Below are 71,609 nucleotides of genomic sequence, written 5' to 3' on the forward strand. Positions count from 1 at the left end.
CCGACCTCTCATCATCGGCTTTCAGCTGATGACATTGGTGCCGCATGGATTTTATCCTGGATAGCTGCATCACAAAACTATATGTCCACCATGTACTCGGGATTTGAACACGTCGGTAACTGCATATGGTCCAACAAATATGAATCTTATGTAAGGCACTTTGGAGCTCGCTCGGCATTAGGAATAGGATCGAAGGCTTAGATACATACAACTTTATATATTTCAGCAAAGAAGCAATGGTTTGATACTTCTAGCTTTGTCCATATTTTGCTTTGTCTCCGGTGTCACCTTTAGACTGAACCTTAAGGGTCATTACCATCTATTTACCTAGGTCCAGAGGTCAACTTTTCTCACATTACATACTCTAACTTGATTACCCATGCCTCTATGCGCGGTTTGTGCACCATCTCTTATGAGTTTAAAAAATTACTTATTATTACGGCCAATCCCCGCATCGCCTGGTCGCCGGGAACGAGCACCTGCAAAAGAAAGTCCGCACTGACCGAAGGCGGCTCCGGCGGGGACCCTCCGACGGTCAAGTCAGAGAGGAGACTAGGCAACAGCGAAAAGGAAACAAGGAGCTCAATGAGAGAGAGAGGGAGAGGGAGAAGGAGAGCCTGAGAGTTTTCGAAGGGACCTCTTTAGCACTGTTGCCTTTCCCGATTTATAGTGGGAGGTGGTATGGCCTCGCCGTGGGTGATGTAGACAACTGGAGAGTTATCAAATCGTCGGAGGTTGTCACATCGTTGACGAGTTGACAGGTCCTAGGAATTAATTCACATCCTTGGCAGGACAGCGCCCCAGATTTCCTGGCAGGAGAATGCCTCCTGGCGTTCGTACGGTGTTTGCTTGATAGGACTGCAGCCCGTGCCGCTCATTCGGCGTCTAGAAGGACCTATAGAGGTGGAGCGTCAGGTATCCAAACCGATGGTTAGTCGGCGGTGTCCCACCCGATAGGAAGTCGATCACGGGGGATCGGCCCTCAGGTGATCAGAGGCGACGTTGGCCCGTTAGGTCGATCCACTCCGGTCGGGCACGATCGATAGTCACTGTCGGTGTTGCCCACCGTCGGTCGGGCGAAGTCGGTCGGGCCCGTAGTAGAGTCGGTGTTGAGGACGGGTCAGCGCTGGTGAGCCGGTAGTAGGGTCGGTCGGTATATCCCAACAATTACCCCCCCCACTCCTAAGCCTGATGTCACACTGGCTCGCGTCTCCACGCGGGTAGGGCGTTGGACGAAAGGAGTGGATTCTTTATTGCGTCCTGCCTTAAATTTGCTGATCTCACCAGCGGATGATCCGGACAAATCGATGTCAGGTGTCCCATCGTTCGGTGACTTGACGTCGGTCAATCCGGTGTCAGGTGATCAGGTGTCGGATGATCGGACATCCGGCGCCTTCTGGGGAACGCAAACCGCCATCCGGCACCAGCCTTGGGAGCGCGGGCCACCGTCAGGCATCCCATCAGGGATGCGAATCGCCGTAGGCGATTTAATTTCGGGGCGTGGCCCTGCTGCCACGCGTAAGGAGGTCGTTGGGCCGGCGTCCTTCACATTAATGAAGGCAACGTGGCCCGATCTGGGAGGGGTGCGCCGAACCACCGGCCGGAAGGGGGCCCGGATGCTGCCACGTGTCGACCATCCGAGAGGTCTCGGTCGGCGCGGCCACATCCCGGCCGTCGGTCAACCCTATATATATGGGGCCACTTGTACTCAAAGCTTCATTTCTGACGGTCTTGCTGCGGAGACTCTGCCCAAATAGTTTCTTCATCGTCGCCGGCAGCTGCTCCCACCCTATTCTCGCAAAGGTTCATCTAGGGTTCGTGCCCCCTTCTGCTTTACTCTCGCTTTTTTTGAAACCTTTTCTTTTCCTTCTCCTTCTTCTTCTTCTTTGGTCTTGTCCTCTCCTTGGTTTTGGTGTCATGGCCAGAACTCCACCTCAAGAGGCTCGATCGAAAATCCCGATCGATGACCTTCGATCGACTCCGAAAGTTGAGGCTTCCTCGCTTTCGGGGCCGAATGTCGATCGGCTTCGGGATCAGTATCGCATCCTGGAGCAGTTCCGACTTTCCGCCCCTGGGGCCGGGGGTCGGGTTAACAACCCGCCCGCAGGTCAGGTGGCTTTGTACGTCGAGGACCTCCGGGCTGGTCTTCGACTTTCGATTCCAGAGTTCGTTCGAAATCTGTTAGATTATTACGGACTTTGTCCGGTGCAACTGGCGCCGAACTCAGTTCGGCTAATAATCAGCTTTGCCCTGTTGTGTCAGCTCCTACCGACCAACCCTCGGATCTCTCTCTTTCGGGCATTTTTTATTCTCCGACCCCACCCTAAAGCCCGAGGGTGGTGGCTCTTCAACCCCCAGAAGGGTCTTTCCTTCATCACTGGCCTTCCATCGTCCATCCATGGGTGGAAGAATCAGTTTTTCTTTGTTTCCTCTTCTTCTCCCTGGGGCTTCCCTTCTCATTGGGGCGTGCCTCGAATCGAGGCAAACGAGAACAACCGAGTGGAGGCGGACGACCGGGAGGACTTCTACCGACTCAAAGACATGTCGGTCCCGAAGTAGAGGGAGCTTGTTACCGAACAAGCCCTCTAAGATGCTGGCCTGAGCCTGGTCCCCCATCTAGGTACCGCTCAATCCATCGGTTATCTTTTTATTTCACATTCATCTCCGAACATACACTGACTCTCTTGTCGAAATCGCAGGGACGCCACCGAGGATGAGGCCGATCGATGCCGAAATCAGACAGTATGCGGTGAGGAAGAGGCCGACGTCCGGGGCTGGACCCTCACGGCCGTCGAAGAAACCCTCAACCGTAGTGCCGACCGTCGTCGCATCGGCGGCCGATCAGTCGGAGCCGGTAATCGCACTTTCGGCTCTGACAGCACGACCGGAGGAGCGGCCAGTGGAGGAAGCGACCGAAGGAACATCGATGATTTCACCGACTGAAGAGGCGTCAGATGCCGTTCGGGAACCCGAACGTCATCCGTCGGTGCCTGCTACTGCGACGGGGGGTGCTCAGTCAACCGTTATCATTCTGGGTCGGGTAGTTAAGACCCGACCCATACCTTTCAGTCGGGGTCCTCCACTATTGAGACGGGGATGAGCTGTTCGGCCGATTTTTCTCGTTCTTCCTCCTCCCGTTGGTCTAGCTTGTCGATCGTCAGGGAGCTCTTCGACTCCTCGCTTTGAGCGGAGATCTGAAAGCATCGGCAAGCGAACTGTTGGTCTCCGCGCATCTCCCCGACTCCATTTTTTATCGGGAACCGAACCAGGAGGTGATACGTCGAGACTATCGCCCTGAGGGCGTTTAGTCCGGGTCTTCCAGGTATAGCGTTGTAAGCCGAAGACACTTAGACGACCGCAAAAGTCAAATGGACTGTGCTTTGTCATGGTTCGATGCCAACCGTCACGGGCAGAGTGACTTCTCCTTCCACCGCGATAGCATCTCCAGCGAAGCCTATCAGGGGCGTAGGGACTCTCTTGAGTCGGTCGATCGACAGTCGCATCCGGAAGAAGGTCGAGTAAAACAGAATATTCGTTGAACTTTCATTATCTACAAAGATTCTTTTTACATCATAATTTGCTATTGTTGCCGAGACAACAACAGCGTCATCATGGGGAGTTTGGATGCCCCGAACATCTTCTTCTGTAAAAGTAATTACATCGTCCGGGCGTGGCTTCTTCGTCGACTCCCCTCCAGCAGACGTCCTCGGGCCCAGTCATTTGGAAATCATATTGATGACCCCGGCCGTAGGTTGGTTATTCGTCGCTTCTTCAGTCGGCTGGGGTCATTGATCAACGACGGGCCAGGTCGGCGGATTCCTCCGGAACTTGCCAAGGTATCCCCGACGTATGAGGGTCTCAATTTCATCCTTAAGCTGGATGCATTGCTCGGTATTGTGGCCATGGCCCCGGTAAAATCGACAGTACTTCCATCGGTCGAGACCCTTTGCCTTCAGAGGCGGAGGCCGTCGCAGGTACTCTTCGCCCTCGATCTCCATCAAAATTTGCGCACGAGGAGCGAAGAGAGGAGTGTAGGAGTCATACCTGGGATGTGTCGGCCTTAGGCTCCGCCGTCGGAGCGACATCTGGTTCCGTCGTGGGGGTGAGACCTGATTGTCGGTCGGGGGCCTGCCAGGCACAGCAGGGTCCCGACCCTTCCTCTACTTCTCCTTCAGACCCTTGGGCTCGGCCAGACGCCGGTCGGAAACTCCTTCATCCGTGCGCATGTACTTGTATGCGCGCTTCAGTAATTCAGCGTACGTTCGGGGGAGGGTTTTGTCCAGGGAGTAGGTGAATCGGGATGCCCTCAATCCGCGCTTCATGGCCGAAATGGCCATGTCTTCATTGAGGTCCCGAACCTCAAGCGTGGCCGCGTTGAATCGCGCCACGAAGTGTCGGAGCATCTCATTTTTCCCTTGTTTGAGGGAGAAAAGGCTGTCCGATGTTCGCGGGGGCTTCCGGCTGGTGCTGAAGTGGGCCACGAAGGAGTGCTCGAGCTGCCCGAAGGAGTGGACACTTCCCGATCGAAGATCGGAGTACCAAGCCTTGACAGCTTTGCGAAGCGTGGTGGGGAAGCCGATGCAAAGGAGAGCGTCGGTTGCCCCTTGAATCGTCATGAGAGCTTTGTAGCTCTCCAGGTGGTCGATCGGGTCGGTGGAGCCGTCGTAAGGCTCCACGTGCGGCATCTTGAACCGACTGGGGATCGGTTCATCGAGGATGAGTCGGGAGAGGGGTTGGGCGGTCTGGAAGTCGACGTCATTTGAAGACTTCTGCCCGTCCACCTGCAGCTGGGCAAGCCGACGGTCGATTTTCTCGAACCTGCGTTCGTAGTCATCGATCCGTCGGTGCTGGGAGACCCCAGGAGTGGAGTCTCCGGAAGAGTCTGAGAGAGAGGCGGACGGCGTTCGCGGTCGCTTCTCCTTCCTTGCTCATTCCAGCTGGGAAGGAGAAGGCCGTCGAGACCGACGGGTGTCACGCCGCGGGCGCCCCTGCTCCTCTCGGTGGGAGCACTGAGATAGGTGCTCCGGAGGGGGCGACGGAGACTGATGCGAACGTCGGCGGCTGCTCCTGGAGGGCATCGGGCGCGCCGCCGGTTGCTCGATCGATGAAGGCGGCTGTCGAACCGATTGTTGTTGAAGGCTTTTGACCGCGTCTGTCAGCATGGTCATCTGCCGCATGATTGCCGCGATCTGTGCCTCCGTGGTCACTGTGGGATGCGGAGAGCTGGGTTCCGCCATAGAGGGTGGGGGAGAGGCCTCTTCCCGACGGGAAGAGTGCCTCGCCGATCCAGTGACCCTCGATCGCTGAGCTCTTGTCTTTGTCATCTCGAGTTCCGTGGGGGCTATAATCTCTGATACTGTCGATCGTGTGTTTACGGTAGTGCCCCCCTACCTGGCGCGCCAATCTGTTGCGGCCAATCTCCTCGTCGCCTGATCGCTGGGAACGAGCATCTACAAAAGAAAGTCCGCACTGACCGGAGGCGGCTCCGGCAGGGACCCTCCGACGGTCAAGTCAGAGAGGAGACTAGGCAACAGCGAAAAGAAAACAAGGAGCTCAACGAGAGAGAGAGAGGGAGAGGGAGAAGGAGAGCCTGGGAGTTTTCGAAGGGACCTCTTTAGCACTGTTGCCTTTCCCGATTTATAGTGGGAGGTGGTATGGCCTCGCCGTGGGTGATGTAGACAACTGGAGAGTTGTCAAATCGCCGGAGGTTGTCACGTCGTTGATGAGTTGACAGGTCCTAGAAATTAATTCGCGTCCTTGGCAGGACAGCGCCCCAGGTTTTCTGGCAGGGGAATGCCTTCTGGCGTTCGTACGGCGTTTGCTTGATAGGACTGCAGCCCGTGCCGCTCATTCGGCGTCTAGAAGGACCTGTAGAGGTGGGGCGTCAGGTATCCAAACCGATGGTTAGTCGGCGGTGTCCCACCCGATAGGAAGTCGATCACGTGGGATCGGCCCTCAGGTGATCAGAGGCGACGTTGGCCCGTTAGGCCGATCCACTCCGGTCGGGCACGATAGGTAGTCACTGTCGGTGTTGCCCACCGTCGGTCGGGCGAAGTCGGTCGGACGAAGTTGGGCCTGTAGTAGAGTCGGTGTTGAGGATGGGTCGGCGCTGGTGAGCCGGCAGTAGGGTCGGTTGGACTTTCTTTTGCAGGCACTCATTTTCGATGACCAAACGATGAGGGGATTGGCCGCAACACTTATCTCACTTTGATAATTAGGTTTAACTTTCTTTTGTAAATTATGGGTTCGTGCATTTGCTTGCACATTATATATGTACACACACATATTCAGAATTTCAAATATTTTACACATACGCGCACACATACTTTCGGAATTCTTAATAATTATGTGCATATGGTAGGCAAATATCAAAAAACAAAGAAAAAAAAAAAATCTAGAATGTGCCAGCGTCAGACCGCACCGACAGCCGTACTTCTACCTGCCTACGGATCACGCGCACCAAGCCGGCCAACCAATCAGGTGATAGCATTTGATCATCGCTCCTCCTCCCTCTGTTTCTTGATGCGACCCCTACGTGTCGCACTTTAATCGTTCCACGCAACCCCCTCCCTCTCTCTCCACTCGCTAGAACACTCCGGACTCTTCCCCACAGCGCCAACCTTAAAAGAGAGAAGACTAGCAAAAGAAAAATCACCTTTACTTCTTCGGTTTCTCGGCTGCTATATCATTCTAAAACCGTGAGAGGAAATCGAACTCTTCAATCTTCACCATCTTCTTCTCGCTTTCACAGGGAGATCTTGTTTCCTTTTTTTGTTTCAGCAAAATTCTCAGGGTAATTTTTTCAGGATCAAGTTTCGGAGATGTTAGATTGGAATGATAAAGAACTGGTATTTCTCTATCTTTTCCTTCTTTCTTCATTTTACAATCTATTACTCCTCTCTTCTATTTGTTTTGCCTCTCGAATTTGGTTTCCTTCTAATTCATTCCTCTTTTCTATGTTTTTCTTATCATTAATTCCCAATCAGTGTTAAATATCCAGCAAGTGTAGAGAAATAGAAACATGTCGATCTATCTTGAATAGCCTACTTTAATAAATCACAGTCGCTAAGACTCTTCCTCTGAGAAAGTTCATATTTTGTACCCTGATATCGCCTACTTGATATTTGAAAGAAGTATAACTTCATGAACTAAATAAAAACTTGCGCTTTGTGTTTGATATCAATAAAAGAATATTTAATATACATTTGATTTTTGTTTTAAGGATATTAGCTCATTATATCAAGCTAAAGATCATTTTTTCTGTTTTCTGGTTGCTTACTTTAGTTATATTAACTTCAGGTAGTTTATTTCTAAGACGATGTCAACTTTCCAGGTGCGAGGCATGGAATTGGGTGAATTTTTTGAGAATGGAGATAGTATTGTGCCTCATCCCATGGAAACTGAAGAGATGGCTTTTACTTTTGGAGATCAGAGAGTGAAACAGATGAAGGAAAGCATTGCCAGTGACAGGAGGTCTAATAACCAAATCTGTGGAACTAAAAATAATTTAAGGAGCTGTTATTTGGAGAATATCTCTTGTTATAGTACAAATGAGAAACCTACTGCTTCAGAACTCCACTTTGATGCATTGCCTGCATGGCCTACCGTAAGTTCTGCATGCAGGAAAGGGTACAATGGTGGACAAGAACATGATCCTTGGGCAACAGAAGTGATGGAAGATCTTATTGATAATTCTCAACTGAATTCGCTGAGTGATTGCATGATGGAGTGTCATCATTCTGGTGTTATGCTTCATGGCGAGGACTCATTATCTGCAGATAAGTCATGTAGTTTCTCAACCAGTAGAAATAGTGGAGGGTATGAAGATAAAGAGATTAACGGCCTTCTTGACTTTGATTGGGATACTTTTGAAGACATTGATTTTGATATGATTTTCAGGTAATGCAGTTCACCCTGACTTGTGACTATATATATCATAATTATAATCATTTTAAAACAAATATAGATATGCTTTACAAATTATTAATATCCACACAACACTTTGAATTGTCATGTCAGCAAGTCAAAATTTTTGTTCTTTTGATGAATTAATGACATTTTGATGAAAGGATATCCTAACAGACAATAGTTCTGCAGAAATGATGACTCCACTTACTCCATATTTGGAGATGAAATAGTTGGTATTTCAGATGTATTTCTCTCTCCATCTACCAATGTAACGAGTAGCACCACACAGTTTATTCCAAAGCCAGTAAGTCTCTAAATTACAAAGTAGATGTTCTACAGAATAGTTATTTTAGTGAGTAATCAACCACTGTATAAAGTTTCCTCTCACTATGAGATAATGATTAATCACAATTCATTTGCTTTACAGGATATTTCGTTTTGCGAAGATGAGACTCCTGATCAAGGTTGTTCCTCCGTTCTGTTAGATGAACATCCACATAGAAAAAGAAATGCTTTACATAAAGAGAAGGTATGTAGGCACATCCATGCATATATTTACGAGGTATTTTAACAGGTAAGTCTGTTGAAAACATTTCCTTCTTTACGTTGGCAGATAGAAGGTATTTCTGTGAAAGCTGAAGGATAAACTTCATGTCAAATCTATCTTACGAGTGAATAATGTGGAATGTGCTACCTGTTCTTAAGGAAGATGAGTTTTACCTGCTTTTATTTTGATTTTATCCTTAAAAAAATTGCTATGATGTCATAGAAACTTTGTTTCTCACAATACAATATGAGTTATCAAATGATCTATGACCTAGCCCATCAACTACTGCAATTGGGTGACATCCTTTTCAGTCTAAGGTCCCAAATTCTTACTAAGAAAGCTTCCTGGATTCTCAGACTGCCTGAGAAATTCCTGTATTAATGTATATGCGACACTAGGACATGTATGGATTGTTGAACTTTCAAAAGTTTGCGTCAACTAAGAAAATTCTGGTTAGTTATTCTAGGGGTTTAATTCAGGATCCAACATTCCTATGGCTATAAGTCATGGACCGTTTTTTGAATATGGCATCTTAAGCAGCAAATTCCTTGCATATATTTAAGAATTGATTGCTTGCATAGCTTTCACCAATGATTCAAATTATGAAGGAAATATGGGTTGTAATTTCCTTCTCAATAACATATGAACTCTAATGTCAATTAACGCCTGGTGGCGATATGTATTTAATATGAAACCTTCATGTTTTCTATTCTAATTCCTTAACCCTCTGCGTTTAACCAGAACATTTTGATATTAAAAATATTAAATATAATATTGTTCACCAAATTCTTGAATTCCCTTCCCAAGATTTTTCCAATCATAGATATATCTGTGGGACACTTAAATACTTGAGTCCATACCCTTGCCACATAATTAGGTAAACAGTAGTAGCTCATGTTATGCTAGGGGCCACAATCATGCATTAGGCATGCATTTATTTGTATTATTTCAATACTTCAGATTTAATAAAATTGGTAAGCTTACTATTATCTCAACCTTGATGTAAGCCTCTTGGCTTATGCTGTGCCCTTGCTTGACTTCTACCATACAGATTCATCAGGTAGTTGTTTGGCGCTGCACACTCAGGGTTTGTTTGGATGACTAGGCCCAAAATCCCATAGGAATCGTGGGTTTGGACCTTTACAACCACCTAAATGAGACTGGGTTAGATCTGTCTTTACAAATATCCAGAGAATCTTGTAGGGAGAAAAAAAGATCACAGCAGGTCATTTTTTTCTCCCTACGGGATTCAGGCCTGCCCGCTGCAATGGTTTCCTGCATATGTATAATGACAGACTGGGCTAGACCCCATTTAGATGGTTGTATTGGCCCAAACCCATAATTCCTATGGGATTTTGGGTCCAATCATCCAAACAGATGCTTAATGGATCAGACAAAACCAAAAGTTTTCAATTTTATGTTAAGGAGTCAGATTAGATACTTGATCAGCTATTCCCAAGGTTTCAATTGCCAGCACCACTTGGTATGCAGGCCGGACAACACAAGCTGTGTTGTTTTGTGCTGACACTTGTTTTGTCATGTGGTTCCAGGAAAAAAAAAGGGGGCTTGGTATTGAGTGGTACTGAGTCATGTCCAACTGATAAGAGCTGGCAGCATGGTTGGTACAGGACAACACAAGTTGATACCCTGTGTGGTACACAATCATGCCCAGTTTCGTACCTGCAGAGCATAGTCAGCACTAATTGGCACTTGAATCCTCAAATACCTCCAGCTTTGTCCATATCATGCAAGTTGCAATGCCTCAAGTGTCGGTTTCAGATGAACCTTAAGGACCATTACCTATTTACCCACATCTAAAGCTCAACTTGTTTCACATAACATCCTCTTAACTTGATCACCCATGCATCTGTGTGTGGTATGTGCATCAACTGTCTCTTATGAGCGCTTGAAAAATTGCTTATGTCATGCTGATAGTTAGATTTACCAGCATGTTACTATATTCCATTTGTAAATTGTTGGTGGTTGCATCTGCTTGAACATCTGCAAAATTATTATTATGCATGTTAGCATGTTATGACTCAGTTTAGCAGTGCCACTCTCCTCCTCCCCACTCCTCCCTCGCTCCCTCTCCGCTTGTGCCTCCTCCACCACCTTTAAGACGATCTGGGTTTCTCTTGCCACAGAAATCCAAGGAATATCCCATGTTGATGGGAGAAACAACTAGAATTATATCCTAGGGGTTATAATGTAGTATTTGACTTGAAGCTCGACTCTACCGTGCATTATTTGCCTACTTTTAGTTTTGTGCAAACTTTTATGTGGTATTCCTACTCATGTTGGAGGTCATACCATACAGTAGCCAAGCATCCAAACAGCCTCCAAGAGACCATCTCATGTTCCACTCCATTCTCTTCTTGCTTGTTACATCTTTGTTCTGATTGGGCAGTTGATCAACTATCTACTTTTACCACTGTTGGTCTACTTTGGAAACTCCGATTCCTCCTGAAAAAGAGGCAGGATTCTATTTTACGATGCAGCACTTAGGCTGAACATTGGGCAATATCTTGTCCCACTATAGTGGTTGTCGTGCCATTTTTACTGCTACCTTGGTTACTACCCTTATATTTCAACTTTATTTTGATTGTGTCACTGAAAAAGGTGTTTTAGTATCCTTTTTCTCACTGAGTGGACAATATGTATTCTATGTATTTTGATTGTGCCATCAATTGTCGCCTTGGTGGCTCAAGTTACATCTCTTCCAATATGTATTCTATGTTGCAGGTTACTTAAAATCTTCATCAGGATTCCTACTACCATATGCTTTTAGCATATGCTTGGTGAACTCTTTATGGAAGGGGCTTAGAGAGTTAAGGGTTATATATTGTATTGCATGTTGTAAAAAGCTCTATGCTTATATCATGTTAGATTAATGGAACGATACCTTATTTCTAAGAGCATATATTGCGCTTTTGCTCCTATACTAGATAAATGCATTGCTACAATCATCAAGATGTTGCAATTACTGAAACACATACATCATTTTTTTTCTTTGTTTTCTCTTTTTTCCAAGAGTGAAGATTTTTAGTGCGGTACTTGTTCAATGCATTCAGAATGTCTTATTCTGCTGTTGTTAACCATCTGTTCAGGCAGATGAGCAAGAAAAACCACCGATTTCATGGGAACGGTCAGAGGCAAATAGCAAGAATAGAGAATCATGCAACTTGAAAGGTTCCTGGGCCCATAAAACTTGCCAAAACCAACAAAATTCAAGACAGAAAAGGGGTAATCTTGTCAGAACTCCTTTACAACTCTTTCTATCTCCTGGACTGTCTTATACTGCTGTTGTTAATCCGGATCCCTTGAAACATGCAGTTTCTTCAGATACAGTACCAGATGTTAGACCACATAATGCAACACTCCAGGAAAATATTGAAAATCAAAAGCAGCAGCAGCAAACACAGGCTATGATTGCAGTTCAGCAGCAGCAGCAAAAAAATGGCCTTCAGATCACTGTTGCTGGCAATTCAGTTTCCCAGTCATGCTCACAAAAGAGTCTGAGTCAGGAAGCTGCCACAAGCTCTTTTGGAATTGAAGAAAGTTCAGAGCTCACATCATTGGAGCAGAACATGCTTGTAGAGCAAGAGGAATCTGAGAGGAGCTCGATGCTGAGTGATGAGCACTCTTTAGAAGAAACCATATATTACCGTCTCCAAGATACTTTAAGAAAGGTTAGATTGTACCAGCCAAGGAATTTCTGTTTGTTCTAGGAACTTCCATTTACATTTACAAGTTTACTTTAAGCTGTACACTACTATTATCTTTTTCTCCTGCTGCAGTTGGACACTGGGCTGAGGCTTTGCATCAGAGATAGCATGTTTCGTTTAGCTAGAAGTGCTATAGAAAGACAAAGCATTAATGACAGCTTAAGTACCAACAAGAGTAACAAAGATGAAGAAGAGGTTGCTGAAAATGGACAAATGAATAATCATGGGAGGTTGGTTCAACTCCAACAGCCTTGTTCACCTATACAGAATTGCATTCAGCCTATCTTAATATACTTGAATTCAAATTTATTCGTGATTGACATATATGGTATATAAAGTACTAAATCTTTGCACAATGTACATAAGTTCTCTTGCATTTGTGGCATATGATATTAGTAGAATATACTGGCATTTTTTTAGCTATTGGATAGTTTAAGGTAAATAAGTTTGTATAATATCAATAATTTACAGTTAAATATAGATAAGGTTATGTATGACAATTCTTGTATCATTTTCTCCCTTTTTCTCCTCTCTCTCTCTCTCTGGGGGATGTGAGTGGGAATCATATGAACTTTATGGATGATGTCAAGTGATCATTTGGAATGTAACAGCTCTAAGTATGAGTTGGTTTGTTTTGGTTACATATATCAATTATAGACACTGTCTGGACTTAATCAGAAGTGGAAACAATTGATCAAAAGAGTTAACACTTGTCCATGATCTTATCATATTTAATTTATTTGAGATGAAAAGGAACACATGTTTGATCTTTGACTAAAAGATGTTCTGGTGGAGTCATGATATCTATCTACATATGAAGACACTTTTTCTGTTGGATTTGAATTAAAATATTTATTTGATATTTGACATTTAATCTTGGACTTAGAACAAGAGGATGAATGAAAACAGCAATATCAACAAGAAGAGAAACATACTTATAGCTAACAAGCATATTCTATCTATTAGAAGACTGATTTATGATTTAGTTCTTACCATGTTTTCTTGTCCAAGCCTATAGTCTATATCCTCCAACTAAGTTAGATTTGTTCATGGTTGACTAGTCGAATGGCATTTGTCTTAGTTCAGTAAGGCGTGTAGCAGAAGTTGTGCCTAAAATTCTAGTTTGTTGGACAGATGATATAACATAACAGTCTTTGGTGTACTCACCCCTCCTGAAACTCAAGGTGGATCTCTAAACAAGTTCAATAATGTTGCTGGTTCAGTCTTTATATACATATCTACAGCATACTGCTGGAGTATTGTCCGGCATACAATATAGTGGAACTTACAGACCTTCGGATTTGCAGTATAATAATGATAATGTTGCACAGTCTTGCCCATTTGGTTCGGTATTGGCATATGACGATAGGTCTTAAAGTTTGATCTCTAATTGCTGTTATTTAAATTATTGCTATGAAAAGTTTCCATAGAGTACATCATAATCTAGTTTGGTAGTGTTGAGGGCACCTCAGTGGAAGTGTTCGTTCAGCTAACTCCTTTAATGACAGCTGCAATCAGCGTTTCACTTGAAGTCAATTTGTTGTAAATATTTAGCTTCTGTTGCAATTGGTTTCTCCTTCCAATTTGCCTTGGGAGCATAGTGGCTACATGCTTGCTCCCTTTCATATTATCTCAATTTTCTCTTCACGAATTTGGCTTTTGAAGTTTCATACCCTCTTCCCCTCTGAAAAAAAAAAAAGAATGTTTGGTGTGGATTCAAGTGAATTGGCGTGGGAGGGGAAACTTCTTGACTGGCTAAGGAGAGGATGGGAAGAAAAACAGAGGGCACATCCCTCTTCGAAAAGAGGGAAGGGTGGTCAGAGATGGTGGTCCAGTGGTGGTGGTGGACGGTGGCAACCAGAAGGTTGACAGAACACGGCGGTGGCAAGGAAGGGAAAGGAAAAAAGGGAGTCGATCTGAAAACAGGGTATGAAGAGGGTTTCGACATTAGTTGTGGCTTGGCTTGGTAGCAGTCGAGGCTCTGCCATGAGGTCTCGGGGAGTCCAAGAAGGCCTGTTCCTCGAATGAATTTGGCTGGCAATCCTCAGCTCTGATGATAATGCAGCTATCGCAGGGCTGGGCAAATTTTTTTTTTATTTCCCTTTTCCTGCAGCGGCGATCGGGTCTGATGCATAAGGGGTAGGGACGCTCTTAAAGAGAGGTGGAGACTGGGGTTTTCCTAGCCTCAGGCAGCCTCTAGGCATCTGACTCCCGCTGAGAGTCCAAGAGGAAGAAGACTCCCCTCAAAGTTCTTTAGCCATGCATCTGCGGCTGTAGAGTTGTTTAGCTACCAAGCAAGTTTCTCCAGTAGCCTGTTGTTTTCCTTTTTCTATTTTTCCTGTTTAAAATTCTACCGAACAGGAGTCATAAGCAATAGTTGCTTCAGATGATCTAAGATCTGTCTTCTTTTGTGCATACATGTTATTCTGATTTTGTACATCAAAATACATTGTTCCTATTTGATATTAAGGTTCCACCTTATTTGACATATTATGAGGCACAAAGCTTAGTGGTGAACTTAGGAAGCTTAATTATAAGAAGCTACTTTCTAGATCCATTGCTTAGTTTCTTTCTATATATGCTTTAATTTTGTTTTCTTGTTTTGTCTTGCATGAGCTTGCACTTTTTTCATTTTTTTCATCTATCCTGCATGCATGTTTCTTTTCCATTGATGTGTGTGTGTGTGTGTTTTTTTTTTTTGGCTCATTGCACCAATCATAAATCATCTCAAAGACATCAACCTGTGAGGCTGAAACTGATCATCATGAAGATCATGCATATCCTTGGGAGATCAAGTTTTTTTTTTAAAAAAAAAACTCAAATGTATTACTTTTTCCAATCTGGTAGTTATTAAAAATTTGACTGTTTATTTAATAGTTCTTCTTTCTTTGCAGGGCTGCAAGTTCACCAACTTCAGAGACATATACAAATTTCATCGATCGGATCGTGGCTCAGTTGCTCTTTCACAGGTCTCCATAGTCATGTCCATGAGCCACAGAAGATGAGCAACCTCCACCATCCATTTTGCACAACTTCGGTAATGTCCCTTTTTCTGTAAAAGTAACGTGCTTTGATTTGTCCGACGATGAATCACACTTACTTGCATGATTGGTGATCGATGAATGCCTTGTGGAAGCGCAATGATGGGACAGCTTAAGAACTTTGTATAGAAGGAGGCCCAACCTTTGCTTTGGAGTAAGATGTATTATTCCACCACTTTATCTTTTTCCTGCTTGATGAGACTGTTTGCTGTTAATTAGTTGTATTTTTTCCCCCAAACTAAAGCTGATTGGATCTCAATGAGCACTCCAGTTTATCTTTTCTCTGGTTGCACGATTAAGTTAGAGAATGTTGTTACGTAATTCAGCATGAGTTTCTTTTTCCTTTCTTTTCCTTTTTTTTTTTTCTTTTTCTTTTTCTTTTTCTTTTCTTTTTCCTTTTTCTAGGCCAAGAGGAAGTCCAGCCAAAATCTGGGTGAGGAAGAGATCATACCCAGGTAACCAGCATTCAGTGACTTTATCAACTCAACCAGTTGGCACCTCTATATGTGTATTGAATCTCAGATGGGTGCTTTTTTTTTTTTTTTTTGGTAACTAATCTCAGATGGGTGCTTACCGGCTACTTTGTATGCCTAATCGTGCAAAAGAAATATGTTTTTAAGAGCATTGGATTGGCTCTTAACAAAATGACGAACGAATCATGGAAAATTGATATTATATCTATATGGCATGCTGTTTCTATTATTCTTGAGTTTAGCCTTCAGTCAATGACATATTCTGATTGTATATGTTGAAAGTGGATTAAAGTCTCATGAAACCATCATAGAACTGAACTTGAAATTCTTTAATATGGGAGTCCGCCACTATGGTGTAGTTAAGCTACCAAGCAAGTTCTCCGTGAAAATCTATTGCCTTTTTGAGCTCTTATGCTCATCCCCGCTGGTACAATACATTAAAAGAGGCATTCCTTTTTCATAGAGGTTTCACTATATTTTATATATTAATGCTGCAAGGGAACCAGTAAATAGAATGTTAGTTCAAGTCATCTCACCACCATTACTGCACGCAGGAGGAGTGTATGAGCAAACTGATCAAATCATAAAATCAATTCAAACCGTTAATTTCAGTTTGGTTTAGATCGGTCTTTCAATTTAAAATTTTAGAAATCGAAAAAGTCAATTTGATTTTAGTTTCAATGTTGAATGATCTAATTTAAACCAATCAATCATGGGTATATGTATGTATATTAATAAATCGTCATCAGTTGTTTTATATATTGTTTTAGTCCCATCAATTTATTGCTTTTATATTTAGTCTATCCTATAAACTGTCCAATTAGTTTTATCCCATGAGTTGGCTATTTGATATATGCCCAATAGTCCACGGTAAATCAAATTGAAACGATTTTGTTGATTTGGTTTGAACTTATTTTTCTATATGGTTGGTTTAGTTTCAATTTCAATTTTAAAGAATCTATTTAAGTTGGTTCAGTTTAAAAATTGTTTCCAAATCAATTTAAATCGATCCATACATATCTCTTGGTTATTGACTCAACTGCTAGAGAATTAGACATATAGGTATGATCTTTTCAGAATAACGTCTGCCTATGTAGAACAAATCCTTCTGCAACTTTGTTTGGATCTCATAATATGCTTTCCATGACAACTTGCAGTTTGCATTAAAATGGCCGCCATCCTGTTCATGTTCAAATTTTAAGCTTTGATTTCTCAGGAAATAGGAGACAAATTGTTGGCTGCCTGTGCTCATGCATGGGGATGTACGATTCATGGCGGACGTGGGAAGTGCTTGTCGAAATTTGGAAGATAATACCAAAGGCATTGAAAATAAATACAAAGAGGAGATCGACTGCAATATTTTGATGAAAGATGTAACGTTGTATATGGATGTGCGATAGTTTGTGAATAACCTCGACAATTGCAATTATCATAGAAGAAGAGCAGGCGCAATTGACTGTGAAGGCGCGATTGCACATGAACTTTTTTATTCCCTTATATGGTTTTTCTTTTTCTTCTCAAGAAGTGGCTTCATTTAATATCAGCAAGTTAAAACATGCTTGGTCTTGTTCTTTCTCAACAGGGGTGGAAGACTCACCCGGTGGAATTATTTAGATTCAAAGGCTCAGGAAAAACACCTTGAAGTTTTGAACCCTGCACATAAGCAACCACTTGGATATCAGTAAAGTTTACCAAAATGCACAAAAATATACTTGAGTTGCGTATGGTAAAAAATGACATTCATATACAAGGTCTCCCTCTCTCTCTCACACACACAATTAAAGAAAATTATCGACAGAACATGCTATAAAAGGATGGTCTAGTTCAACCTGGCCTTCATGGGTGAAAAGTCTAGCCCTCCCAAAAACACCCTCTGTAGTAGAATAAAATTTGATTGCTATTTTGATTTAATTATTGAATCATTTTCAAATTCTAATCTTGGAAGTGCATGAGTGGAATCCAATTACATTAGATGAATCAAAATTAATTAGATCATTATGATCAAATGAGTTTGGGCTCGTATGTATATAGCACGTTTCAACTCGAGTTTACTTGTCAATGAATCACTCACTTAACTAGAAGAGAAGTGCTACATTTGACATAGATTTCATCCTCTCGACATAAGGAGGATCATAGAGCTGCAAATAAAAAGAACAACTAGACATGATACAAATCTTAGAATAAATCGACATCATCTGATTGAGAAGCAAATCGAGCTCCACCCTCAATGAAACTTGACTAATAAGTAAACCACATCAAAGTACTTAAGGGTTAGGTCTCACGTTCAAAATTCACTTTCACACAACTGGCAAAGTCTAAGCTTTCTAAAGCCTAGTTCAATGTGGCTCATTTCCTCTCCAAACGCAACATCAAGCATAATTCAAATTGGTCACTCAAATAAATTATTTAATAATTATTTGTGAAGGAAAAAAAAGGAAAAAAAAATCTCCGATGTGGCACGTGCATAACAGCAGATAAGTACCGGGAAAGTCACGGCTCACGGCCCCGTGTGCGTGTCCACCGCCAGGAGGCGAAAGGAGGGAGGAGGGGTCGGAGGCTGGGGGTTGGAGGTAAGAAAAGAGGAGATGGCGAAGAGGAGGAGGGAGGACGGCAGTGGGTCGGCGGTGGCGGCGTCTTCCTCCGCTGCCTCGCCCATAAATAATCTAGACGACGGATGTCTCATGCAAATCTTTAGCTTCCTCAGCCCCATCCCAGGTTCTCTTCTCGCAAACCCTAGTTCCATCCCGTGTTATCTCCCACCGGCTTAATCAGTTTCTAGGGTTTCAATTTGTCAATCCGGACGTAGCTTCTAAACCCTCAGAAAGGTGATGAGTTCCGAGTGTCGATCTTTCCGTCTGTGTGGTTTCCCTCTTTGTTCGCTTATTCTTTCTGATTCTTTTTTTTTTTTTTTGTTTCTTTTTTAGCCCCGTTGTCAATAAATGGATAGCAATAGAAACTAGAATTTAGAAGATTGTTGGAAAATTTCACTAAATTTTGGTGTTTTTCCATGCATATGGTAGCTCCATTGAAGGAAGAAGAAATAAACATTAGATTTTATTTGGCAGAATGTGTTAGGATGGACTGAATTGGTGATTTTATTATGTGGTAATGGGGGATTTTTTTTTTTTTTTCGTTTTTAACTCAAATAATCGTTGGTGGCTTGGTGCTTTGTTGTGTTCCATTGTTAGTTCCCCCCTTTGACCTCTTTGTCGATAGATCGAAATAGAGGGAAAAGTTGAGAGTATGATTTTGTTCTATTGTACTCTGGATCAATAATGGGTAGTTTGCGGCTAAGTTTTGGTGCTTTCCATGTTTTTGATGGTTGTGCAGGAGGACGAGGAAATAAAAACTATTTGTTGTCTGGTACTGTGTGTCAATATGGTCTTATTAACGGTTTTTATGGGATGGAGTCTTTTTTATAATTAAATTGCCACCGGTATTATACTGCTAACACTACTAAAATAACAAGAAAAATGGATCTGGAAGTAGTTATAAAGGGTAGATAATCAAGCATAATTCCACATACTTTTGTTATCCAGAGGCTTCTCTGTGTTTTTTACCTAGTCATATTCTCGTGGGTTTTTATTGGTTGTGGATATCTAGTTTAGCTAATCTCCCCCTTTTCAATTGGTGAGAAGATTATTTTACTTTGTTGAGGTTTGAAATATTCGGATGCTTATGGTGTGGTCCTATTTGGAATATCTGATTTGGAAGATATCTGTATGGGATGCATTTATATTGGATTCATTTTTGTTGTCATGGCCAAAGTACAGTTCTATTCGTAGTCAGATCTGTTCTATGCATAGTCAGATCTTTGTTTAATCTCCTGATGAGTTTATTCAAGGTTTTGTTATTCTGTCTTTGACAACAATATTTCTTGCTTGGCCATCAACTTCACTTTGTTTTGAAATTTATTTCATTTAGTGGTGAATGAAGGGATAGCCCTTTTCTTTGATTGTTACAAAATACTTTCAGATACTGGTAAAAACTACAACTAATTGTAATGCCTTGAGTTAAACTTTATTATTTATAGCTTTGAGGTGTATTCATCTTTTTGAGTTGGTCTAACATTAGACTAAATGATATTATTTAAGGCCAGTGACCTAAGTTTCTTTCTAACCCTTCTCTGTGGTGGATACTGAAACTATCAGGTACATCATAAATGATGTATTCAATGTGACATATTTTGGTTTGAAAAATTAGCTCTTTACCTTATTATGCTCGTGTTAATATTGGCATGTATATGGCCATCAGCGGCAAGACACATCCTCTAACTAATTCAAATCTTATTCTGTGCTATTATTTGAACATATATTTATGATCATGTTGGTCTTAAAGGTTATTTCTTCCTTTTTTTTAGCACAGGGATTATCTCGCAAATCAACATTCTTGAACTTAATGTCATGATGTGGAATTCTGGCTAATGAATCCAAGACCCCTTGGATAATATAGATTATTGACTGCAACGGTTCTTATGTAATTGCTTATCCTTAAAAAGGCAATATCCTGAAAATTGGCTTAGTTTCATAAATAGATACCTCTTAATTTGTTCCTTTCTTGCACTCGAACACTTGGGACCAGATGTGGTCTTGTCATATGAATATACTGCTGGAGATTTAAAAAAGTTTCTACATTTTTCTTGTTTGCATAGTAGTTCTGATTCATCTGTAAGGTTCCTGAGAAGGGTTGTTTCATTTTAGAAATTATTTAGATTGTTGGTGGCTAAAACTGTTAAGTTGGAGAACTTTATATTTATGGAGAACTACTTGCCATGTCTGATCATAATGAGATGTTGTTACTGAGATAAATTGTTAAACTGTTGTGGTCGAAACTTTTAGTAGTATGTGATTAGTATTTTTTATTATCATCTGGTTAATTGATGAGTCTTATCCCATCTATATGGAAGGACTTGATATCACTATATCTATCAGAAAATGTGGCCTGAAACAGAGCTGAATGGTGGAAAAAGATTCATGGAGCTGACCGCAACTAGTTTGGGATTATGGCTTAGTTGAGTTGAGTTCAAATCTCCAGTTCGCTGTTCCTATATGACAAAAAAAAAAAAACTTTAGTTGCAAAATATTTTATGCTATTTGAGGATCTTATGCTTCAACACTAATTTATTATCCAAATTAATGTGAATGGATGAAGCGCGTTTAATTATCGGGATTGCACTTCGAAGATCAGCATGCAAATAGACGCAAACTAGATTGAAGAACCCTTTGTTGGTGAAGGAAGTTCTCTAAAATTAATTTATTAATATGTCAAAAGGCTGCTCATGCAATGTATTAAATGCATGTATATAGGATATGACCCCTATCCTTGCATGGAAATGGTTTTCATGACTAGCTTGTTTCTTCTTTTGGTTTTGCTTGAAAGTTTGTGTTTGGGATGATAGTTTACATACTAAAAGTTTGTGTGGCACAGATATCTTTTTTTCTTTTCAACATGACTCACATACATTTTTGCTAAAAGGAGGAAAATTAAGATTACTGACCCGATATTATATATTCTGTCTAGAGTTTGCTATTCTAATTGTGCATCTTTTGGTTCTAAAAATTCCTAGATATGTTAGGGTCACAACATGATTATATGTAGTTCCTTTGATTGTGATAAGCTCCCTAACTTTTTTTAACAATATTGTGCCTTTGCATCCCAAATATGCTTCTAAAATGAGCTTTTTAGCACCCTTCTGTTTGGTTTGCAGATCGGTATAACACTGCCCTCGTTTGCCACAGATGGCACTACCTGGCATGCCACCCTCGGCTATGGCTGCGTGTGGAGAGACCCATGAAGAACATAGAGCCTGGAGTATTCCCCAATGTTGAGGCTGCAATATCTGCTGCAAGGTAAGCAAGTTGTAGTTCTTTCTGTCTGAGTTCTTGGTAGAAAACGAGGGAATGAATGCATAATAATTTAAATCTTTTTGAAGGCCTGGTGATACCATCCTGATTGCTGCTGGTGGGAATCATGTGGCTTCTAACATCCAGATTCAAAAGCCTCTTTGCATTGTAAGTTGTCCCATTTACTTTGGCATTGGATCATTTATTGTCAAATACCTTTCAGATAAGCACGTGAATGAGTATGTGTTATTATTAGATCATTTGTGAAACGGCTTATTTCTCAATGTTTTATATTTGTTAATGTTTGGGATATCTCTCTCTTTAATGTGCCTTGCTTTGATACTGACTTGGTAATTAGATCACTGATCATTATGACGGATAGCTGGATAGACCAGGGGAACCTGTTGTATGTTAGGTATTTCTTGTATATGCCATGGAAATGAACAACAAATCAATCATGGGATATCTTACCTTTTCTTCTTTGCATTACTTAGCAGTGTAGTCAGAGAGAAATGCTTAACTGTGAGCTGATTAATGGTCTTATTGAGAGAAGATTTATTCTAAAAGGCAGAGTTTTAGTTTCCTGTTGATGGTAGGCTGTTCTTTTTCCAAAATTTTCATGCTTCCACGTATCACAAGCTCATTCTTTTCCTTTTCTATTTTGTTCAGATGGGGGGTGGTGAACTTCCGGATGATACCATTTTGACCTGTTCTCGTGGCTCTGACAGGTTTGCTGATTTCATTTCATTCGTTATATGAGATTTCACTAGCCAACTTATAGAATAAATTTGGATGCATTTTCATCTTCAATTAATTGCAGCATTAAAATCAAAATATCAAGCTGATAATTATATTTGGCCAACATGTTAAATATAATTGTAGCTTGGGCCAATTTATGGGTTATTAAAATGGCAACTGAAACACCATATATAAAAATGCCCAAGCAGTGCATTGGAGTTTCTTTCCACATGCAAGGTTGCAAACTTGACAATCAGAGCAGAGCTGGGGTGTTGCCTGCTTCACCGAAGTGGGAAATTAACCATTGAGGGGTGCATACTTCAGTGTGAAGAAAACCCTTTGGATTATCTCTCCTTCCCAATAGTGAGCACAGCCAGTGGATGTGGTGCATTTACCCCATCGGTGAAGGGACATGGAGACTGTGTCACAGTCGCTCGGACAAGAATCGAAGGGGGTGCTAAGGCAGTTCGAACCAGTGGGAACCTGGTGTTGCAGCATGTGCGAGCCATTTATTCACGGACTTCAATCTTCTTCTGGTTTGAAGTTGGCGAACAGCAAGTATCTGCCAAGGCATGATGTGCAAGTAGTTTCTGTCTGGATTAGCCTTCTGTTTGTCACACTGGTGCCTGATATATACATTCATGTAGCTTATGATGATTCATTTATAAAGAGCTTGTTTTGGACCTTAAGCATGATTGCTTTGGTTATTGACAGGCAAACCTCATTACGAAACAAGCTATAAGTTCTGTTAGTGTATCTTATGCTAGTTGTGATAAGAGAATTATTGTCCCAGCTATTGGGGATCATATGTGTAGATCATCTTTTCAGATAAAGATGTTTCTGTGATGAATCATTGTTAGTGCACCAACAAAGTGTTTGGATTTTTGGGTGTGGTCGAAGTGCTGTTGGAGCTCTAGAGGCTATTATGTAATTTGAGAGTGTTTGGTTCGTGATCGGAATTAAAATGAATTGGAAAAGAAATTGGAATGGTTATATTTTTTATGCATTCAGTTCACGATGAAAATCAGAATCAAAATTAGAATAAAATTTGGTTGTTAGGAGATAGTCTATCAGATTTTAGGAGATTGGGCAATTATTATTCACTTTGGATTCAGAATCAAATTGAAACTTCCATCGATCAAATAGTTGGAGTGGGTTTATTTACATTTTCAATCTATAGATTTTCTTAGTCCATCAAATTTCTATATCCATCATGTTTGGTGGAGAAGAAAGTGGAGCATGCTGTTTCATCGAATTAGGCCATGTTGCAGGAAAATGAGTCTCCTTTTTGTCCACTTAGTCGACTTTCCAACTAATAATGGGGCCATATTGATTTCAAATATCACAATGCGAAGTCATAATGGTCAATTAGAAGTCATAATAATAAACATAATATTATAACAATTATTGAAAAGTCATAAGCATCAAAAAGTAATATAGAGCTTTTCCTTTTGCTTCCCATGACATCTTTATAAAAAGTTATGGCCTCATGGTTCTTAGTATGACATAATGTAGCCTTCTATGATTTATTTTTTATCATATGATATTTCTAGAGATATACATCATTTCATATGATTTAATATGAATTTGTGTAATAGTTATAATTTTTTATTAATGATAGGATATACTGTTGGATATTTTGTTGACTATTATGATTTGATGATCATATTTTTTTATCTGAATGTCATATGATGTAAAAGAAAATATTTTATATTATTTTTTTAATTTTAATATAATTTTTTGATATTTATTATAACACCATGTTGCTTGTTATGATTTTCTATTGATTATTATAATTTTTTTTATTATTATAATTTTATATAATTTTTTTGATATATTATTATGATTTTTTGTTTATAATTTTTATCAAAAAAAAATTAAATTATATTAAATATCTGTCGACATTGAAAATCAGTGAAACCCTCATTATTAATTGCAGCGTCAGATGACTGAGGTGACGAAAAGGAGGGGGTGTTTTCCTCCAAATGTTGAACCACTACCTGTCTCAATCCTGTGAAACAGTGCATTCCACCTTAGTTTTTCTCCATCGAAGGCGGTGGACAAAGAATTACTCTCTCAATCTAAAATGCAACATGTGCTGACGAGACATTCCCTTCAATGCTTCTATCATTTTTCATGGCAATATTATCTCAAGGTTCCAATCCAATTCTGAGTTTTTTTCTTTTTTTTTTTAATGGAGCAAGGAGCTTCATTGATAATAAGCAGTAATAGCTACAAACCTATGTATCCAAAAGCCTGTTGCCAAGTATTCAGAACAGCAGGAAGTGTACAAAGAAAAACTATAAAATCGGTTACCTCATTCCGGATGAGCTAGATCCTGTATGTACAAAAGATCCAAAAGGCAGCAGGTGTGCTGCATATGGGAGCAAGTATAACCAATGACCACCTGCCACACTATATAACAGAGCATGCCCAACAGTGGAAGCCCATTGCCAAACGGTGAAGAAACCAAAAACTGAGTGATTAAAAGAACTCCATAAAGAAGAATGTACAAGTGCCCAGCAGTGGAGTTTCTTGTGTTTAAAGAAGAACGTACAAGTGCCACTGGATTCTCATAAATGTGCGATGAAATAAATTTAAAATGTTTCATCTTTCACCATAGTAACTAGTAAGTATCCTCTCCTTCATCCTATGCAATGGTAAATGTTGCAACTGTATATATCTGTCAGTGGAACGTTGACCATAGAGATCCTAGTTGAGTGTGTTCCATCTTATCTCTACATGGACTGGTAAAATATAATCTGATCCATCAATCCGACTGATATTCGATATCTCATAAATAGATTTAAATTTTGGCTAAGCAGATTTGAATCATAAACATATCATTCTATTTAATATGTTTGATATTTAGGCCTGATTTGAATTTTAGATATCTGATTCGTTTAACTCATTTAATATTCAGATCAGATTGAGTCAGATAATATATTTAATCTATTTAATATATTTAATTTATTTAAAAATCTGTTTAATCTGTTTTGGATTCATTTAATCCGATTTATCTAATCTATTTAATTTTATTTAATTTATTTAATATGTTTAATAAATAGGTTAGATGAATCGGATCGGATTACTTGTTTAGTTAATAGATCAAATTTATATCTGAATTTTGATCTATTTATTAAATAGATCGAAATTAGATTAATGATTTTCTAATCTGATCTGTATTGATCTAATCCGTATTCAATCCGATCTGATCCAATTGTCATCCCTCTCTTATGCTCTTTTGCTGAATATGTTATCTACCAGCAATTCATCTACATTCCCTTTCTTTGTAGTTTCTAATCAGAAAGGAAACCTTCTCCAAAAAGAAAAAAAACTGATCTGGGCTTCACGATTACATCAAGCATATGCGAAGCAGAAGGGTTGATAGATGGCTTTCAGTAGGGTCCAGTGTTAATAACTTATCTTAGGTTGCAAGTGATCCAAGAGACAAAGCTAATCAGCTAGTAACAGGAAACTAACTACCCACCAAACATTGGATGCAACAATCATGACCCTAGAATGATCTGATGCCAAAAAACACAGACCTGACAAGCTCATAACATATGCAATCTATTCCACCATGATCAACCCTAGATCTGGAGTAAAACACAAGCAATTGACAGGTGGGTTCGAATCAATCACCAGCCCTAGAGGCCAGTTTCGTTTCCGCAATTAATCCCATAGGAATCCTCCCAAACGTCCACGAGATTACAGAAATCCCCCAACCATCACCCCCGTTTCCGCGGGATCTGTCGGTGGATGCCGACACCGTAGACTTTCAAATTTTGGAAGCCCGTTGGGACTCGGAACTCAAAATATAATTAAAAAATAAAGTACGGGCAGTCTCCACTGTGCCCCTAGGGGCTACTATCCATAATTAATAAATAAAGTACGAGTGGGAAGTTACACCTCTCCACGCCATGGTGAGAAGGACGGGTGATCGGCGGTTGGAATAAATTTCCAGCAAGAGCAGTATGGACAGCCGTGAGAGGGCATTTTTTGAAGCCGCTGGGTACTACCACTGCAGTTGCTTAACTAAGCAATTAATAGAGTTGGTAGCCCATGTAAATGCACCGCCTCTTTGTTACGACGTGGGAATCTCTCTGGTCATGATTCAAAGGAAAGCAAACCTGAGCACAAAATATTTATTTCATTTCTTTGTTTCAAGATCCCATCCACATTATAGTTAACTAGGTTCCAGATATCTCAAATTAAAAAATCTTCAAGGAGACTCATGACCACTGAGATAATACTCTCTTTTCATGACTCAATATTTGCAGTATTTGAATGTGGTTCTCAGTATCCAATTAGTGAGTCTAAAATCATTATGGATGAACTTGGAACTATTTTGAGAATGAGAACTTAAGTTGATTGATTGAGAGTTTAGTTATAGGCTGGAGTTTCTAACCATCCAGTCTGGGATATAATTATTAAATAAAGTTAGATCCGAATAAGATTGCAAATGTTATGAAGCCATGTCAACGAGCACGGTTGAAACGGAAGCCAACCAGCATTTATTTCATGCACTAAATGGCATGGGAACCAGAGGCAAAAGCTTGTAAAAAGAAAGTAAAAAGAATTGGTTCCCCCTTTTTATATTTTTTTTTTGAAAATATCTATCCGTTTTTTATGTGGGGCCCATAAATGAACGCAGTTGGAAACGTCAGACGCGGCTTCCGACCTTCAATGCGCTTTGCCCGCTTCCCCACTTCAAACAGCACTTCTCTTTAAAATTGCACCTCTGTGATAGTTACCAGCGGCACAGCTTTGCGTGTTCTGAGATTCCGCAGGAACAGCACACCGCACTCCCCCTCTCTTTTGTCCTTTCCCTAGACAAAAAAAGGAAAAAAAAAAAAATCAGAGAGAGAGAGAGAGAGAGAGAGAGAGGCGAGAGGGATCAACGGCTTTAATTCGAATTCTCGGACTCACTTCTCCGCACTTGGCTTTATTAATCCTCACTATAAATTCCTCAGAAGGTGTTTTGACTGCGTTGGCCTTCTTCCACTCCTTTTTCTCGTCCTTCTTCCCCCGAGAGGTATGGTTGGAAATCACAGCAAGATGCCTTTTTTTTTTTCTGGTTGTTTTCCTATCCAGATTCTATCGAATGTTCGATTTTGATCTTGCGGAGTGTTTTCTTTTGATTCTGTGCGATTTTTTCAAGGAAATGCTGTGGGATTTTGTTTCTGGGTTTTCTCTTCATTCCTGTCCGTCATTTTCTTCTCTAAAGTTTGCATCTTTGGGGGTTTTGATGCGTCCTATGGGTTAAAAAATTCTTTTTAAATTTTTATAAGAATTTCAGTGAAAGAAGGGGAAAAGATCTGTTTTTGGGGCTCCACAATGGGGTGAATCGACGAGTCTGCCGTATTTGTTCATGTTTTGTTTAATTCTGATTGGATCCACAAAGAATGTGGTATGTTTGGAACCTCACTGAATGGCTCTTTTGCGTTTATGTGGCTTGATCTGATGCCCTTTTTAATGAAATGATGCCTATAGTGCAAATTGACTCCAAAACGTACTATCTTTGTAATGGGCATTGGCTATCAATTGAAAAGTTTACTTCTTCTTGACCTGAAATTTGAAAATGTTGATTAAATGGTGTAGCTAGCCTTTTGTTTTGTTATTTTTCTCAAGAATATACATGGCAGTAGATCTTTGCAGTTCATGCTACTTTTTTGAATTAGTTTGTATGTGGAGTCCAGGACTTACAGTTTCGGACAGGAATTTACTTAAAGCTAATGGTTTAAATGTTGTCTGACATGAAGGGAAGCGTGGGTTATTTTTGTCTATGTACTTAAGCATCAAAAGTTTTAACCTTTTTGACGTTTTTTTAGATGACTTACTTGATCCTTAGTAGTAGGAATCTTCTACTTGGGATGCCACACACATATGGATCATTCAACCTCCCCTGCTCCAACCATGCTCCCGATTATATTTCAGTTATTGCTACCACATTTGTTAATAATAAACGACAGCTAAACAATAAATGTATGATGCATTTTATATATATATATATATATATATATATATATATATATATATATATATATATATATATATTCTTTTGAATACAGATATCATATGTAAGAAACTTGCAGAATACAAATTGCTATTAATACATAGTAATTAATTCCATTCATTATTTTTATATTTCCTTCCCAAACATCAGTAGATTACATGTTTAGCGCTTGACTTTCTGACTTTCACAGTGAAATCATCTACAACTCTCTTCCAGATCCAGGCATTTAAATTTCAATTTGTAAGATTGGATCAATCTTTTCATTCATTTTCTGGTCACATGGCGCTTAACTAATTATAAACATAATAAGAGAGCCCGATTGACTTAACTCAGGGTGGTCTGATATTTCATATATCTTGGTACCATGTTGTTACCTTGAGCTCAAGGCATGTTATTTTGCCATCATTCTCGTAATAATGTATTCTTTAGGACTGATGAGGTTAGGCACATGCATCTTTGAAAGATATCAAGCTTGTGATAACCAAGGCCCTGCCACCATGGTAACTATGCTTTAGAGGCACAAAAGTTTTGTCTTCCCAAATATTGGACCACCGTCATATGTAGCATGTATTTCATGGTGACCAACCCTTAAGTGTGAGGCAATTTTGGACACATATTCCAATCCTTTTGAATAGTATAAATCATGGACTAGAAATTATTAGAAATGACATCAACTGTGCGGAAGAAGGTTGTGATTATGAAATAAAATGGGTAAATCAACTTGGAATATTGACAAGTTGTTTTTTTTATATAAAACTTGAAAATCAATAGTAAAGTAGGTAAGCATGGTATGAAAGACTAGAGTACATAAACAAGCAAAATAGAAAATTTGGTGTAAGATTGAAATGTGTGAAACACTGTCCCAAGAGTTCCATCAACCAATGTTTAGAATTCTGGAGTAACACAGGGGAGGGGAGGTATCGTGACCGTCCCTTCCATTTTGATAAGAAAATGGGACCAGAATGGTGCAGGACTCCAAAGCCCATCCACATGGGGAAAGAAGAAGAAGGAGAAAAGAAAGATATGAAAGAAAGAAGAAGAAAAATGTAAAACAAAGGAAGGAAAGAAGAAGAAAAAGGAAGGGAGAAGAAGACAAGAAGAAGAAAAAGGAAGAAAGGCAGCAAGAAAAGAAGAAAAAAGAAGGAATGAAAGGAAGGGGGAAGAGAGAGAGAGAGAGAGAGAGAGAGGAGGGTACCTACTTGGATGCTTTATAGGATGGGACAGCAGGGTGTTTGTTCTATGGAGAAACAAGAGTACCTCCGTCCCATAAGATTTAAAACATTGCTACCAACCTTGTTCACAAGTACCACTGTGGTGAAGCTCTGGCGGCATTACCAAATTCCATGCTTTCTGGCATTTCTATTAATGAGCTTGTTAGTGACAGAGTAACTTGAGATGTGAACACTTCTTGCCCAATAAAGAAAACTTGCAGATAGAATAAAAAGTTAAAGCCTTAAAGAGTTGACATAAGAAAGGAATCAAAGATTTGTGGCTTCATATGTTTTCTGGTCTTTTTCTCTTTTCCGTTTTCTTTGATTATTATGTCTTGCATTATTACCTGTTATGGACCTCCATTTTTGTGAACACAGCTAGTCATTGAGCTAGCTGTAATTTTTTAGCTAGCTACCATTGGCACTAGCAGCTGGGCTAATTATTGGGTCTGCCAATGTTTCAATATCAATGACATCCACAGATAACAAAACACCTTTGAAACAATTGGTTTTCATTAGTGCAGATGTAATGGTTGTTTGTGCCTAGATTATTCTTGTACAAGGTTTGTTCAAAAAATGAGTAAAGACAGTTGTCATGGCTGTTATAAAGAATAATGGGCAAGTAACAATGCAATTTTCTGTAATCACTGCTTTAATAAAAAAAATATTTTATTTAGGTGAACAGTGAATGTACCAAATAATGGTTGTCATCCCCAATTTATAGCAAGTGTTCAAATGGGCCAACAGTTAAATAGTTGTTGTTGCTAAAATCCCATAATATATTGGTGTATGCAAGCATGTACATTTTTATGTGTGTCTATCTCAGTATGTGTAACATAATCAAAGGCATTTGGGACTGTGTGAACAGAATTTATAACCTTATATTGGTTGTTATTTTGATCTTGGTTATTGTTAGCCATGGAGGTCATGGCTAACACTTGACATCTGCCAGCTCAGCAAGACTTGGCTCGGTCCTATATGGACCAGGAAAGAGAAAAAGCAACACTTCTTCTTAGACTCAACAAGCCTTATTTTTCTTTTTCACAATTGTTTCTTCAAATACCCAAACTCAACAACAACAAGCCATAAACTTTAAATCTTTGGTTCATTCCTTCTCTTAGGTTCAGATATTTTGCCTCCTTAATCTTTTTCCCCAATTTCACAGCGGGATGATTTATGTGGTGATTTTTGTATCTTGAAGTTTTGTTGCTTCACTTTGCACAAGCTGGGGGGATAGAGCTTTTTGGTCAATGTTCCATGCATCTTGATCTTCGGCTGAAAATCCTATTTTCTACTCATATTAAATATAAGATTTCATGTTATATTTGAGCGCTATAATAGTGATGCAAAATTCTTTAACAACAACAATTTAGCTAGTTTTGTAAACTTTCTGCTGCTACTTTTGTGAACATAATCTTGGACAATATGTTGGGCCTCATATCCAAATTACACCAATAATACACCCAATATGGTTTTTTTTTTGAGAAAATTATCTATAGGTCCCTAAATTGATCCAGAATTACTTTTAAGTCCCTGGACTTTTCAGATTCCATAAAAAGTCCTTAAACTGCTAAGGAGTTATTTCTAGGTCTCTGCCATCCACACAGATTGGTTGCACAAGTCGGTCTATGTTCAGGTTACACAAATTTATATTCAAATTACATTAGTTTATATTTAGGTTATCTGCATACTCTGCGTAATCTGAACATAAACCTGTGTAATTTGAACATAAATCTATGTAACCGGAACATGAACCTGTGTAACCAATCTGTGTGGATGGCAGGGAACTAGAAATAACTCCTTAGCAGTTCAAGGCTTTTTATGGAATCTGAAAGGTCCAAAGACTTAAAAGTAATTCCAGATCAATCTAGGGACCTATAGATAATTTTTCCTCTTTTTTTTTGCTTTCATTTTTTTTTTGTTTTTATGTAAGACAATGATGCTAAAATTGTAGTCAACTCTACCAGACAATTCACAATCTCACCATTTCATTCTTTCTCTATAGAAAATACACATTTTCATGAGAACAATGGTGGAACCTCAAATTTTTGGTAATTAACTCCAAATTTCCAAATTATGGTGCTAATATATATGTTGGGCCTACACGTTTGCCTGAGAGAAACAGTCAAACCAAAAATTTTATGAGAAAACTGTAAGTTCAAAAACTATGGAGCTGATTTATCTGTTGGGCCAAAGGTGACTTGAGTTTTTGATTGTCATCTCGAATTTGGATGACAGATGCTTGTTAAATACTGCTAATTGCATCATAGGTATCCTAGGACCTGAAATGGAGAATAATTTTATTGTTGTTGGCTTGTGACAGGACCTTACCATTGTCTTCACTCTTTACTATTTACTTATGGCATCTGGTAGTCCATATCTTGATGAAATGAGAGTCAGTCCCGAGGTTATTGATCCCCCTAAAAATGAAGATATGATGGAAGTCACTGAACATGTGAATGAACATATTCAGCATTCAGCGAAGCCAAATGTTGCTGTTGCTAGTAATGTACTTGAACTCCTGGAGTGTCCTGTGTGCTTAAATGCCATGTATCCACCCATTCATCAGGTCTGCTTTTTATATAACCCCTCAACTGGCACCTGGATTGTTCTACTACTGCATTGATTTTGTCTAAACATTCACATTTGATGTTCTCATGTAGCCTATCAGTAACTTTTGAGGACTTAATTAACCATTCAAGTTTATTGGCTGTATTTGTTTTACACGCACATTATTCGTGTTACGAGGTGCATCATATTGATGAATGCCATGATGCATGTATAATGTGATTTACTGCACAAATGGGTTATGTTGTATGAAATGGTGTCTTATTGAGTTGGGTTTGCCCAATCTTTGCTGCAAAAGAAAATGTTTCATTAAGTGATCTTATTTGTCTACAAGCTATTTTATGCTAATGGAGGAATCCATTTTAGTTCCATATATAAGTTTCGAGATTATTCTTTTACATGGCTTTTAGTTTATATATACTGTAGATTTCCATCACTGTGTGCAAATCCATCAAATGTTTCACTCTGATTGATTCTGGATATGAAATTATCTTATTCATTCTAGTATATCAGTTTTGTGACTTTATCTAAGACCCAAGAAATTTTGATGGGTTTATGTAAAAAATTTGTATGAATTTAACTAATCTCAAGATGTTTATTTAATAATAATTAAGCAAGAATAAATAGAATTTATGTGAGAAGAAACCAGCTTTCTAGCAAGATGACCAGCAGAATGCCTTAAAGATCATTACTTATTCCCCAATATTTTAATGTAATTGTTCACATTCCAAAGATTAAAACCCTATGATGCGGGTAGGTGGAAAACTGCTAAAAATATGATTTATTAAATTCGATCAAGAAATTCCTCTTTTGCTGTGATGTGAATCAAGTCCTTCCCATCACCTTATTATTATGTTTGGGTTAATCCTCGACCTTTCCTGTTAAATAATTTAAATTTGGAGAAAAAGTGCTTGAAGATGCCTAAGATTTAGATGTTGGATGTCTGAGATAAGTTTCCTTATTCTTGGAGTATTTAAAGGCAAACTTTTCACTGCTCAAGTTCTAAAGATGATTTAAGAAAAGAATGCCACTTTGATTAACAAATGAATGATGGCAAGGAACCCAAGAATAAGGCTAAACGTGTAGCTTAAGCTGATCTTGTCTTTGTTTTTGTATAGGAAACATATACAGTTAATGGAAAAGAGAGCTACGGGCTTATCTTTCTTGATTTGAACCTGTATACATACAAAAAGCACATGTGATTACATGTATGCACAGAAATATATGCATGCAAACACACACACACACATTTGTACACACACATCTATAGACACATATAAATGTACATGTATACATACGCATACATTAATACATATGCATGTACATACGCATTCATGCATGCATTTTTTTGCATGTATGTATACACACATACTTGTGCTGTTGTGCATGTATTTTGGCTTGTTTTGTGATGCCAATATATGTGTAGCCCGTCCAGAAACTAGATTCCACCAGGTTATTGGCATACCCCGATTGTGTTCTTCATTTCACCCTTTATTTTCTCTCTCCATCTTATTTCATTCCTTTATTTGTTCCCTTTCCTTCCCGTTACTTCTCCTTCTCTTGTTTTTTCTGTTGCCTGACATTAGAGCCATTATCTATCTAGGATGGCACACTATGCTAGAGGCCTAGAGCCATATTGTAGTACCAAAGCTACATTGTAGCTTGATGATTATTATTATCTCCATCAGGAAAAAAAATTACTATTGGTTGCATGAGAAGGATTTTCAATTAAATATTCATATTTTAGTCTCCCTTTAGTGGTATGGAAAATGTTGACCCAACTTGCTTATGAGGCGTAAGCATCAGAACCGTGTCTGTTGACTGTGACAACATATAATTACATAGTCCAAGAAGAACCTAGGTACATTGTGAAAAGGAAGATGTTCTGGAAGTGTATTGCTTGAAATATAACAACATCTTTAATGTGGACTGGTCAAGAGAACAATAAATAATATTGAAGAGAAAGTGGAGTGGGAAATGTATTCAGAATTTGTCATGTTCTCTTATCCACTTTAATTTGCTCTCTGCACTCTCACTTTATTTGGATGCCCAACCCTAAATCCCCTCTTTTTCGCCTTATTCTATTTTCATTTCTTGGGGTCTATGATTGACAGTGACAACTTGCGCCCTTATTGCATTGGCAGAACAAAGTAATGGGTTAGATGAATGATTCATAAAGCCAATCCTCAATATAGGGCATCAGGCTATTGGTTATGGTCATAATTGATGCATGGCAACGAAAGTGGCATTTAGCTAGTCTCTGTTTACATATCGCCTTGGTACTGCTTCAGCTGATGTAGTCCAATATGACCAGGAATTTTAGCTTTCATCATTTTCTATATCATTAACTTTGATCTTACCTCATTGTTTTTCCCTTTGTTTTTGTTCTTTCTCCCCATTATCAGCAACCATTGCAATGTTAAATCTATATATTTTTTGTTCTGGCTTTTAACTCGGTGGTGTATACTTTTCTATCCATTTTATGGTTATTTTGTGTGGCCGTCTTACATTCTATATGGCAGTAACAACAAGTGTGTTCCATATATAAATGTATGCATGTACACACATCTGCATGCATGCTCTTGTTTCTTCCTTGAACATTTTTTTCTCAGCCATATAACTGTTGCTGTTCCATTGGTTTCCAATGTGATGGTGTCTTTTCAGTTTTGCTCTTGCATTACCTCCTTCTCCCCACCCCACACCTGGCATTCATGTTTTTATACTGAGATAGGAAATATATTACTGAATTAATATATATTATGGGCTATATAATATGTTTTGTTAAAAATCCTGTTCATATTATTATGTTCTTCATCATGTGATTTGTTGGTCTTGGACCTGGATATTGTTCCAGAGCTTATTATAGCCAACTAAGAGTGAATTTTCCACTATATGACTTAAAGTGAATTTTTCACTATATGCAGTTCTTTGTGATTTATCTATTTTGCCTTTTTGTGTGCAGTGTTCAAATGGCCATACGTTGTGTTCCGGATGCAAGCCTAGAGTTCATAATCGGTGTCCCACTTGCAGGCATGAGCTGGGCAATATAAGATGTCTTGCACTGGAGAAGGTGGCTGCTTCTCTTGAACTGCCCTGCAAATACCAGAGCTTTGGGTGTCTGGGCATATATCCTTACTACTGCAAGTTGAAACATGAATCACAATGTGCCTATAGACCCTACAATTGTCCCTATGCTGGATCAGAGTGCACTGTTGTAGGTGACATTCCTTATTTGGTGTCTCACTTAAAAGATGATCACAAGGTTGACATGCACAATGGAAGCACGTTTAACCATCGATATGTCAAATCAAATCCACATGAGGTTGAGAATGCAACATGGATGCTAACGGTACCATTCCTACTTTTTCCTTTTACTCCTTTTTCGTGTTTAAAACAATGTTTTCCTCATCTAATTAGACAACATGGACTATGTTATGTCATCCTTTGTTCCTTTTCTTGGGCCATGACAACCTTTGACTTTGAATGGTCTTGCTAAATAATGAAAATTGGTGCTTTCCTTCAGCTTTCAGTTGATAAGCGAGCTTTACAATGATTACGATTTAAAATTATAGCATTCTGCAAATACAAAATTATAACAGCCTATGTGTTTTGATTTCTAGGATTGTCAATAAGCTAAAATATTTTGGTTGGCTGCAAACTTGATGCATATAGGCCAAGCTCGATTCTACCATTTTCAGCTTATGTGCCTTGCAGGCATTTCGAAGATATTAACATTTAGTACTAATCTTGATGAAAGCTAAAGTTTGGGTTCAGTTTGTAGCTTCAGCTTGATTTATTGATGAGAATGCACCATATGTATATTAGTACATATATCTTGAACGAACATGCATGACTAAGGAATGAATTCGTTTGATTTGGTGGTGCAAGACCAAATCTGAGAACTTTTTACTAACCTGTATGTTCAATTACTAGGTTTATATAAGTTTGTATATGCAATCATAATGGATAATATTAGAATGTGTTGTATCTTCAGGTCTTCAGTTGTTTTGGGCAATACTTCTGCCTGCATTTTGAGGCATTTCAGCTGGGCATGGCACCTGTATACATAGCTTTCTTGCGATTCATGGGGGATGATACTGAAGCGAAAAACTATAGCTATAGTCTCGAGGTTGGAGGTAATGGACGCAAGATGATCTGGCAAGGGGTTCCCCGAAGTATAAGAGATAGCCATCGGAAGGTGCGGGACAGTTATGATGGGCTTATTATCCAACGGAATATGGCCTTGTTTTTCTCAGGTGGGGATCGGAAAGAGCTGAAGCTGAGGGTAACTGGGAGGATTTGGAAGGAACAATGAGAATCCTTCCTGCTCTCTATTTCCAGTTCAGCTTCACTTCTTTCGTGGTCCCTAGATGATCTATATTTATGTCTCTTCAGATCCTATATATATTTTGAGGTAGATGATGTATTTAAGGCAAACTCTCTTTGCTAAGAATGATGGTCAAACTGGACTGGAAAGGCATGAAACATATTCTTTTGTAGTGTAAATGCCAGATATAGAGAACTTTGGTGCTGTCTGTTGTATCAGCCATCCTATGTGTTTCTGTTTTGGTAGTCCTGTGGCAAGGTAATTCTATCTTGAAATTTTATTGGATCTTTGAATCAGAGCAATAATGCATGGAGCTTTTAAAGCCTCATGGTGGTCCATTTGGGAGCTCATGGATATATTTGTTCTCCTGCTTGAAGTTAAATGCGATGGCTTGTTTAGGTGGTTCACTGATGAGTTACATATTATCCATATTCTTTTCGGCGGATTTTGGTGCATTTAGGATGTACATGTAATCTAGTATCAGATGTTTCTAATATCTAATAATTTCTTCTTATGGACCCATATCCATGTATTGTGTACCAACAACTGTGTATAAGGGGCGAATATAACAAAGATTATGTATTTTGACTGAACGGTTTTTGAAAGCAAGATGAATCACATTTAGGATGATAATTTTTTAACATTTCATTTGTTCTTTTTGGCACAGCAAGATTGATTTGTCTTGATGATTTTTTATTGTCTCAATTTGAAACCAGTGAGACCTGTGCCACAACCATAAGGCCATCTATCTATCTTGTGCCCTGTTCTGCTGGCTACTTTGTTACATTTTTTTTTAAAAAAAAAAATATTTCAAAGAAATTGGAGGCTAAATAACAAAATTGGTGCAAGTGTGTATGCTAATTCAGAGTTGAAAATTTTAATGTAAGACTGGTCGACAAGTTCTCCAAAATTACTTGCAAAAAATTGGGAAGCTAACATTTTGTGAGTAAGTTTACGTGCCGATAATGGACATTGCTTGCGTATTTGTATTACTTTTCATTTTGAGAGAGAACTCGTTGGATAATCTTGACTGATTCATAAAAAATGTTCTGGATTTCTTTGTGAACTATAAACATTTCAACCTCTAAGGCACAAATATATGGAAAAGCTTAACTTGTTTTTGCAGTGACACGATATTATATCAGATAATTGAAATAAAAATTTTCTATTTAGAACCATGGAGCTTTCTTATATTAAGATCGTCCCCAGGCTATCCCAGGTGTCTTGCCTACGTGTCAATTTTCTTTTACAACTCTAGTGCGAAATACGTGCACCTCGTGTCCTTATTATTTGTATAAAACCCATAACTTAGGTAGATACCAGGTGCGACACTGAACAAGCGTTGGCTATTGAAAGCTCAGCAGCTTACTGTGTTGCTGTTTTCACTGATCTTGGTACAACCAGACCAGACACGTCAGCTAAACAGAGATGGCATTTCATCTCAAGACCAGCCCCTTTCTATGTTGATTTTATGCTTTTAAACAACCCGCCGTATAATTGAACGTCCCCTCAAATGATCATACAAGTAACTAATGAAACCGTAGATTGTGTCCTCTCAGAGCACCAAAAAGAAAAAAAGAAAAAAAGAAAAAAAAAGACGTCATAAACTCAGATGTTATGCTAGGATTGCAGATGAAGCTGCTTAACATATGCTTACCTTTCATGCACCCAGCAACCGTGTTTTGTGAGTAACAAAATTTCCATGGCATGGCATAAAAATTTTGCAGCCTCAAAGGACTTGCTGCATGGCAGTAACAGCTAACTTTGGAGTTAGAACGAGGTGGTAGGCTGTGGAGAGTTCAATTCTCTTTACAAAAATATAGCCATTAATGAGAAGACAAAGTAATTATGTATTTCCATGCTGCATCGTTAAATATCAAAATGAGGTTCAAGCAAGCAACGTTGGAAGGAACTCGAGTCACTTGGCATCTGGAGCAGTATATTGACCCCTACAGGATGAGTACTGGTATTACTTGACCCAAGAAGCAGCATTTTGGTTGCAGTAAAACATTAATATGCATCAGATAAGTCAACCAAAATCAGCGTGAAACATTGCGGCTGCAGGCTGCAGGCTGAGACTCTGCTATTATGGTAGGACCACATCAATACTGAATCAAGAGCTTGATGGCATATCCAAGACACAGTCGTCCATGAGAAATTCCATTCTACAGAAAACATGCCAAAGAAAATCTGAAACAAAGTCTATGAGCAACTGGCCTTGTAGGCATCCCAGCCCTGAATCCGATACTCCCTTGCTGCTTCAGGAGGATTGGCTGCCTTGATAATTCCACGGCCAACTATGATGATATCGCTACCTCTATCATGGATTACCTGCAAAGATGTATGTAATTTTATTGTGGAAACAGTTATCAACTAGACAATAAAGAATTTATTGCAATTAGAAGTTCCGAAACAGACTACAGAAGATAATGTTTTCACCATGCACATGAATCAGATAATAATTTTTGCTGCTTATGGCTGTTCCTATTTATAAGATGTCATCAAACAGATTAGTCATTCCCCCAAAATCTAAATGGCATGATTTTCTATGCTGATTGTTCAGTAATCCAAGAAAAAGAAAAGCTAAAACAGTTCCTCACATAGTTGAAATCAAAGTCTAGTTGAATAACATTAAAGAAATCAAGAGCATGATCAGACCTTACTGTATCTAATCTGATCACATGTTGAGGTGTGGAAAAAAAAACACCAGTTCCAGAAAAGTAGCTTATCTCAAGTTTTCTAAAGCTCCTTCAAACCCCAGTATTCTTTTGTGTTCTGTGGGATCTCCACAGAATATTCAGCAGGCATTAAAATCTATTTTGATGACTCCAGCCAAAATGAAATATTTTTATTTAACTCAATAGAGGTAAACCATGATATGTTGAAGATGTTTTTAGCCTTTACAATAGCGACATATTTAGACACAGATATGACCAAAATTTGCAGACATGAAAATAATAATGTTTAACCGAGCATCAAGTGCCAAAAAAAATCTGCACAGATATTTGGTGTGTTAGGTAAAAGGACAGATGATAGCATGTCAACCATCCATAAAATGTGTATCCAGCTTAGGCACTTAAGAATATACTTCAAATTTCTAATTTTAATGTCTGGTGTTAAAGTTCTTTACCTATGTAATGCTCAATGTATGATACTTTGTACATAGCTGGTCCCAAGCCCAGATAAAGGAGGAGGAATTGATATCTGAACATCTTTCAGAAAGTACAGCCCTAAACTGAGCTGAATAGAGAATAAGGATCCATGGAGTCGACTCCAATAAGATTGGGATTAAGGCTTAGTTTAGTCAAGTCAGTTTGGGTTGGTGTTAAAGTTCTTTCCTCTTGCTTTGATGATTTACAATCTGATCTGGAGTTTCCCATTTTTTAATGGTTAGTCTGGCACCAGTCTCACAAGATGGAAGAATGAAGGATTAAAAGAACAAAGATCAAAATTCCAATACAGTTCCAGTGTGCCAATAAATACGGATCCACTCTGAAAATCAGGAGGGAAAAAACTCAGAAGGGAAACAATCAGGTTAAAACTCACAAAGTGTGGAGTATTGTACTGCTGGCCTAATGAATCCCCTCCAGAAACCATTTGAACTCCTGGTGTTGCATGGATAAATGCTGGATCAACAGGACCCCCTTGCCATGATGCTGGATTCACCGATATAAATCCAATGACGAAATCTGAATGTTGCTCAGCTATTTTCACCGCAGCAGATGTGTAATCGCCCTTAGCAAGGTTACCAGATGAGCTCATTTCAGCAAGCAACAAGAGTCCCCTACCTCGAGGTAAGCCCTTAGAACACCAATACAAAAATAATAAGAACAAAATTAAGGACAGGTCACTTAAAACACAGTCAATGATTAGTTAGTAGCCTCAATCAACCTTCAATTTCAGACCATCTACAATTCCTGGCCCAGATATTATGTGTGCATTAACAATATCTGCCCAGTCCAATATGTGGAATATTCCTCTGAAAAATCAAAATGGAAAAACCTGACATCAATACATACAAATAACAGATGATTACAAGTTGACAGAAATAACAACATCTAAGTAATATGCAATATGATAAGAAGCCTGTATCTCACCCTTCATATTGCATGGTTACTGTATTTCCAATATCAGCAAATTTACGGTCTTCAAAGATCAAGAAATTATGCTTTTCTGCAACCTGCAGCACAGACAGAAATCACTAATAATAGTCAATTTGGAGAAATTACATGCACTCTTGGCATTGGAGTCACTCAAAGAACAGATATACTTTGGCACCATTCAAAATTCTTAATACATATGTACTGAAGTATGACAACATTCAAGTCTTTTGTTGCTTCAGTAAAATATGGAAACCATGAGAATGGTTATGATACATCATATATTTGTTCACTCACAAGTTTAATAAACTCGAGACTACTTGGCTTCAAGAAGTAAGGACTGCCAAACCAAAACCGGATGCTACGATGGTCGGCCGGCGGTACGGTTTGGGACGGGTCCATACCGGTCCATGCCAGGCCAAACCGACAGGGCAAAGAAGGGGAGAGGGAGAAGAAAGAGAGAGAGAGATGGGGGGAGAGAGAGGGGAAGAGAGGACCTCCGCCGGCCCGACCCAGCCTGAATAGGGTAGGTTTTATCAAATCCAATTAGAGCTTGAGGCAAGTATGGGTTCTAGAAAAAATATCCGAAATGGATTTAGGTTGGGTACAGATAATGATATGCTCCACTCTGAACCCGACTCAATATATATATATATATATATATATTCCTTTCAAAATTATAATTATTTTATAATGTTTACATGTATCCAATCCGATTTGAGGTGGGTACGGGACGGATATGGATAATTGCGGGGCGGATACAGATATTGGCCGACCCGATCCATCGCCATCCCCAAATTAAAGATGCAATAGTATTAGCATTTCATCATGAATAAGAAGTGTTAAAGGGTATATAAATTCTTTGATACTAATAAGGTAAATTAATTACAATCAATAGAAGTAATAATGTGTTCATTATCATCAAAAATAAACAAAAATGGAAATCTACACATGCAATTACAGCTCCACATTACTGAGATCAATTTATACAGGTCTCTATGTTAATTATATATCCATTATATTTACATACATGAACTGCTAGTTATCTAGTGCCTACTCTGATCATGCCCTTCAAAATAATATGACAACTGCATTAAATTATTTGGCTGTATTTGTTATTTGAATATTATGTACACATAAAGGTACAATGTTTTTTAAAAAAAAGAAAAGGTTCTACAGCATAGAATTCAAACATACATAAAAAAAAACTACAGTGTTTTACATTGGGTAGGAGAGACATACCGAGCGGAGCTGAGAGCCAAAGTCTGGTGTAAAATCAGGCAGTATATCCACATGTGTTTTCAATAAGCAAATCTCTGGTCCAACCTGCAGAAAATCTGAACAGATTCAACAAATGAAGTATCTTTATTGATAACACAGTAGTTCATGTAACCTCATGGTACAAGTACGGTCACTTTATTTGATAGTAATCCGTATCATGCAAAAGAAACATATCCAATCAGAAAGTGTGAAAATAGATAACTCGCACAATAGGCAATTACAGATGAATCAAGCAATCCAAAGAATGCTAACAATATCATCCAAACAAAATGAAACCTAAGATGAGATGGGTACTGTAGCTGATTAAAGATTGACTCGAACTCATGGAAGCAAGATTAGCTTGGCCAAAATGTTTGGAAAGGCCACATATAAATGTGCTGATGCTACAAAGACCTAGATCATCGTCTACAATGATGCATTGATCTTTTATGGTTAAAAAAAGGAAAAACATTCCATTTTCAAGTCATTCACACTACTGTTACAAACTCAACGGCTTCACCAGGCCAAAATTAAAGATTAAAATGTCAGTTAATATTGCAGTAGGGTAAATATGTATGGAAAGAGGAAAATTTTATGTCAAAGTTGGAACCTTTTCAGCAATATCGAGCAGCTCCTTGGCAGTGGAGACATCCGCCGCGAGACAGAGATTGCTCTGCTTCGTCTCCATCACCTCGAACAGCCTCTTCCCCGTCGGGTTCTTCGCCATCCCCGCCCTCTCTCCATACGGAACCCTAACCCTAGCTCTCGGCGCGGCCGACGGCACCGCTGCCGGGACGGCGACCCTCCGGTTGGCATCCAGAAACGCCCGGACCTCGGTGGCCTTCTCCTCGGAGACCCTCCCGCGGGCGACGAGCACCCGAAGGACGTCGGACAGCGTAGTGAGCGCGTGCAGGCGGATGCCCTGGGCAGCGAGATTCTCACGGCCGCCCTGCTCGCGGTCGATGACGACGACGGCGTCGCGCACCTCGAGGCCCTCGGCGCGAAGCGGGGCGGCGGTCTCGAGGACGGAGGCGCCGCTGGTGACGAGGTCCTCGACGACGAGGCAGACCTGTCCGGGGTGGAAGGCGCCCTCGACGGCGCGGCCGGTGCCGTAGTCCTTGATCTCTTTCCGGCGCATGACCATGGGGACGGCGCGGGAGACGGAGAGGACGGCGGCGACGGGTAGGGCGGTGTAGGGGACGCCACAGACGAGGTCGAATGTGGCGGAGGAAACGGCGGAGAAGAGGAGGTCGGCGATGCGCGAGAGGAGGGAGGGGTAGGAGACGATGAGGCGGAGGTCGATGTAGATGGGGGAGGTGATGCCGGATTTGAGCTTGAAGCTGCCGAATTTGACAGCCTCGATCTCGTGGAGCTCCAAGATTAGTGCTTCCATTCTGATAAATTCGCTGCTTCGCCTCGCCGCTGTTCTACCGCCTCGCCGCCAAAGAAGAGGAAGAGGGAGAATGGGAATGCAGTGGGGCGGAGAGCTCTGGGTATCGAATATGGGTTCATTTTTCACGAAAAATAAAGCAGGGTGAGGGCTTCGCGCCGCGTTCTGCGCCAAACGACCTCGACTCGGATCATCACCCGTGCATGTAGGGTGGGGATTGAGCAGGACCCGCCATCCATGTATAGCCCGAGAGGGGAATCCAGCTCGATTGATGCACCATCGCCCGGGACTCAATCGCCGTACGATTATCGACATCAAAAAGTTGCCATTTTAGATGAAAGAAGCTAGGGGTGGTCAACGGACCGTGGCCGACTTTCATCTAAAGGTGGCCGACCGGGCCGTATCGGGCATGAGAAGACCTGGAATTAAATGCATCATGCTTGACACGGAACGTAAATAAACGGACCGGATCAGGCTCGACTTGTTAAGCAAAATCCTCCCTAATGTGTGGCCCAAGACTTGTATGTGTGTATATATATATATATGTGGACCGTACTAGGCGCGTCAGGCAGACACATTTCTGAGTCTTATAGCCCATCGGGTCTATTTTAAAATTTTTTATTTAATATTAAATTTTTAAAAAATAAGATTTTTTCTGTTAATATTTATTTTTTTAGGTTTAAGAATTTGTTATTGACTAATTGAAATATTAAAGACTAAATAACAAATGACATGAAACATATTGTGAATTAAAAAATAATAATTGAAAATAAAAAAATAATGTTAGTTATTCAAGTTAGTTATTTAAGTTTGATAAGTTATTGTTGTTTTAATTAAAATATACACATAAAAAAGATTATGAAAAAATACCTCATAATTTTTATTAATAATTGAATTGCTTGTTGTTTAAATTACGGAGAATACAAAAATTTAAAAAAAATAATAAACAAAATATATTGTAATTTTTATTTATATTGAAAAATAAAATTTGATATGTCTATAAATTATAATTGTTGAAATCTTATCTCAATGAGAGATGTTATGGATTCGTTGGTGGCAGTTGTGTTCATATTGTCTTCAAAATTTGTTAGATATCCACCAATATCGAGAAGTCAGCTCTTCACATCTAGTTAATTCTTGAAGTAGATATATATCTCTATAGATATTTTGTTCATTCTGTTTTTTTTCTCATTCAAGACTCATCCATCAATGCTGAATGCAGACTCTGAAGCGACGGTAGACATTGATACGATCAGGATATCTTGTGCCATAGCAACAAGCACCGAAAAGATATTTTACTGCGATTTCTACCATTGTAGCACGTTAAAATTATCCAGCTGATTCGAATTAAGGGCAGCGGTGATGTCATTGGTGAGTTAGAAGTTTAATTCCGACAACAAGGACGATGAAGATGAACTATCGCCCAATTGCCATTGTGCTTCCAATTGCTACTTGTGCTTGATTGTCTAGATATGGTTACGCCAGCTCTATTACCTCTAAACATGGCATTATACAAACTATACATGGTACATAAATAACGTTCAAATACCTCTTTCTCGCCAATTGAATCGGTTAGCATGCACTGGTGATATTCATCAAGTAAATAAAGAACACCAATCCTGAGATGCTTTCGAAACATTCTCTTTTGTGATTTTTTGGGTTGTACTCATATTAGAGTTGTATGAAGTAATCGTCTTATCAAAAAAAAAATACTAGTCAATTTAATTCTAGAATAAAAAATAATAGAGGGTATGATACTTAACTTAGGCCAATATTCTCTCCACTTGGCCTTTATTGCATGAACCAGTGGAGCCAAAGTTTCATCATTTCTATATACAAAAAAATTTTCAACAATCTGAATAATATATGTTAAAAATTTACAGAAAGTGGGATAATATATACTAGATTAAAAATTTACTATATTATCTTACCAAAAAATTTATTGTATTAAAAAATATTTCTAAATAATCTTATAAAATTTTGGCAACACGCCAATCCTCAGAAGTTAGAGATTCTTCAAAAGGCATTCAAGAATTTATAAAAATATTTATTAATTCAAAATATTCAAATGCACCACTTAACATAAGATATGTAGAATTCTACTTATGCACATCATCAAGTTTAAATTTTTTGTATATCTTATCATGGGAGTTGCATAGTTACTTAAAATCTTGTTTGCTTGAAGGAGAATCTCGATGAATCGAATAGCATCCCTAATTCGAGTGATCAAATGATTTAAAATATCTAATCCATCGTACACACACAGGTTAAGTATATGGCATATACATCTAATATGTAAATAATCACCATCTAAAATTGGATTTAATAACTATTTCAGTAGAGAAACAGTAGCAATATTATTAGATGTATTATTAAAAGTAATAGATAATATCTTATTTTGAATGCCATAATATATTGCAGTTGTTATTATAATATTCGAAATTACAAGTGAAAATTCAAATAGTTTTAAAACTCAAAATTTTCTTATTCATATTCCATTCATTATCTATAAAATGCATAGTGCAACAAATATAACTAGCATATTGGTAGTCAGCAGTCCAGATATCACAGATCATTAACACTCTATAATTTAAGAATCTTAATAATTTTTGAAGCCCAACTTTCATTTCAATATATCACTTCATTGCTTCTCTACGAATTATTTTCCCACTAATTCGTCTATATAGGGGTTGTAGACTCCATCGGATATATTACTCTAATTTTTCTGATTCAGCTCTTTTAAACGGTTCTTCCTTGTGAATTATCCATCTAGCAAGCTCTCTACGTTATATTTCTTGACTATATTGCCAAGAACTAAAACTATCCTCAGCTAAATTCAAGTAGGCTTGGATTTTTGCATCATATGTCCTATGTTGTTCTATGTGGTGTTCCAAGTGGCCAGTGCCACTAGATGATTTAGCAGTCAGAATGGCTTTGCATTTCTTGCAAACTGCCATAGGTTCATCTTAGGTATTTTTAGATTCATCAAAATCTCTCTATACCTCACTAGTTCTCTTCTTAGTCTTACGGATATGAGCACTAATGGTTTCTTAAGGAGTATTCATCTCCTTATTGGAGGTCATACTAAGGGTACTATCATAACAAGAATCTATTTATGCCAATAATAAGAAGTAAAAATAAAAAAATTAAGTTGAGAAATGTATAATCTTCACCAAAGATAGAGGATAAGAGCGTTTGGTAATCGACGCTAGTAGTTTGATCCTTCAACTTTGAGAGAATTCAAGCATACTTTAGCAAAATTGATGGTAAGCAAGTAAATAGGAAGAGCTTGTAGAGAGAAAAAGATTGAGAGTAAGAGAGGATTGAGAGAATGAATTGATGTGATAGAAATGGTGAAAATGAACCTCTATTATAGTTGTTAGAAACTTTTGTGCTTCTCAAAATACCCTCACAACCAAGCCACTTATTATCGTTGGTAGGGATATATTGATCTTTTGGTAATTATTTTTATCCAAAAATTATGTTAATTGTCAAATGGCCTCACTATCCTCAAATATATCTGATATATGGCTGTTGTAGGTTGGGGGAGAGGATAAAAATAATATTTTTTCAAAATTTTATCATTAAAATCAAAAAAATAATATTACCGTTATGTTACCATTACGGGCCTGGACAGTCTAGTAACAGATATAATGATGCTGTGCCTGGCATGGCCTGTCACAATACGTGACAGACTTCTTATTTAAACCCATCATGCTAGGTTGGGCACGACCCATGGACTGTGCCTTACCCAACCCTAAATGGGCTCATGCCGTGCTGAGCCTGGGTTCGTGTCATGCTTGGGTTTGGGCTTGTGAACCCCAGGCCCAGCATGGTATGAGAGTACGGGCCATGCCTATCACGGTCCATTTTGGATTGGCACCGGCATGGACAGCTTGGCCCATTGGCCACCTCTAAAAGAAGCTTTATATTATGCTGCAGAGATTACATCTTTGCCTAGATAACCATCCCTTCCAATGGTCGGAAGGATTTAATTAAGTTTTTTTCTTGCAATAATACTCCTTTGAATATGTCTCCAATGGTTATAACTATAAGAGCTAAGTTAAAGGAGCTTTTTAGGGATCATCTTGGCGCTAATAACTCTCCAAAGGATGCCAACTTACACATATTTTAAATCCTCGCTATTCTCATTTAGCCAAACTTTACATCATTTACTACTGACACTAGAGGCATATACATTAACATAATCACCTAGAAGAATAATTGGAATTATGCTCAAATATAATATGATCATAATGTACGAAATGTTACGACTTGATTTAATTAGACTTAAATGATTTCTATTAATTGGATAAATTGTTATTAAACGATTGATGTTTCATGATTCTAATAAAATACAAATTAAACTCAACATCTATCCTTTAATATTATATTTTATGATATCTCCCCTCCCACTAATGCGACCATTTTCAGGAAATCTATAATCCAAGTACAGCTGTCATGCTTTAGCATGACATAAAGATAGGATATTGTTTAGTGACATACTATATTTACCATTTAAATGAATAATAATATTTTATTTGTTGTTAAACATATGTAATATCACATATATTGGAATAGGTATTTCACGTGTAGAAAGACAAATATGGTCAAAAGTTAAACATGATTACAACTTAAGTATGAAAATTCATCAATATTATAGCAATATATTATTTGGATATGACTACTAGAATTGCAATATTGAAAATAAGAGTGTATAACACATAATTATTATTCATTGTACACGTGCAACCATTCTATTATGAGTATTTGATCAACATGGCAAAAGATCATGGCTTATAACATTAAGAATAGCCTATATGTCTGTTAGAATTGATTTAAAATTTAAACTTTTTAATGGTAGGCACCATATGGACATTAGTCTTCAAAAAAGGATTTCTATTTATCTCACATACATTAATTTTAGGGAGGCCCACAATATACTGAGATTTTTTGACTAACAACTTGGAGGGAAAGATACGTTAGAGTGCACGTAGGGTTGTCATGTATGTAATATATATCTAAATTAGACATGTTATATGATGTAGAATTCTAATAGTTTTTAGATCAAAAGGTGGACAAGCTATGATTGTTGGATCGGTCTATTCAATAACCTGCAATTGATATATTTCAACTTTCATCAATATTCTAATAGCTTCTTGTTGCGGCCAATCGCCTCGTCGCCTGATCGTCGGGGAACGAGCGCCTGCAAAAAGGGAAGTCCACACTGACCGGAGGCGGCTCCGACGGGGACCCTCCGACGGTCAAGTCAGAGAGGTGACTGGGCAACAGTGAAATGAAGACAGAGAGCTCAATCGAGAGAGAGAGAGAGGGGGGAGCAAGCCTGTGGTTTCGAAGTCGAAATGGAGGTCCCCTGCACTGTTGCCTTCCCCGATTTATATAGTGAAGCATGGTATGGCGCCGCCATTAATGGCGCGGACAATTGAGGAATTGTCAACTCACTGTAGACTGTCAGAATCGCCGTAAAAGTGTCATATCACCGTGGGGCTGTCAAATCACTAGGGTTGACAATGCCCTAGGCGGGATAATGCCCCTAGGTGGCAGTGCCGCATGTTGCTGTCAGAACTGACAAGCTCTGGCGGCTGTACGGCGATCGGAGGAGTCGACCGACCCTAGGTCGGTGGCCAGCTGTGTGGCGTCGGATGGAGATTCGGGCTCTTTTGTTGGTCAGCGAGTCTTACGTGAGTCGGCCATCAGACTCTCCGGTTCAGTCAGTCGGAAAAACAGAAAAAGTATGCCCGACCGACACATCCTCAGTCGGTGATGGCGCCCGTCGATCGATCGGTCGGCTGAACGGCGGTCGGTCGGTCGCTCCGACTGTCGGTCGGTCGGTCGGTCCCTCCGGCCGTCGGTCGATCGGTCGGTCGGTCGGTCGATCCCTCCGACCGTCGGTCGGTCGGTCGGTCCCTCCGGCCGTCGGTCGATCGGTCGGTCGGTCGGTCGATCCCTCCGACCGTCGGTCGGTCGGTCGGTGGGTATTCCCCAACACTTCTCAGTCAAAGAGTGGATGAAAACTAAAATTCTATGTTATTGATGATTTTCTTCTAATTTTTGAAATTTTATCCGTATTAAGTATCGTTTGAGCAGTAGTTTAGATGGTTAGTATCTTTCAATTAGATTCAAGAAATTGTCTTAACAGTGGAGGATCAGTGGGCTTGTAACTCGACTTAAAGAGCCTAATGAAAATACAATGAAGGATTACAAGAAACAAGATTAAGCTATGGGATCTAAACTGCCCTATTCTAATCTAATTTGCTCCTTAAATAGATATTACAGATTAACCACAATAGAGGAACTCTATATTAATAAATGAAACATCCATGTCCTGCGTGTTCTCATCTCCCATCATGGCCTTTGAGGGTAATTTACATGATGTTTGAAAGAATTCATTGGCATACTCTTGTTCTCATCATTCTATTCCTATTACTTGCTCCTATGTGGTGCCTATTGCTGTAGCACATGAACCGTCCACTTGTTTGCCCATCATTTACCCATGAAGCTCTGCATGGATGGCTGTGATTAGCAGCGAATAGTTATCGTTGTCCTTTCTTTATTTTTCTCAACTTTGAAAAGATGTTGACATGACCTGGGAATAATTGTATCCTGAATGGATTATGATGGCTAGAGTGGACACTTCTTTCTTCTTTATTTTGCACAGAATTTTTTTCTTAATTAATAGTTAAAAAAAAATTATTTATCTAAATAATCTAATTTTTAATTTATTTATCAGAATGATGTAAAATCGATAAAATATCATTTTGAATGACATTTTATCATGACCATATCACCCTCTATTTTCCACATAGATTATATAAAAAAAAATTAAAAAAAATCAAAAAATATGGTATTTTTAAAAACATCATTCCAAATGATGTTTTTAAAAATATCATATTTTTTGATTTTTTTTTTTCAAAAAAAATGATAAAAAATAGAAAAAAATAAAAAAAATTAAATTTATAAAAAAAATAAAAATTTTAATTTTGATAAAAATAAAAATTATCATTTAAAATTAGTATCTCCATTTCAAATTATCTTTTTAAAAAAATATCTGAAAAAAAATTGGTATAAAAAAAAATTAAAAATACCATTAAAAAAAATCAAAAAAAAATAAAAATTATAATTCTAAAATTATTTAAAAATTAACTTTTTAAAAAAATATCTCAAAAAAGATCTTAAAAAATTGCATAAAATAAAAAATACCATAAAATTAATTTTTTCAAATTATTTTTTTTAAAAAAATATCATTAAAGAAGAAAAAATTGAGAAAAAAATAAATAATATAATTTTGAACGAATTTTAAAAAATAAAAATCTAATTCTAATTCAAATAAAAAAGATAATTTTAAATTATTTTTTCCATTTAAAATTAATTTTTTAAAAAATATCTAAAAAAACTTAAAAAATTTAAAAATAAAGAATACCATAAAAAAAATGAGAAATAAATGAGAAAAAAATAAAAATTATAATTTTGAATTTTAAAAAATTAAAATTTTAATTCAAATAAAAACCATCATTTCAAATTAGTTTTCCCATTTCAAATTAATTTTTTAAAAAAAAGATGTTCAAAAAAATAAAAAAATTAAAAAATAAAAGTATCATAAAGAAGTCAAAAATTTAAAAATAAAAAAATAAAAATTATAATTTTAAGTTAAAAAAATAAAATTTTTAATTTTAATTAATATAAAAGACATCATTTCAAATTAGTTTCCCCATTTCAAATTAATTTTTTCAAAAAATATTTCAAACAAATAAAAAAAACTCAAAAAAAATTTATAAAAATAAAAAAATGGTAAAAATAAGAAAAAAATAAAAATTATAATTTTAAGTTATAAAAAAAATTAAAATTTGAATTTGAATTCAAGAAAAATAAAAGAAAAAAATGCCATACGAAAAGTGAAAAAAAAGAAAAAATATAAAAAAATTAAAAATTAAAATTAAAATTTTTTAAAAAATTAAAATTTTAACTTTAATGAAAATAAAAAATATCATTTCAAATTACTTTTCTTATTTTAAATTATTTTTAAAAAAAACATCTAAAAAAAAATTGGTGTAAAAAAAATAAAAAACACCATTAAAAAAGAAAAAAAGAAAAAAGGAAAAATAATTGAATTGAAAAAATAGAAATTATAATTCTAATTTAAAAATAAAAATTATAATTTTAAATTTAAAAAATTAAAAATTCTAATTATAATTCAAATAAAAAATGGTAAAAAATAAAAATTATAATTATTAGTTAAAAAAAATTAACTTTAATTCAAATAAAAAATTATCATTTCAAATTACTATGCCCATTTTAAATTAATTTTATTTATTAAAAAAACATATAAAAATAAATTTAAAAAAATTAAAAAATCATAAAAAAAAGATGGAACGTTACATTCAACGTTCATCACGTATCAACGAGAGTGGCACGGGTTTATATGTGCCAGTTGGATATATTAGTTGATACATATAGATGGGTAAATTTTAAATTTTTTACAAATATCATTTTACAGTATTCATAATCTATTAAAATTTTAGCTTACTAATTTTTTTTATTTTAACTCTACCAGTTTTTGTGAGAGCCATATACAGATAAGATATTGGCTATATTGCCGCAGATGTGTATAGTTGGACCATGACATATGGACTGCTAGGGTGCCACTTATTTATTTTGATGTGGTAGAGTGGCATCTTTCCGATCGTGTCCTGCGACAGTTTGGTCAGATTCAGGGTATCCCAGAGTAGTTTGATACCAGTCAGAGACTTCATCGTATTGATCGACGAGGGAGAGCTCGTATTGACTGACGTATCAGACATGCAGAGTACATCGATATTTGGAATGCACGTCGAGATCACACTGTTCATGATGATTCCATTTTGAGAGGTCATTCATATACCGATGACTACGTGGCTTGATTTTTTAGCATTATAATGCGAGTCATTGGAAAGTCTCGGTATGCAGTTTCCAAATACGAGGATGAGAGTTCTGCTGTGCGTCTTTTGGTAAGACTACGAAAATTAGTTTATGTTATTTGTGTTATATTTTTATTTTATATTTTACAGTATATTGACTGTTTTATTTTTATTTTGTAGACTGATTTTATGTCAGGTCTTGTATTGGATGCTTGTCGTGCTTTATCTACGACTGATGAGAACGAACGGATTTGGATACTGCGTGAGATAGAGAGAACAAGCTTCGGAATATTGGTGGCAATTGGTGTTAATCCATATAGCTGTGCGCCTTGGTATGGAGCAGCCGATGCGCCAGATATGAAATATACACCGTCACCATATGTTCCACATATGTCATCACCGCATATTCCACAGATGTCATTACTAGATGCTGCACAGATGCCACCATCTTTTGATCCACAGATGGCAGTACCTTTTTCTTCCTACATCCCCCAGATGACATCATCGGATACCAGTTGGCCACATGAGTATAATACTTTCTTTTCCGGCCCATCCGTGTATCCAGATGAGAGGGTTGAGCGGGTCACTCAGTCTGTAAATGATCCGACAGCATCTGTTATTTTTGAGCAGCATGACCAGCAGACCTTCTCCACTGATATAGAGGAGGAGCCATCACAGCAGGAGCAGCCGTTGAGGACCTTCCTGAGAAGGTCCAAGCGACCATGGGCACCACGACGTCCTTGTGGGACATAGTCTTTTTTAGATTTGTACTTAGTATTTTTGAAACTTTTATTGAACTATTTTTTGTACGCTTAACATTTTTATTTTATTTAATATTATTAATTATTGATTTTATTTTATATTATTTAATTTCAAGTGATCGGATATTATGCTTTGTGGATTTGGTTACACATACTCTAATATATTTCAGAATATTAGGAAAAAAAAGTTATGCTAAAATTACTATAGAAATTATAATGTAAATAATAATAGTATATCGAATAATTTAATTATGAGATGAATCGGACCGCACTGGTACATCTCGGTCTGGTATAGACACAAATAGCTACATACGGTGCGGTATTGAAAAATTTTTGAATTAAAATTTTTATTTTTTTAAATTCAAAATTATAATTTTTATTTTTTTCTAATTTTTTTGATATTTTTTTTTGATATTTATCCTTTTTAACCCCCATAAATTTTTTTGGAATATATTTTTTTAAAATTAATTTTAAATAAAAAATAATTTAAATTTATGTTTTTTATTTGAGTTAACATTTGAATTTTTATTTTTTTCTCATCTTTTTTTCAATTTTTACTTCTTTGTTTGGAATAGTTTTTAAAAAAAATAATTTGAAATGAGAAAAGTAATTTGAAATGATATTTTTTATTTTAATTAAAATTAAAAATTTTATTTTTTAAATTAAAAATTATAATTTTTATTTTTTTCTCAATTTTTAAATATTTTACTCTTTTATGGCACTTTTTTTTTTATTTTTTTGACATATTTTTTTAAAAAAAATTAATTTGAAATGGGAAAAGTAATTTGAAATGATGGTTTTTATTTGAATTAAAATTAAAATTTTTATTTTTTTTAAATTTAAAATTATAATTTTTATTTGGCTTTCATTTTTTTCATTTTTTATGGTATTTTTAATTTTTTTAATTTTTTAATTTTTTTTTGAGATATTTTTTTTAAAAAAAAAATTAAATGAACAAAATAATTTAAAATTATTTTTTTATTTGAATTAAAATAAAAATTTTTATTCTTTAAAATTCATTCAAAGTTATAATTTTTATTTTTTTATTTTTTTAAGATATTTTTAAAAAAAATTAATTTAAAAAAGATTGTAATTTGAAATGATGATTTTTATTTGAATTAAAATTAAAATTTTTATTTTCTTAAATTTTAGAATTATAATTTCTATTTCTTAAAATTTTTAATGGTATTTTTAATTTTTTTACACTAATTTTTTTCAGATATTTTTTTAAAAAGATAATTTGAAATGGAGATATTAATTTTAAATGATAATTTTTATTTTTATCAAAATTAAAATTTTTATTTTTTTATAAATTTAATTTTTTTTTATTTTTTATCATTTTTTTGGGAGGGAGAAAAGTCAAAAAATATGATGTTTTTAAAAATACTATTTGGAATGGCGTTTTTAAAAATGCAATGATATTTTTAAAAATACCATATTTTTTGGTATTTTGTTTTTTAATTTTTTTTTACGTAGACTATGTGAAAAATAGGGAATATCGTGGTTATAATAAAACGTCATTCAAAATGGTATTTTATCGATTTTATATCATTCTGATAAATAAATTAAAAATTAAATTATTTAGATAAATAATTTTTTTATATTAATCGCATTTTGCACAAGTCTTTTTTTCTGTCACTCGGTTTACAGTCAAAACCTCACATCAGCCTCGTCACCCATATCAAAGGCTTTCAAGAATTCTTTCTTCCGGCTGAATTTTTTCCAACGATTTGAAGGATCTGAGGTTTTACTACGTCTCGGGTCAAACTCATGTCACATGCATCCTATATCCACGTTCAAACTCAATTAAACTAATCGAGTTCATACTCCCACCCATCAAACTGAGAAAGTTTTGGATTTGAATCCATACTTGATTATTAAAATTTGTGTTCATGTTCAATTTTTTTTTAAATTTTTTTTGAGATATAATTCAGTGCATGATTTTATCTTATATTGTTTAAGTTATTATTTTTTATTTTATAAATATTTAATAAAATTATAATTTGAAAATATGGAGTATAATGAATATGATAACTAATATGGAAAGTAAATGGTTGGTTTTGAAAAATCCAATTATTTTGGAAATAGATTTTTCTTTATATTTGATTTGATTCAAATGGAATTGAATTCTAAATTTTAATTAGAATTTGGGGATTGAAATAACACTGGCCATAAGTGAAGAAAAATATACATAAGAAGAAATTTTTAATTAAAATTTAAGAATTGATCTGATTTTTTTTTATTTTCTCTTGCATTTTGGAGAGGTTTTTAGTTTATTTTTTGATCTTCTCACGATTTTATCATTTAAAAATATCTTATTTATAAAAAATAATTTATATATATATATATATATATTAAAATTTATTTTGACTCATCATAGCTAATGATGCCATTCTTTCTATATCATAATAGTTATCAGGAACGAAATATCGCTTTGAGTTCTCTTTTGAATCTCACACGCAAAAATATAAGAATTACAATTCTGATTGGTATAATTTTTTCAATTAAAATTTTTATTTTATTTGAGAGATCTACAAATAAAAAAGCATTGTAGATAATTTTTTTTAATATATTTTTTTTGAAAAATGAGAACCATTCATATACGCCAAAGGTGCATGACTCCGCATAGAGTCCGCACTCCACAATCCATTTTTTTTCCCCTTTTTGGACATTCGATGGGATTAATCTTCACTTACCATCCTATATCCAATGCATCTCCCAAGAGCCAGTGTTAATCGGAACCGAACCCCTTCTTCTTCCTCAGGTGGCGAGAGATGAGAGCGTACTAAAAACAAACAAATAACGGACACCGTTTTCGTTAAGAAGGCCATCCATAGTTTCCCATGGGTTCCGTCATTTGGGCACATCAGGCGCCAGCTTTCTCTTTTCAATCCGACGGCCATAATTCGAGCAGGTGGTGAAGTCGCTAACCAAAACAAAATTCGGGTCATCGGCCAATCCGCAAGCCATCTACTAATCTTCGATCGTTCCATTCCTTCAGCTTTGACTTTGTGGCCACAAGCTTTTTTTTCTTATAAATAATTAATAAAAAATTAAGAACGATAGACGTGGGAGGACGCATCCTCATTGATTTCCTTCTCTCCCAAATCTATAGAGTAAATTACAATTTCCTGGTTTCAATGTTATTATGTAAGTTTGTTGTTTTTTAGGTCGATGGATGATCCTTATATCCGTCCAATGTGATGATTCCTTTGGTCTTCTCAGGAAGGTAGCAGTCCCTTCTCTCTTTTTTGTTAATTGGTTTTCCTTTTGTTTTGTTCTTTTACAAGATTGAGATCAATCGACCTTCGTGTTTGATTTATAATTATGCAATTTTGTCATGCCATTTATTTGTTGTTTCTTTTTTTTTTTTTTTTTTTTGTTTTGGTTGAAGGAGAAAGGTAGAAGCACAGGGTGATGATTATTGTCAGAAGAATATTGCTGTGATTCGGAGCATACTATGTAAATGGCTACTCATCAGGAAAATCACGGCCCCGACGACCATCCAGGTTCTTTTTTTTTTTTTTTTTTTTGTGTTAATGATCTAAACATTTTTTGTAAAATTGTACTACTATATTGGTCATGGTATATTCGTCATTGTTGTCACATGATAATTGTAAGAAGTGGGTTGTTTTTTTTTCCTTTTTTTTTTTTTTTTGGTTGTGTGCTTGTGGGGGGAGGGGGGAGGTAGAGGGGGTTGTTGGTAATGTAATGCTGCAACAAAAAAATGGTCAAAGCTGCATTTATTTGGATTATAGCTCTGTTTTTCCGTAGTTCCTCTGTCTCAAATGCAGAGTATGCCTGAAATTTGGGGTGTTTGGTTTGTTAGTTACTTGAAAATACTTTTCATTGAATGCGCTCTGAATTAAGGAGATTTTCCTGGACGTTAAAAATCAATTGGATGGAAATTTTATGAAGCTTTTGAAATGATGGGACCAATTTTTTGCGCTAAGGATGACAGAAAAAAACGGAATTATGGTGTTGAAGGCGCCTTTAAAGCACAAATTTGCAAGATCAATCCTTTTTTTAAAAACAAAATGGTATTTTATGACATAAAAATCAGCAACTATTTGCTTCTAGGCATTTGTGGCTCAGCATCCAAGCAACAACGAATCCCTTTTTCTTCATTTGAGTGAAAGATGAAAAGGAGGTGAAAAAAGTGGAAGATTACAGTCATGTAGAAGAGAGATTTTGAAGGATATGAACTCTCCGTTAGAGTGCTCAAACCCTATTTTTTTTAGGTTGCAAACACAAACACCTAAATAGGATACTGGGAGTGGGGAAGCCACCTACACGAGGTCCCTATATTGTCCCAAAGGAAAAACTATCCAAAAATAGAAAAGTAATCTCCTTATTTTGCATACCTTTACATATAAATTCCAACAAAGGAATAAAAGTTATAAACAGTTAATTTTTAATCACATTTGTTGGACCCCCAGAAAAGGGATGCAAACTGGAACACATCATGGATGAATAGATAAATACAATTCTCCCATAATCAAAATTTAAGAAGAATAGTTGCTGAAAAAACAATCAAAAAGAATAATATTAAGCAGCAATGAACTGTATCTTCAGAAAAAAGAAAAAAAGAAGGATCTTTTCGCTTGCATCTTCTTCTGCTGATGATAGGCTTCTTCTGCTTAAATATTAAATTGCAAGCTACCAAGCTTCTTATATATTCATCCTTTTTCTGAAAGCTGGTGAAGCCTTACCAGCTGTTAAAGCTGAACATTTATGTAAATTCTTTGAACATGATAAATTAATAAAGCAGGATACTTATTCAAGGCTTTTAGCATAAAGAAAAACTAAGATATGTTTATTATGGCTAATTTTGCTATACTGTACATATGGAATTAATCTCTAGAGTGAATTGGTTTTATACCAATTTGCCATTAACTATTTTGATGAATGAAATAAGTAAAATGGATAAGAATGACTCGGATCCAGCGTGGAGAGTCTTGATCTTGATGTGATGTTTCAAACTTTCGTGATGTAGCTGGCCTATAATTTCATCGAATCTTATCTGGCATTGTTATTGTAAGCTTGGATGGTAGCATATAGATTTTTGTTTACCATCTTAGACTACAAGAAATTTAAGTAATGGAGGAGAAAATGTATAAAAAGAGATAAAAAGAAAAAAGAAAAAAAGAATGGAGAAATACTGTAGCAAGGATTTGATGAACAACCTGTTGTGGTCAGTTTTTTAATCAAACAACAGTGAGTACCAATGGATGTAAAAAGTTGAAAAGATCCTCTATCATTGTTGATCCATAACACTGAATTAAGTAATTTTGAATTATAATATAATCAACCCAAATGGGACCGCTTATGCAGGAAGACATAAATAAACATTGAGAATGATACCAGCAAGTTCAGCATTTGGCAACAACTTGGCTACGGGTAAAGATTTGGCATTTAGATAATGCAAAAAATCTATCAAATGTTTGGAAGGTACTCAGATTATCAAATATTAAAAGGAAAATAACAAAAATAAATAATTAACAATGTATGTATATATGCGTGCGTGTGTGTATATTGAAGGAATAAGGAGGAAGTAAGACACTTCCAGCAATGTATTAAATTAAAGAATGAAAGTGTAGGTATATGTGTATATTTACCTATCTAATAAAAGCAAGTATGGAAAAAAGGCAAAATAATACTTGTGGCAACACCACAGCAAGAATTGTAGAATGGATACCTAATTTGTAATACATCAATAGGTTGTGAATGGTTCATGGATAGATAGATTTTTTTTTGATTCAAATTTATGCAAAAATAATTGAGAGGATAAATTTGCCAAGTAAAAATCAACAATATTTTGTTAATCTTTCAATGAAGTCAGATAATACTGTCAACATGTTAATCACTTGCACCATTCAACACCTCGCTTGGACCTAAGACAGATTTTGAATAACCCTACTTGAGTTACTTGTACACTTGGTCTCTTTCAAGAGTTTTAACGGACAAATATAAGTCTTCATCTTCTGTTGACAAATATTATGCATATTTCCTTTCATTCAAATTTCTATGATGAAGTGGCAGTGGACCTTTCCTCCTTTAATTCTAGATGAAATTAGTGGTTGACTTGCTACATCTTGGGTTTTTTGATTATTGTAGCATTATCTCATTGGGTGCTTTACTTTAGTTTTGTTTAGTTTGCATTACATCAAGTCACATCACAGGAATCGTATCTTGGAATTTTTTTACTTGGAGGATTCATGACACTATGGTCTTGCTTAAAGTCACTAAATTGTCTCCAACAAAAGATCTAATATTTAGTTGGTGAATTTTCTATCTTCTGGAGTATATTCTAATCAATATGCACAGATATATTCAAGAGTCCTCTTACTGGCAAACTGCTGAAGTGCCTTAATATTCAGACCGCTGCGTCCAAGTAGGAGACTGTAGGGTTGATTTTGGAATAAACTAACTTTTAGAACTCATAAAAAATGCCATACCAAGTGTACTAATTGCTAAATTTATAGCTTGCTTTTCTATTCAACCGCATACCAAATGCATTAAAGCTTTATTTTTCAGCTTACTAGAGTGACTAGACTCTGGAGGTTGGAGAAGACAAATGCCTATTTGTGAATGTGCCACTCTGACGCTGAGGGATGGGGTTGGGAGGGTGGTTTTGCCCAAACTTTTGGTTGGAAATTGTTTCCAGAGAAAATCCTTAGTTTCTAAGTTTGTTCCATTCTTGCTAATCATTAATATATCATAGACAAATATTGCTAACAAAATGTGACCAGTGGCATTGATATAATCAAAACGGGATAATCAACATGATTTATAATAAAGGCCATTTCTGAAAGTTTTTTGAACATTTTCAAGACCGAAACTAGATATTTTTATCAACAAAACCAAGCACTTCCAAACCACGTATTTTGGATGTTGCTCCATAGACCTCGTAGGAAGCTCCAAGAAGGTAGGAATCTTTCACATATTACTGGTGTAACATATTATCAAATTTATTAAAAAGTCTCAAAGTATTCATAACCTATTACTTGCAGAACAATTCCAAATTATTCTTGAGTAATATGAATTAATAAAAAATTATTCAGTTATTTACAATTTACTCATAACATTCATGAATAATTTAAGAAAGCCTTGTAATAATACTACATTGCTGTGTGTTGCTGGCATTAGTGATGATTTATTCTATTTCTCGTTCTTCCCTCTTTCATGCTTTTTCTTACATCAATACGTATATAAATATATCAATAATATTACATTATTTTTTGTTAAATTTTCTTATATCTTTTCTTATCCGATTTTTTCCCAATTTTTTGCAAATTCTCTGCATTCTTTTCCAAATTCTGGATCTTTGCTCTTAGCCTAACTCTTCCTGAACACCGAAATTGTATCTATGTTTCAGCTTAGTCATTTTATATCTGTAATTTAGTATACCTTGTTACGGTCCATATTCTATGTCATTGGCATAATGCATACAAATAAATGAATAATAGTCCTTGGATAACCAAACTTAATTTTATAATTTTAATTTTTGGGGTGCTTCTATTATATTCAGTGTATGATTGTGTAAAATATGCAATACAAGAGAATGTATACATCATGCAATGAGTTTGGTTGTCCATGACTTCAGACTATTTCAACTTTGGCTTGTTTCCATTTTGTAGGTCCCTCAGGCCCACTGGGAAGGCTGGAAAAGCTGTTGAGTCTACCGGCTAACAGATTTTGCGCTGACTGTGGCTCTCCAGATCCAAAATGGGTGTATGTATTTGACTATGTAGTATGTAGAGCATTCCAACTTGGTTTTCAAGTTGTGTTAGATCTCCTAATTTATTGTCATGTATTTTTTTTGCCTACTACTGGTTAATCTCTTATCATTCTCAGATTTGGTAATCTTAATGAAGTTTTAAAATTAATTTTGAAGTTCTATTTTGATAGAGAGTTACTGAGATTATGCAGTTATCTAACATTGAACTCCTATGTAAATACTCATATAGTAATGTGATGTCTTTTCATTTTATGTGCCTTTACAACTTTATCTACTGTTTAACGAAGATGGTCTGTGGTTTTTACTGGTGAACTATATTTGGCTTGAAGAATTCCCTGGAGAAATCTGGGCTGATCTGGATTGTATAAGAATCTAAGATTTTTTTTTTTTGGTTAAATTATCCTCTAATGATTTGTGAGTCACAGAAACTTCTTTTTTTGTGAGACAGCTAAACATAGTCTCCAAAATATTGTATACCTCTTTGATTTGGTGCCTTGTTCTGATATAATTATTGTATCTGGAGTTTCCTTTGTGTAATCAATTTCTAATCCAATGAAGTTCAGTTGCATTGATGCACTTCACTTCATGGTGCCTGCCGCCTTCAAGTAGAAGAAATACTGTATTCGAGGCTTGCTGTTATTCTTCAATTACTACATCACAGAATGTATTCAAATGTAAAGCTGTGGTGATACACTTAAGCTGTTGCATTTTCTGGCTATTTGGATTTTGGAATATGTTACTCTTGAATTGTGACGGTGAGTGTAAAATGCATATTCACATAAGTTTTTTCAGTAGCAAAATGTTTGCATCTACGTATCTATTGGTTTTCATCTTTTTTTAAAAAGGATTGTAGAAAAATAGAAATGACAAATGATCTGGCCAAAAATATTAATCATAGCAATGTGTAAACTAGGCATGCCATTTGGCTGCTTAGACAGATGGTGCTGGAAGAACGTGCGCCTGGCCAACTTTTGTTCTGGAGAGTTGATACATATTATAATAACTTCCAGGAAACTATATCTAGCATGACTGAGAGTTTGACAACAGGGGCTCAAGTGTCCCAAGGTGGTGGATACAAAAAAATGTTCGAAGGTTCCTTCTAGAAAAAATTGTATAATATGAATTAGAAATTTGGATTGAAGGAATTATTGTTGGGAAGCAGTGGTGTCCAAACCCCCCTAGCTTTTTGGCTGTTGGATTTTGGAGACTTCTGGAACATGACTGCATGGTAGGCAAATTCCTTTACACTCCAAAATGGCACTATTCTTGTTCTGATATCTAGAATGTTATATTATAGGGTACTCCAGCATACTGGCTTTTCAAATCTCTACCATTCTTGGTCTGGAAGCACAGAAACTTTTCTGCGTTCTATATTGTTATCCATATTGTATTACAAAAAAGAACTTTTATTTTCAGAATATTCCCTGTAGGACTCTGCCTATTATCTTTTCTGACCAAAATGATTTCGGTCAGTCATAAAATACCTCTGCAATCTCGGGAAAAAGAAATCTCATTTAAAGACAAATATGTCTCTATCTTTATTTCCTAAATAATCAATCCCTGGAGTTCTTCTAAACAATATATATTCTATTTTTAATCCCTAAAAAACAAGGGAATCAGTAAGGAAATAGTGGACACTATATGAAGGGATTCAGTAAGGAAATAGTGGATGCTATATGATCTCCTAAGTTGTTACAAAAGAGAGTGGATAATTAGCAATGGTGGCTTCTCCAAGAATGGGCTATAAACCTGATGATGTCGATGGCCATGAAAAACCATTTTTTATTTTATTTTTTTTGTGGTATGTTTATCTTATTCAAAATTTGTGTACTTTTTGTTTGCTTTGTTTACATTTATGTTTTTCATTTTAATCATGCCATTTACTATTTTAATTTTTGTATTCCAATTTTTCATCTTTTCATTTTTAATTTTCTATTTTATCAATTTATGATTTAATGTTATTGCAAGTTATATCTTTTCTTACATGCATTGAACTTGCTGAACTGCTGGTAGAAAAGGTAAAGAAGGATCTTATTTCATTATGATGTACGACATAATGAATTAAGATTTGCCATATCGTACTGAACCGGATGGTGCAAGACGTTCTATATTGTACCAATTCGGTACTTGTGTGAGGGGAGTACCAACACTTAGTACGCCGAATCAGCCACGTACCAACACAGTAATAGATTTGCACTGGTATGAGGTCTGGTACCAAGACGGCGAATCTTAAATGAACAAAGTCAACTCACAATGACATCGATGAAGGGGATCTTAGTTGAACCAACTTTAGGTTGATCCATTCCTTAAAGAATTATAATTGGCATGAATATAGAGGTAGATAGCATATGACTAGATCAAACCCAACTATCTCTTTTATTCAGTAAAAAGCATTTAGATCCTGTTTCTGTATACCATAAACAGTGAATTTTGTTGATCTGAAACTCACAGTTTTGGCAAAGCATTTTTTTCCCTTATATTCTTGAATCAAGTGAAAGATTTTCTATACGTTATGGACTTTGGAGTTTATTGAACATATATAAAATATAATTAGGAAATAAGATAAATAGAAATAAGGGCTGCACAATAAAGAGGCAGCGGGGGGTGGGGGACGAGTTGTATTGGAAACTAACTTCTCCTCCTATAGAGAGACTGATAGAGGATACTGAAGAGCTATGATGAAGTCAACAAACAGTCTACCCTACCCAGACCATAGGAATGGGAGGACTGAAGAACACGCATCCTCCACTGCCACAGCAAAGAATCTGACAGGATTATGGGTCAACAAGTAACCCAATACATTACCGACTACATATTTTCTAACCCAAGCTTGCATGTACTTCCTCACAGATTCCAACTAAGTTTTGAAAGACCAAATTTCTCGCATACCTTCCTTGCTAGGACCTACTCGTTTCTTTGTTTCAAACACTTAATGCTTATGTTATTTCAACTACTTTTCGATCAGTTTGTTGTTTTGTGGTGCAATATCTTATCCTTCTTGAGTTCACATTTCTAACATGATCTTGTTTTTAGCTTTTCTTGCATTTACTTTGTCATTATCATAATTACAACAGTCATCTTATAAGCTTAGACTCTTTGTAGGCCAACATTCTAAGTTAGACAGCATTGTCAACCTTTCAGTTGTGTTGTGTAATTTCCAACCAAGGCATATCATAGTGATACAATGCTGAACATGTATTGCCTTCCTACTTCCCTCCTGCTCCATTTCTCGGGGAAATGCATGCATCTAGTTCTTTGTTATTATTTTTTTGGGGGGTTGGGGAAAGGAGGGGTATCAATCTATCCCACCATTATTTGTTTTGCTAGGAATTGTATGCTATATGCTTCGTTTCTGCGGCCAATGCTTTTCTCCTCATTATGGTAATATCATTCACTGACCTGCATTTGCAAGTCTCATCTAATAAGTTGCCATCAATCATCACAGGGCCTCCTCATGAACTCCATTGGTAAATATTCTTGTGATAATTGTGATGATATGAAAAACCTAAAGCCACTTATTTTTGAAGGTCTACTGCATTTAGAAGTTCATCTACATGGCCACAACTATTGATCATACTCGTCATTTCTCCCTTATCCTCTGTAGTGAGAGTTCAAGTACAACGTTTAGAGAGTTCTAGTCTGTATAGAATTTTATATCAACGGCATCTTGAAATTAATGTTCATTCACTATAACCCAGTACTTTTGTCAATTTGTAAATTATAGTACTTGATATCACCTCAGCCAATGTATATGATACCTCTGCATGAAGTGCCAATATTTCATATGTGAACATTGGTGGCACAAAATAAGTCTTGGAGGAGTTTCATGTCCTGCGAGCTTCAAATATTGTTGATCATTAGAGGAATCCAGAAAGTAAATCATACAAGACTAGTTAGATGTCGCATTTGGATTTCTGATTGGATATTTTATCTTGCACAAAAGATGCAGTCAATCTGGAAATTTTATATTTTTGCAAAATTTACATTCCTTCTTTATGTTTGTTGCCGCTAGCCATCTTTTAGATGCCCATTGTCCTAGGTGAAAAATGCAAATTTTGTTTGAGTAATCAAATAATTTAATAAGAATGTCTTTATAGACCTATCAATGTGATTGGAACTTGGATTTGAGCTTGCTTTGTTCACTGCTCATACTGTAATTAGTATAGCACATCAGAATGATAGAACCTGATTTGTAACTTTATGCATCACTTGTTCTTGACATGCAGATGTTTTAGCATTCTCTAGTACATATGTTGGCAGTTGGCACTCTATAGCATGTTGATCTGAAAATTTGGCTTCATATTCTAGGACTATGCAAAGTGAAATTATTTATATTTTCATTATAAAAAATAGATCCGTATGATATTCTCCGTATTGTTTCTCTTGATGATTTTTGGTGCTTTATTCAACAAGTTTGTATCTCATTAGACCAAATTACTCTATCCAGGTCATTTAGTCTTGGAGTATTTATTTGTATCAAGTGTTCTGGAGTTCATAGAAGCCTTGGAGTACATATATCAAAGGTATAAAATCTAAACAGTGTTTTTTGTGACTTATCCAAACTTTCTGATTGACTATTTTGTGTTTCATTTATTTTCAGTGAATTAACCATTATTAGGTAGAACAGAAGAACATGTCAGAATCAGAAACTGTATTGTTTTGATTTGCTGCATTTATTCTTTACGTCTCGGGAATTCTCATGCTGATATTTCTTGTTTTTTTTGTGACACTAAATGGAATGCATTTGTCAAATTGCAAGTGTCAAAAAACTCAAAACAAAGATTCTATTGGACTGCGGTGACCGAAAATGTGTGCCTAGGAGAAGTTTGCATGAAGTAAATATTTTTTTGTAATATGATATACCAGAGGAATGAATCTAGAAAGAATAAAGAAACGATGACATATAGACACACACACACACACACATACACACACACACACACATATATATACATATATATATACATATATATGTACATATATATATACACACGTATATATACATATATATACACATGTATATGTACATGTATGTATACACACATATATGTACATGTATGTATACATGTATATGTACATGTATGTATATGTATATGTACATGTATGTATATGTATATCTATAGATATATATACACACACATATATATATACACACACATATATATGCACATACATACATACATACATACATATATATATATATATATGTGCGTGCGTGCGTGCGTGCGTGTATTAGTTCAATGTAACTAACCTATTAAAGAGAACCTTTGCTAGTATGAGTTGTGAATCAACATCTACTTAAGTTTAGGGTTCCCATCAATGATTTTCTTATTCATTAGTTTAATTTAGAGTTTCAAGTAAAGAAAGCACTATACTGTTACCCTTTGTTATATATACTTGTGCTATTACCCATGTTGAAACAGGAATGAGATGATAATTAAGGTAAGAAAGAACAAATTACAAAATACAGAACCAAGATCCTTCATAACAAGGTGGCTAATGGATATTACAAACTTTAAAGGGGCAATCCCTGTTTAAACAACATCCTGAAAGCCAAAGAGGGCCTCAGACTAACCTTAGAAATGTGCACGTATGATGCTGAGTTGGGCACCATTTACATTGTGATACAAATTGAGTTGACTGCTTTCTGCTCCAGGTCTTATCAGTGAAGCTAGATGAGTGGACAGATGAACAGGTTGATTCTTTGACTGATGCGGGTGGTAATGCTGCAGTAAATAGGAGATATGAAGCTTTTTTGCCTGAAAATTTCAAAAAGCCAAGACCGGATTCTTCTATAGAGGAACGCTTTGATTTTATCAAGTACATTCTAGTGCTGCAGTTTTGAAAATTGTCTCCAATGTTCTTATAATATTTATAATTTTAATTTCATTTCTTGAATATTCAGGAGAAAATATGAGCTGCAACAATTTTCAAACTCTAATGGATTGATCGTATCTACAACACCTGGTAGTTTGAGCACAACTTTGCAGAGTAATGTTTCCAGTAAAAGCTTCGAGAAACAACATACTGGCCTCCGTCATGGACTAGGTCATGCATTCCGAAATAGCTGGAGAAGGAAGGAGTCTGAGCAGAAGGCAATAAAAAAAACGGTGTGATTCACATTATTCAAACTTTTTAAACTTATGGAGTTTGCCTTGGTCCAAAGTATTTAGTTTGCATTGGCATATGACTACTTCAGAATCTGCTAACCAAACTCCTTTTGAATCTTATAATCAAAATTAATTTTGTAGATGGGTATGGTTGAATTTGTCGGTTTAATCAAGGTCAACATCATAAGAGGTACCAATTTAGCTGTTCGAGATATGATGACTAGTGATCCTTATGTTATCCTCAATTTGGGACACCAAGTAAAGAACTTTTAACATAATCAAGTCCTCACTATGCTGAATCTTTATATATAATGCATGTCTGAAATGATACAAGTTTTCTATTCATGATGGCAGACAATGAAAACACGGGTGATAAAGAGCAGTTTGAATCCCATATGGAATGAAAGGCTGATGTTGTCAATCCCAGATCCCATCCCACCTCTGAAGCTGGTAAGCTGGTCTTTATTGCTACAGAAACAGAATGCCGTAATTAGGTACCAAAATGACATCAGTCATTTCTCAACTACTCTACTACACAACATTATCTTCTGAAGCATATAATTTTGTAGCTTCCACAAAAGTTTGCTTGGTCACTTTTAATATTCAGACTGATTGTTCCTTTCACATGCTTATGACTAAAATATTATAGTTTTTCATATATTCAAGTACTCCCAGATTCAGTATTTGTCTTCCTAGAGAAGCTCTCTACAGCCTTCATCAGAAGTTAATGTTGGTTCTTAAACATCTTACTTGTACATTTGGTTAGTCATAGTGATAGAATCTTTGTTTTTTTCTCTTTTTCTTTTCTTTTGTTTTCTTTTTGTTTTTTGAGAAACACTAGAGAACGTGCTTGAATGTTTGGCCTTGTGGTTAAGAGCAACATGCTCTGACCAACTGAGCTATTCTGGCCTTGTGGTTAAGAGCAACATGCTCTGACCAACTGAGCTATTCCATCTGATACAATATTTGTTAAACCAACAAACACATTCTTCCAAGATAATTTTCTGCTGACTAAGAATATCCCACTATTTTTTGCTTAAACTGAAAATTTAGTGCTTGTATATTGTTAAAGGCCATTTGGAAAATGGGCAACTGACATGATCAAGATGATACTTGTTGCTATCTTTAAAAATTTAAATACAGAAGCAGAAACTGTTGAAATTTATCCCTAATATATTATTTTAAATGATATTTATCAGTTCTTCTTGGAATCTACTCTTTTATTTGCTCCTCCATTGGGAACTGTAGAATAAAATATTATTAGTCTTTGTCAGCTTTTTTGGTGTGGCAATTATTTCTTCTAAAAGATGCAATGTGATCTTTTTATATTTTATTTTCTTTGCTTTTAAGAAGTCCTTCCTAATAAGTGGTCTGCTCCTCTATCCCATTAAAAGGAGAGGCTGGAAATCATGGAATCAGATGTAAAGTGGGAACTTAGTTTTTTAAGTTTAGGTTAATACTTTGTAATTTTTATCATTTCTTTCCCTCTCTTCTCTTTCAGCATTCTCCCTCTCTCAATTACTCTTTCTTCCTCCTATTTCTCTAGTTGTCTATTCCTTGCAGGTATTTTATTGTTATTCTCAGCTGAAAGTAAAGAACAGAATTAGGTATGATTTTATTTCTGTAACATAAATACAAGCCCTTGTGCTCCGTTCCCTCCATAGGCTAAAGACCAAAATCTTGAAATTTCATATCTTCTGTGGCTTGGGCCTTTTCTTAATCCATTTTCTGTTAAATGTAAAAGGATATATTTAAGCGATGGTGAATGTATCAAATTATGTTTAATTATACTCAATATTCTCTGATGAAAAGGTATAAAAGCCAATTTTTGCCAATATTCAGGATGGCCAACTGGCTAAAACCTTTTGAGAAGTTGTTTTCTGAGAATCAAAAAGATGGTGATATGTGTCATGAGATTCCAAACAAGACAAGGTTGTTCTCAATGTACTGGTTCTGAAACAACTGAAATGACCCTCAAACAGCAGGGTGGTCAAATTTGTTTCAGCCATTGAAAATTGAAACTGGAAGATCAAACTATGTTTTCCAAACTATTGTATCTTCACAAATTATTGTGATAACCCTTTATTAGCCAGGATGGGAAGAGTTTCATGCTGATCATAAGACAACATTTTGCATTTAAAATATCTCTTTTTGATTTTATAGATTAGGGGTTTGTCAAACATTTCAAATTGGTCTAGTGAAATAATCGCTGTATCTGTTCAGATCAATTTTCTTGAAAGAGATGCAGGAAATTAAAGATATGAAGGTCATCTTTTCTTTTTTGCCTCTTATGAGGAGCTAAATACTAGTTTTCTTTTTGTTTTTATTTAAAATAGGTATTTTCATTTTATTGTTCTTGTAAACTAAAGTAACATATATCAAACGATGATGTTCATGTGTTGTCATCATGGGTTTGTCATAATAAATTTACCAAGACAGTCTTTGTGCAGCAACTAGTAACTATATCAACATCTCACACATAATTGAATGTAAGTATGAGGCTTCTTAAATATATTTTTGCCTGCAAACTCTCTGTTTTGAGGTATTTGACTTTGTAAACTTGGTAACTTTCAAAAACTAGTCGGCCGTTGGAGAAACCTCAATTAGACCAATTTTATCTAGCGTGACCCATGGTTGTAGTATTTCACTTGAGTTGAAAAAAATGGTAAGATTACTTAAGTAGACCCACCTTTTCATGGCTGTGGCCATACCTGTTCCAGGACAGCCATGCCTTGAGAATTTTGCAGTTGATCATCAAGGAGATATAGGCATGTTAAGTACTGGTGAATTATTAAAAACTCCCATCCTGGTTCAATTAAGGCTTATGGTTTTGCCTTGGCTAAGAACCTACTGCTAAATAATTTCCTGAGGTGTCTTTTTCTTTCTCATTCAACTTCATATGTCATTCTTTTTATTTGATGAAGATTTTACTGCCCTTTAATATTGTGTTGCTTATAAGAATTTTTTGAGACAGATACTCATTTATTTCAATTATGTATATATAGTAGGTGAAATGACTAACCAAATCATGCTGTTCAATTTAACAAATTTTTCATCAGCTTTGTTAATGTAGGACATTCCATTTAGGCCTTACTGCTTCTAGTCATCTCCTTCCAGTTTTCCTATGTAATGCAATCAAATAATCATTAGTATCATAGAGTTTATGCATTGCCAATCCATTCTCCTTGGATATTTTGAAATAAATCTCTATATCCTTTTCAATTTTTATTGTTGAGTTTGGGCTCTTAGCTGTCTTGGTTGACATCAATTCTGCAACCTTGAGCCTATTGAATCACACCCATATTTTCTAGAACTGTGTGAAAAGTGAAAGATCTTGTATCCTCTGAAAACCAAGAATTAGTTTCGGTATGCAAATTGATGATCCAGATCAATTCACCCTCTATATTTCTAACATGAAATTTACCATAAAGCTACTTAGCGCCCAAGAGGTAATGGGTTTTTATGTGGAGAGTGCACGGGACAACTTCTACAGCCAACGAAGTTTTGCATCTCTGGAGCCAGCAAAAAATTCATGGGTTGCAAGAAAACATCTTGACTAAGAAGCAGGCTATCTAATTTGCAAATTATTAAGGCTAGCTTCTACTGCACCTGATTAGTTCAAGACAAATACAACCTCATCAATCCAATTGTATTTACTAAATAAGAGTAAAATCAAAGCAATCGCCTTGGATTAACATCCAATAATTTGAACCATCAGGATTCAACTATCAGTGAGAAGACGGGGGCGGGATGAGGGGGGAGGGGGGAGAGAGAGAGAGAGAGAGAGTTGGGCTAGAATTCAACTATCAGGATTCCATCTTGAAACTTGTCAATGCAAAATAAGTGATAGGCATCTAAATTTACAGTGGTAACTTTAATCTAATCAATGCCTAAGCACCAAATTCATATGGTTAGCAGGTTTCTTGCTTATGTGTCAGATGGATGAGGAGGCTAGATTGCTTATTTTAAAACACATATAGACTAAATTTAGTAGTCTGAATTCTTGTAAGCTACAACACAAATCCACATATAGTAACTTATTGTTAAAACCTTAAATTTTAAGGCCACTCGATGACAAGGGAAGAGACTGTAGTTCATGTATTTTTTAACTTAGAGAAATTTTCAATGCCATAGATCATGTTTAGCTTCGTACATTTTCATTTTTACATAGCCTACCACCGATTTTCCACTAATAGGATTTTGAGATAGAATTCTATGAATAGGATTCTACGTTAACTACACACACAGAAGATAGATGGAGGGAGGGGGGGAGAGAAAGGTATTTGGTTCATGCACTGGACTTTGTACTGTGGTCCAATATATTGCCGGGCTGCTAGAATTACCTTCCAGAGCACACTGAACATGAAGATCCTATTAATGGGCTACCTCATGGACTCTCATAAGTGGTTTTAAATGTCAGATGAATGTAATACTTTTTTTTTCTCACTTTTTCCTATCCTCTTAAAATACAGTTTTTGCCATTCATATGAGATTCTTCATTATTTTGGTGAAAGTTCATCATGAGATTCAAATGATCAATTGATGCAATAACAAATTGAAAAATAAGAAAGAGAGAACAGAAATGTCTGATTAATCAGTGGCCAACCACCTATTTAAGTAGCTCTTACTTCCATCTCTTGCGAACATGGATTTCTGGTGGCGTAGGAAGCAAGATGGAAGGACCAGTCCACAATATTATAATCATTTTCATTGGATTATCTCAAACCTAAGCAGTTATGGACCAACTTTTAGAATGGCATATATCTGAATTCCTTCCATGGGAAGATTGATTGCTTCTTAAAGAAGTTCCATAATGCTTTAGCTTTAAATCATTCATATGCATATTTGATCCATATTGCCTGTACACCATAAACAAGTACCACTATGTTTTGCATGTTCTAGATGCTTCTTTATTCAAATTCGACCCTGCTT

General features: G+C 36.8%; 5 protein-coding genes across 10 annotated transcripts in view; 4 read left to right on the plus strand and 1 right to left on the minus strand.

Annotated features, from left to right (window-relative positions):
- Positions 1-6,599: 6,599 nt before the first annotated feature.
- Positions 6,600-17,237, plus strand: LOC105057627 (uncharacterized). 5 transcript variants are annotated; one of them, XR_834008.3, is made up of 10 exons: positions 6,600-6,848; positions 7,334-7,899; positions 8,098-8,212; positions 8,336-8,437; positions 11,563-11,698; positions 11,789-12,144; positions 12,253-12,410; positions 15,075-15,382; positions 15,627-15,676; positions 16,911-17,237. XR_834008.3 is itself a non-coding variant. In XM_010940285.4 (8 exons), exons 1-8 carry the CDS (start codon positions 6,822-6,824, stop codon positions 15,157-15,159), a joined length of 1,545 nt encoding a protein of 514 aa, XP_010938587.1. In that variant the 5' UTR covers positions 6,600-6,821; the 3' UTR covers positions 15,160-15,501. The 5 variants fall into 5 exon arrangements, 2 of the variants coding, with proteins under 2 accessions (XP_010938587.1, XP_073104343.1); XR_012136667.1 differs by lacking the exon at positions 16,911-17,237 and adding an exon at positions 15,784-15,923; XR_834007.3 differs by lacking the exon at positions 15,627-15,676.
- A 945-nt stretch (positions 17,238-18,182) lies between these two features.
- LOC105057628 (F-box protein SKIP5) lies at positions 18,183-23,128 on the plus strand. Its single transcript, XM_010940287.4, has 5 exons — positions 18,183-18,409; positions 21,402-21,543; positions 21,627-21,705; positions 22,207-22,265; positions 22,485-23,128. The coding sequence occupies exons 1-5, from the start codon at positions 18,280-18,282 to the stop codon at positions 22,849-22,851; spliced, it is 777 nt and encodes a 258-aa protein (XP_010938589.1). The 5' UTR covers positions 18,183-18,279; the 3' UTR covers positions 22,852-23,128.
- Positions 23,129-27,168: 4,040 nt separating this feature from the next.
- LOC105057629 (E3 ubiquitin-protein ligase DIS1) lies at positions 27,169-36,696 on the plus strand. Its single transcript, XM_010940288.4, has 4 exons — positions 27,169-27,313; positions 31,829-32,074; positions 35,036-35,422; positions 36,068-36,696. The coding sequence occupies exons 2-4, from the start codon at positions 31,865-31,867 to the stop codon at positions 36,386-36,388; spliced, it is 918 nt and encodes a 305-aa protein (XP_010938590.1). The 5' UTR covers positions 27,169-27,313; positions 31,829-31,864; the 3' UTR covers positions 36,389-36,696.
- A 1,530-nt stretch (positions 36,697-38,226) lies between these two features.
- LOC105057630 (uridine 5'-monophosphate synthase) lies at positions 38,227-43,304 on the minus strand. The gene is made up of 6 exons (XM_010940289.4): positions 42,371-43,304; positions 41,743-41,826; positions 40,498-40,580; positions 40,292-40,379; positions 39,947-40,201; positions 38,227-38,731 (listed from the first exon to the last, which is right to left on the minus strand). Exons 1-6 carry the CDS (start codon positions 43,151-43,153, stop codon positions 38,603-38,605), a joined length of 1,422 nt encoding a protein of 473 aa, XP_010938591.1. The 5' UTR covers positions 43,154-43,304; the 3' UTR covers positions 38,227-38,602.
- Positions 43,305-55,610: 12,306 nt separating this feature from the next.
- Positions 55,611-71,609, plus strand: part of LOC105057632 (probable ADP-ribosylation factor GTPase-activating protein AGD11) — a 17,353-nt gene continuing 1,354 nt past the window's right edge. Inside the window, exons 1-8 of one of the 2 annotated variants that reach the window (XM_019854934.3) lie at positions 55,611-56,055; positions 56,228-56,335; positions 60,467-60,560; positions 65,015-65,090; positions 66,224-66,387; positions 66,473-66,677; positions 66,819-66,935; positions 67,032-67,127. In XM_019854934.3, the coding sequence (XP_019710493.1) occupies positions 56,293-56,335; positions 60,467-60,560; positions 65,015-65,090; positions 66,224-66,387; positions 66,473-66,677; positions 66,819-66,935; positions 67,032-67,127 (795 nt within the window). In that variant the 5' untranslated portion in view covers positions 55,611-56,055; positions 56,228-56,292. Of the gene's footprint in view, positions 56,056-56,220; positions 56,336-60,466; positions 60,561-65,014; positions 65,091-66,223; positions 66,388-66,472; positions 66,678-66,818; positions 66,936-67,031; positions 67,128-71,609 lie in introns of both variants that reach the window. The other variant, XM_010940291.4, reaches the window with a different exon arrangement.

Source organism: Elaeis guineensis, chromosome 14, assembly GCF_000442705.2.
Source record: "Elaeis guineensis isolate ETL-2024a chromosome 14, EG11, whole genome shotgun sequence".
In the NCBI taxonomy this organism is placed as follows: Eukaryota; Viridiplantae; Streptophyta; class Magnoliopsida; order Arecales; family Arecaceae; genus Elaeis; species Elaeis guineensis.

What these genes read in the sequence shown, in the direction of transcription:
- LOC105057630 (XM_010940289.4), bottom strand. Translation starts at nt 43,153, where the DNA reads ATGGAAGCACTAATCTTGGAGCTCCACGAGATCGAGGCTGTCAAATTC. An exon ending in GTAACCATGCAATATGAAGG is followed by an intron (nt 40,380 to 40,497) that starts GTGAGATACAGG and finishes TTGATTTTTCAG; the next exon opens with AGGAATATTCCACATATTGG. An exon ending in TAGATGGTCTGAAATTGAAG is followed by an intron (nt 40,202 to 40,291) that starts GTTGATTGAGGC and finishes TGGTGTTCTAAG; the next exon opens with GGCTTACCTCGAGGTAGGGG.
- LOC105057627 (XM_010940285.4), top strand. Translation starts at nt 6,822, where the DNA reads ATGTTAGATTGGAATGATAAAGAACTG. An exon ending in ATTGGAATGATAAAGAACTG is followed by an intron (nt 6,849 to 7,333) that starts GTATTTCTCTAT and finishes TCAACTTTCCAG; the next exon opens with GTGCGAGGCATGGAATTGGG. An exon ending in AAATTCAAGACAGAAAAGGG is followed by an intron (nt 11,699 to 11,788) that starts GTAATCTTGTCA and finishes TGAAACATGCAG; the next exon opens with TTTCTTCAGATACAGTACCA.
- LOC105057628 (XM_010940287.4), top strand. Translation starts at nt 18,280, where the DNA reads ATGGCGAAGAGGAGGAGGGAGGACGGCAGTGGGTCGGCGGTGGCGGCG. An exon ending in CTTCCTCAGCCCCATCCCAG is followed by an intron (nt 18,410 to 21,401) that starts GTTCTCTTCTCG and finishes TTTGGTTTGCAG; the next exon opens with ATCGGTATAACACTGCCCTC. An exon ending in TGTTCTCGTGGCTCTGACAG is followed by an intron (nt 22,266 to 22,484) that starts GTTTGCTGATTT and finishes ATGCCCAAGCAG; the next exon opens with TGCATTGGAGTTTCTTTCCA.
- LOC105057629 (XM_010940288.4), top strand. Translation starts at nt 31,865, where the DNA reads ATGGCATCTGGTAGTCCATATCTTGATGAAATGAGAGTCAGTCCCGAG. An exon ending in TGTATCCACCCATTCATCAG is followed by an intron (nt 32,075 to 35,035) that starts GTCTGCTTTTTA and finishes TTTTGTGTGCAG; the next exon opens with TGTTCAAATGGCCATACGTT. An exon ending in ATGCAACATGGATGCTAACG is followed by an intron (nt 35,423 to 36,067) that starts GTACCATTCCTA and finishes TTGTATCTTCAG; the next exon opens with GTCTTCAGTTGTTTTGGGCA.